Here is a 72,089-nt window from a genome sequence, read left to right as displayed (position 1 = left end):
GTATGTTGCCATTTAATTGCTTTAGATTTTATTTTTTGTAGCTATTAAATTGTATTGCATGGTGAAGAATTTCCAATGTCAAAAGTTTTTATATTCTACTTTTAATTCTTTGAAAGTCTTTAGTTTTGTAAGTCATTTTGATTACAATCACACCATTGTCTAATACTTTTATTTGTATATTCACCCTCCATTTAACTGTGTTCCCATTACCTTTAAGACCTTCAAGCTTTTTTTTTTTTTTTTTTTTTGCAAAATTGTTATGAAACAATTGATTTTCCAAAGAGTTATGGTCAACTTGTCATGGTATGGGTTCTCACTTAAAAAATAGTTTTTTTTCCAAAAGCTAAAATTTGCATTCACCAATACAAATGAGGGAACTGTGTGTCCATTTCTCATCTTCATGTTTGGATGTAATCTCTCTTGGGCTTGCATGGTACTGTGTTTGCTGCCTCAGTCCCTGAGAGTTGGAACCTGCCCTGCTGTGTTCAGAGCTTGTCTTTTCTTCTAGTCATGTACTACTTTCAGCACTTACATTCAGTCTGTTCAAATTGCTGCAATAGTTCCTTGTGTCCCAAGGAACATGTATAAAATATGGTGTCCCCAGTTTCATGTACTGTGTAGTTTCCAATTCTCTCCTCCTCAGCCAGTATATATTTCTGTGTTACTAATCTTATAATAAGAAGCACTGAAACATCCAAACTGTGGCCTTCCTTTTTCTTGAGCTTCATATGATCTGTGAACTGTCAACTGAGTAATCTGTAATTTAGGCTAAAGTACACTTATCAGTGAGTGCATACCATGTGTGTTCTTTTGTGACAGGGTTGACTCACTCATGACAATATTTTCAAGTTCCATTCATTTGCCTGCAAATTTCATGAAGTCATTGCTTTTCATACCTGATTAGTACTCCATAGTGTAATGTACCACATTTTCAGTATCCATTTCTCTATTGAGGGGCATCTGAGTTGTTTCCAGCTTTTGGCTATTATAAATAAGGCTTCTATAAATATAGAGTAGCATGTGTCCTTATTACATGTTGGAGCATCTTCTGGGTATATGCCCAAAAGTGGTATATCTAGGCCCTCAAGTAGTATTATGTTCAGTTTTCTGAGGAACTGCCAAACTGATTTCCAGAGTTTTTGTACCAGCTTGAAATCCCACCCACAATGGAGAAGTGTTTCTTTTTCTCCACATCCTCACTAGCCTCTGTTGTCATGTTTTTTTTTTTTTTATTTTTTTATTTTAGCCATTCTGACTGGTGTTAGGTGGAATCCCAGGGTTGTTTTGATTTGCATTTCCCTAATGACTAAGGATATTGAACATTTCTTTAGGTGATTTTCCACCATTTGATTTTCCTCAGTTGAGAATTCGCTGTTTAGCTTTGTTCTGCACTTTTTAATAGGGTTTCCTGGGTATCCATCCCATATTCACTTGCCAAACCTGAATGCTATTATTGATGCCAGGAAGTGCTTGTTGACAGGAGCCTGATATGACTGTCTCCTGAGAGGCTACACCAGAGCCTGACAAATACAGAGGAGAATGCTCGCAGACAACCATTGGACTGAGTGCTGGGTACCTGGTGAAGGAATTGGAGAAAAGACTGAAGGAGCTAAGGGGGTTTACAGCTCCATGGGAGGAGCAAAATTGTCAACTTACCAGACCCCCTAAAGCTACCAGGGATTGGGCCACCAACCAAAGTGTACATATGGAGGGAACCATGGTTCTGGCAGCATATAAGGTACACAATTGCCTTGTTGGACATAAGTGGGAAGAAGGGCCCTTTGGTCTGAAGGGCCCCAATGTTGCAGAATGCCAGGCCAGGAAGGCAGGCATGGAAGAGTGGGTGAGTAGATGGGAGTATACCCTAAGAGAGGAAAGGGGAGGGAGAATGGGATAGAGGGTTCCAGAAAGAAGATTTGGAAAGGGGATAACATTTGTAATATAAATAAATAAAATAACCAAAAAAGAAAAAAAATATATAAATAAAACATAATCTTAAAATAAATCAAATAATTATATACAAAATATTGCCAGATGTGTGTTGAGTGCTCTTTGGCTGATGCATATTTTTAAAAAATTTCGAGTTTGTATCGTCAAATATTGACTTGGTAGAATAATAGCTGATGAGTTTTCTTTTATTGCGTATGTCCTTTCTAGCCTGAATCTTACTTGAATGGAGAATGTAGGTCAAATACTCATTGCACATAGGTATGATCAATAAGTCTCCATATTAACTGGTTTGGTCTTTATTTTGTACAAAACTGTCCAGGCCAGGTAGACAATCAAGTGTGGAGAGCCTGTGGAGAGGACTGAGATGTATAAGAAAATAAAAAGGCACATCACGTCAAGAAGTCTGATCAAGCTGGCAAAATTTTTATTGTTCACACTGATTATATACTCTAAAAACAGGATATGGGAAAGGGTAGGAAAGGAAACAGGGCTTTGCAGGTGGGGGAAGTTAGCTGCAGCTGTGGGGTCTAACTAAGTTACTCTTACAAAGCCTTTCCTTTACCAGGGGTTCTAAAAACATCTATCTAGCAGGATGTTGTCTAAATCTAGAGATCAGGAGGAAGGGTTACTAAGGTGGGTTGCTATGAGCCCTTGTTTGAAGTTCTGAGAACTGACAAGTGAATCATGGAAGATAAGCAGAAAGAAGAATAGTAGATAGGAAAGCCAAGAATGAATGTTTGCCGAGAGTAAGGCCTTGTCATGGCTTCCCACACAAAACTATTTATAACTGTATCCATTCTGTGTGTTCACATATATTTGCATGTGCATGCTGAAATCAGTCATTCACATGTGATGTTTGCTTCAATTATACTCTATCTGCATTCCACATGTGAAGTCCTCAATCTTGAAAGGTAAGCATCTCAGTTACTGAACCAATTTCTGAGGCCCTAATATTCTCCATTTTTGTTTTAAAAATGAGTTTTAATATCTGAGTTAATATCCATATAAATAGTGAGGGGAGAATTCTGTTTTAGCCGATATGCTGAGGTATTTTAAATTTAATACTTAACTTATAAGAGGTTGGCTATGAGACTGGCTCAGAAATTGTCTATGAATGTCACTATAATGGATCTAAAATAAACTTAATAAACTCTGACTGTCCCTCCTTTAAATATATTAAACCACTAATTTACAGAGTTATTCATAGTTTTATATAGGCTTGTGGCAACTCAAGTATGATTGCCCACATGCCTTATATACATTTACAATCCCCCCAAAAGTCTTTTTGTGTACAATTATTTCTTGGGAGTGGAAGATTTCTCATCCTATAAACTGCTTGGTACACAAGCTCAAGGACCCATATTTGCAATTTCAGACAAATATGAGTTAGGTAGAAATAGAATTTCCTTTTTTAGTGATAGCTAAACTTACACATAATTAAAATTATTCATGGAGCAAAGAATAAATTTCTTGTGAGTTCTCATACACAAACTGGCCTCCAAATTTCACTCAAACTGCTCCAAAAGAATCAATGATCACTATGAAAGAGGTTGCAGATAGGCCATATGGATAGACATGTAGATAACAACACTAAAATTGGATTGTTAGATATATGAGCTCAAAGAGTTGTGACAGGTACACACAAGACATATTCCAGAAGCCATAAAAATACAGCTTGTAAGTTGAGTAAGACATAAAGCCACACATGGATGAGAATATTTTTGTTGATAATAACAGTATGAATAGTCAGTTTTCTTAACCATATTTTGCATCATTGTTACTGGAATAAAGTATATAGATATATCAATAGAACTTGATTGTTTAACAGAAATGATGATACAAATATTGGTGGGTATGGAAAGACAGCAAAAAATGAAGGACCTGGAAAATATTTGAATATGACTAAAATTAATTAATTTCAAGATTTAATTACATGTTTAAATAATTATTTATTTTGAAATTACAAAACAATTTTGTCCTTTTCCTATTCTCCTTCCTTCTTACAATGACTTTCCCACATGCTGTCTTTCATATTAATGGCATCATTTTTAAAAAATAATTTAAATGTATATAAACATATATTCTTAAATATGCCAATATAATTTTTAAAATCTGTATCTGATAGTTACTTGTATATATGGTTGCTGAGCTGTCCATTTAGTATTGAATAATAAATTCTGTATACCTCCATTGGATAGATCTTTTTCTCCAGCTCTCAGCATTCACAGTAGATTGCAGATATTTATGCAGCAGTAAGGCTCTGTTAGCCTTATTTTTCAGCACATTTTTATGCAGTCATGTTGGTTAGATTTCATGGGTACAGCTTCTGACATTACCAAGACATACAATCTCAAAACCAACTGTATGATCCTCTGATTATTATGATCTTTCTCTTCTTTCTTCTACAAAGATGTTGTGTATAAAAGAGTGCATGTACAAACTTTTCTTTTGGCGAAAGTGAAATAGTCACAACTCTAGAACTCATTACTGACTTATCCTAAAATAATGAACAATTCCTAACTTCTGTGCAAGACCAAGTATCTGTAGTATAGTAAAGAGTCATTAAGGAACTTCCTGAACACTTGTCCCTGGTCTCCAGAGTTACACAAAGATATCTGCACAGGCACAAATACATGAAGCATACATGCAAACACATGTCTATTTTATTACATATTACAATGACTTGTACAGCTTGATACTTGGATACATTTGCTTGGAAAACGTTTTTTTCAACACTTACTCTGGGCTAATGTCAATTTTTATTGCTGTGTGTTTCTTGTATGCAGCAGAATGATAAATCCTGTTTTCATATCTATTCTGTTAGCCTCTGAATTTATTGGGGAATTATGTCTGTTGATGTTGACATATTCATGACCAGTGACTGGCATGTATGTGTATTTGTGTGTGCTTGTCTTGTTTTTGCTAGTATTGGATTACTTATTTCATGGGATTCTTGGATATTGTTATCCTCTTTGTGTTGGAGTTTTCCTTTAAATATTGTATATAGTGTTGGATTTATGGATAGATATTGTCTAGATTTGGATCTAATGAAATATCTTGTTTTCACCATCTATGGTGATTGAGAGTTTTGTTGAGTATAGTTGCCTAGGATAGAATCTGTGTTTTTTTTTTTTTTTTTTTTTTTTTTTTTTTTTTTTGAGTTTTCACGAAATCTGACTAGGCCCTTGTAGCTTGTGGGATATCATTTGAAATATTATGTGAAATTCTAACAGGTCTGCCTTTGTATGTTTCCTGACCTATTTATATAGCCACTTTTAATATTCTTTAATTTTTCTGTATATTTTATGTTCTGGTTATTGTATGGTGTGAGGATTTTCTTTTCTGGTCCATACTAATGGGTAATCCATAGGCTATTTGCATGTTTATAGGTATTTCTTTCTTTAGGTTGAATTTTTTTCTTTCAGGATTATGTTGAAAATATTCTCTGGGCAAAATGTAAAAAGCTCCTAACCCAAAACCTCCAGGTAATCCAGGACACAATGAGAAGACCAAACTTAAGGATAATAGATATAGATGAGAATGAAGATTCCTAACTTAAAGGGCCTGTAAATATCTTCAACAAAACTATAGAGGAAAACTTTCCTAACCTAAAGTAAAGGAGACCCATGAACATACAAGAAGACTACAGAACTCCAAATAGACTAGAACAAAAAAGAAGTTCCACCTGTTACATAATAATCAAAACATCAAATGTACCAAACAAAGAAAAACCGTTAAAAGCAGTAAGGGTATAAGATCAAGTAACATATAAAGACAGATTTATAAGAATTATACCACACTTTTTACTAGAAGATCCTGGACTAATATCATACAGACCAGAATAGAACACAAAGGCCAACCCAAACTACTATAGTAAGCAAAATACTCAATAACTATACATAGAGAAACCACGATATTCCATGACAAAACCAAATTTACACAAAAGACAGATACTATTTCATAGCAAAAAGGCTTGAATATTTTCCAAGCAAATGGTCCCATGAAACAAGCTAGAGTAGCCATTCTAATATCGAATAAAATCAACTTTCAACCAAAAGTTATCAAAAAGATAAGGAAGGACACTTCATATTTGTCAAAGGAAAAATCTACCAAGATAAACTCTCGCTTATGAACGTCTATGCTCCAAATGCAAGGCACCCACATTCATAAAAAAAACTTCACTAAAACTCAAAGCAAACATTGCACATCACATTATAATAGCATGGATTTCAATACCCTACTCTCAGCAATGGACACATCATGGAAACAAAAACTAAAGAGAGACACAATAAAATTAACAGAAGTTATGAACCAAATGGATTTAACAGATATCAATAGAACATTTCATCCTAAAACAAAATAATATACCCTTTTCTCAGTACCTTATGATACCCACTCTAAAATAGACCACATAATTGGTTACAAAATTGGCCTCATCAGATATGAAAATATTGAAATAATCTCTTGTATCCTGTCAGATCACCACAGAATAAGGCTGGTCTTCAGTAATAACAAAAACAATGGAAAGCCCACATAAAAGCAGAAACTGAACAACACTGTACTCAATGATGATTTAGTCAAGGAAGAAATAAAGTAAGAAATTAAAGATGTTTTTAGAATTTAATGAAATTGAAGGCTTGTCATACCAAAACTTATGGGACACAATGAAAGAGGAAACCACATAGCTCTAAGTGCCTACAAAAAAAAACTGGAGAGAGCTTACTCTAGCAACATGACAGCACTTATCTGAAAGCTCTAAAACAAAAAGAAGCAAGTACAACCAAGAGGAGTAGAGAACAGGAAATAAACTCAGGGCTGAAAATCAAAAAAGAAGAAACAATAAGAACTATGCAAATTATCAACAAAACCAGGAGCCGGGTCTTTGAGAAAATCAACAAGATAGATAAACCCTTTAGCAAAACTAACCAGAAGGCACAGAGACAGTATCCAAATTAATAAAATCAGAACTGAAAACAAAGACATAACAACAGAAACTGAGGAAATTCAAAAAATCATCAGATCCTACTACAAAAGCCTATACTCAACAAAACTGAAAAATCTGGATGAAATGGACAATTTTCTAGACAGATACAAAGTACTGAAGTTTAATCAGGAAATGGTAAACCACCTAAACTCTCCCATAACTCCCAAAGAAATAGCAGCAGACATTAAAAGTTTCCCCACCAAAATAAAGCCCAGGACGAGATAGTTTTACTGCAGAATTCTATCAGACCTTCAAGGAAGACCTAATACCAATTCTCTTCAAATTATTCCATAAAATAGAAACAGAAGGAATACTACACAATTCCTTCTATGAAGCCACAATTATGCTCGAACCTAAACCTTACAAAGACCCAACAAGGAAAGAGAACTATAGACCAATCTAACGTGTAAATATTGATGAAAACATACTCAGTAAAATTTTACAAACTGAATCCAAGAACACATCAAAACAATCATCTATCATGACCAAGTAGGCTTTATCCCAGAAATGCAGAGATGGCTCCATATATGGAAATCCATGAAAGTAATCTACTATATAGACAAACTCAAATAAAAAATGCATGATCATCTCATTAGATGCTGATAAAACATTTGACAAAATTTAATATCCCTTCATAGTAAAATTCTTGGAAAGATCAGGAATTCAAGACCCATACCTAAACACAGTAAAATAAAACATAGTATACAGCAAGCCAGTAGCCACCATCCAACTGAATGGAGAGAAACTTGAAGCAACACACTCAAATCAGGAACTAAGCAAGCCTGACTCCTCTCTCCCTACCTATACAATATGGTCCTAGCCAGAGCAGTACACAACCAAAAGAGGTCAAAGGGATATAAATAGGAAAGGAAGAAGTCAAAATATCACTATTTACAGATGATATGACAGTATATTCAAGTGACCACAAAAATTCCATCAGAGACTTCCTAACCCTGATAAACAACTACAGAAAATGGCTGGATATAAAATTAACTCAAATAAATCTGTAGCCTTTCCTCTACTCAAATGATATACCTGCTGAAAAAGAAATTTGATAACCAACACACATCATAATAGTCACAAATATAATAAAATACCTTGGTGTGACTCTCCCCAAGCAAGTGAAAGTTCTAAATGACAAGAACTTCAAGTCTCTGAAGAAAGAAACTGAAGAAGATCTCAGAAGATAGAAAGATCTCCCATGTTCATTAATTTGCAGAAGTAATATTGTAAATATGGCCATCTTGCTGAAAGCAATCTACAGGTTCAATAAAGTGCCCATCAAAATTCCAACTCAAGTTTTTATATAGTTAGAGCAATTTGCAAATTCATTTGGAATAAGCAAAAATCCAGGGTAGCAAAAAATATTTTTAACAATAAAAGAACTTCTGGGGAATTATCAGATGTGACCTCAAGCTGTATTACAGACCAATAGTAATAAAAAAACTATATGGTATTGGTACAGGCAAGAAGATCAATGGAATTGAAGACACAGAAATTAACCCACACACCTATGGTCACTTGATATTTGACAAAGATCTAATACCATTGGTGAAAAAAATTATAGCATTTTCAACGAATGGAGCTGGTTCAACTGGAGGTCATCATATAGAAGAATGCAAATCAATCCATCCTTATCTTCATGTACAAACCTCAAGTCCAAGTGGATCATGGACCTCCACATAAATCCAGATACACTGAAACTAATCAAAGAGTAAGTGTGGAAGAGCATTAAACACATGGGCACAGGAGAAAAGTTCCTGAACAGAACACCAATGGCTTAAACTCTAAGATCAACAATAGACAAATGGGACCTCATAAGATGGCAAAGCTTCTCTAAGTCAAAGGAAACTGTCAAGAGGACAAAATGGCAACCAAGAAATTGGGAAAAGATCCTTACCAATCCTACATTCGATAGTAGGTTAATGTCAATATATACTAAGAACTCAAAAAGTTAGACTCCAGAGAATCAAATAACCCTATTAAAAATGGGGTAAAGAGTAAACAAAGAATTCTCAACTGAGGAATACTGAATGGCCAAGAAGCACCTAAAGAAATGTTCAACATCCTTAGTTGCAAATAAAAATGACCCTGAGATTCTGCCTCACACCACTCATAAGTATTAATATCAAAAACTCAGGTAAAAGCAGATGCTGGTGAGGAAATGGAGAAAGAGGAACACTCCTCCATTGTTTGTGGGATTGCAAGCTGGTATGACCACTCTGAAAATCAGTCCTGCAGTTTCTCAGAAAATTAGACATATTATTGCTAGAGGACCTAGTTATACCACTCATGGGCACATATCCAAAAGATGCTTTCATATATAACAAGGACACAGGCTCCATTATATCCATAGAAGCCTTATTTATAATAGCCAGGAGCTGAAAAAAAAAACAGATGTACTTCAACAGAGGAACGGATATAGAAAACGTGGTACATTTACAAAATGGAGTAATACACAACTATTAAAAACAATGAAATCATGAAATTCTTAGGCAAATGGATGAAACTAGAAAATAACTTCCTGAGTAAGGTAATTCAATCACAGAAGAACATACTTGGTATGCACTCACTGATAACTCGTTAATAGCCCAAATTCTTGGAATACCCAAGGTACAATTCACAGATTTTATGAAGGTCAAGAAGAATGAAGAACAGTGTTGGTGCTTCGGTCCTTCTTAGAAGGCAGAAGCAAATAGTCATGGGAGCAAATAAAGATACAAAGTGTGGAGCAGAGACTGAAGAAAAGGCCATCCAGAAACTGCCCCACCTGAGGGTCCATCCCTAAAATTGTGATATGTAGGAGGAGCTAAGGGCGAAGGAGAAGAAAAGACTGAGTAAGAAGAGGAGGAGAAGAAGGAGAGGAGAAGCTAGGTGATGAGAGAGAGAAAGAGAGGGGGGTCATGGAGGCAGATATTCACGTGTCTCCACCAGCCAAAGATAGTTGATATAACAGGTTGGGTATTGGGTTACACTTTTGATTGAGCATTACCAAACTTATAAAGCCTTTGATTAACATTTTTAAAAATTTGTATAAAAGCAAAAAGGAAAAGGGGGGCATGGGATAGGGGTTTTCTAGGGAAGGGATATGGGGAAAGTGGATGGCATCTGAAATGTAAATAAAATATAAAATAAAATAAAATAAAATAAAATAAAGAATCCCTAAAATTATGTTAGTATTTATTAAGCTCTTTTATATTGAGACTGCTCTTTAGTCATTTTCTGATAGTCAAAATTGCTATGAGAACTCTGTCTCCCAAGTATCATCAGTTAATTGCTTCTAGATAATAACCAGAGTAGCACATTACAACAGTTTGTATTCCCAATAACCAAAGGTCATACAAAGAAACTAATGATTTATTATACTTGCTAGTACAGAAGATAAAATATTGACTGAGTTGTCTATGGAAAACTTAATTAATAACTTAGTTATTGTTTTATCCTACATGAACCTGTGGACCTGTGACAGGTGATGAATGTTTAGTCAGATAAATACTTCTAATGGATATGCATGTAAAAATTTTTTCTTGTTAATTTTTGTTGAAACTTCTATTTTAATTCATGATTTGGATTTTTCTATAAATTTGTGATCAAGCTTCTACCATGTGATCATGTATTATGAAAGATGTATAAGTGCTGAAGACAAGGAGAAGTGTCAGAACTGAGCTGAGAACATTTTAGACAGAACACATTTTAGTCAGATATGAACAGAACATTGTATACCAGAACTAAACAAAAATTTTTAGTTAGGATACAAGAGAACTTTTTCTCATGGAACTGAACTCAAGAAGATTTTAGAAGCAAAGGCAACATAAAATTAGAAAAAAAAAGGTGTTGAGAGTCAGTGCATTATTGTGACATCAGAGCAGAAGAAGAAAGCAAGATTACAAGGAGAATGCAGAGTGGAATAACTTAGGAACTATAAGGTAACATAGAGACCTAAGAAAGCAATATGCAGCATGTAGAGGGGAAAGAAAAAAAGAAGCTACAGAGAGAGCAGAAGGAACAGGCAGGCTTCTCCTTGCCATGGGAAAGAACAGGTCTTTTCTTAATATCGAATCAGGCTTAATCTTATTCAAAGAATCAAAGATTTCTCATTACAAACTTGGGTTGAATTTATTTAGCGTTAAAAGGGTAGAAGCCTTTTCTTTCTCTATGCAATGATAATTGGAGCTCATTTTTCATCCAGAAAGAGTGAAATCTGTCTGCAAAGGTGCTTGATCTTTTCCTCCTAGTACATGTATAAGTATATATGTAGGTGTGTGTGTGTGTGTGTGTGTGTGTGTGTGTGTTATTGCATGCCCACGTATGTAAGTGTTTTAAATGGAGATGTATAAATATGCATGTGTGAGTTTGTATATAAATTTATATGAATTTATGCATATTTGCTTATGTCAAAGTTTTCCTTTTGGTGAGGGTTATTTTCTTATCCTGGCTCAATAAAAGTTTATTGCTCCAAAGTTCTCCCTACATTGACAAGCAAGAGACATCTGGACAAACAGAAAAAGGCTGTAGCAATTAATCTCCTACTTAATCTCTTGCATGCCAGAGACTGCAGTTCTATCCTCAGAGTAACAAAGAAGGCAGGTAGCTACAGTAGCAAAGTAATGTATTTTAAACTTGTTGTTTTTGATACTGTAGTTATAGTTATAGTTATAGTTATATTATAGTTATAGTCCACACTGTAAATTTTAACATTATAATTGCTTTTAAATATGACATAAAGTAATACCAAGCTTAAATAGTCCACACTGTAAATTTTAACATTATAATTGCTTTTAAAATATGACATAAAGTAATACCAAGCTTAAAAAGTTGTTCTTTAATCAGTATTCCTTTCACTCATTTTTAACCGTATTCTCAGATTTTATGAACATTCAAGTAGCAGGATCTCTCTTTTCCCATGTCATAATTGAGATGTAGACTATCTGACAGCAGAATTCCTGTCATTCCGTACCATTTTAGCACAAAATGTCATATAATTCCCATGGTCCCTTAAATTTAATATTGAAAATAATTACCTTCAAAATTTGATGACAGATAAAATAGGCAATATTTTAATACATCATCAAGGGGGTAATCTGAGGGTGGGGAGGGGACTGGGGGTAGGTGGGTAAACATCCTCATAGAAGCAGAAGGAGGGGGTTGGGATAAGGGTGGGATAAGGGGTTCCTGGGTGGTGGGGGAAAATGCGGTAAGGGGATAAAATTTGAAATGTATATATTATATCCAATAAAAGAGGGGAAAAAAAGAAAAGCGGTTAGAACCAACATTCTTAATAAAATGTCAGCCCTCTTAAAAAAAAACTATCTTGATACTAAAATTTGTTTTGAGAATTGTATATTGCAGAATGATCAGCCTTGGTGTATCTACTCAACAAGCAAGCTGGGCAGAACTGCTCAAACCACTGAGGTCAGGGAGTTCCATCTGGAGGCAGTGAAGACACAGCATCAGAGGACTGTCAATTTGCTCTTCCCCCCACTCCTCTTCTAATATCTCAACACCCATAATCAGCTTGAAGAAGCTAATGAAGAGTCAGCGCCCCTATTCCCTGGGCTTGGGGACTAAGGTGGTAAATATTGGACTGTCTTTCTAGGGAAAAGTAGTGGTTTTGTGGGAATAGAGAGGATTAGCTAGGGGTTAATTGCATAGCCATACCTATTAGTAGAAATCTGTATAATTAGTATCAAGATGAAAATACAAATTCTTAAATGGCACCAATTTACTTTGATTACAAATTTTATGGTTTTCATTGGCATGAGCTTCTTAGTGATATAAGAGTGAGATGAATATTGCTACTCTCATAGGCATTGCACCAGTATAACACATTTAGGAATACAAAGCTTAGACCCAGTCCTTCTTTAACTTTTTTTTAACTGATTAGAGAAGGTCAGCCTGTGAGTTAAGGTAAGGGACTATAGCAAATTCATGGCTTGGAGTTTATTATAAGGGTGTACTCTATGTTTTATTTAGAAATAGCTGAGTGGAGTTAACAGGCAACAGTCCAGATTACCTTACATGGATAGTTGGTTTTCAAAACATCAGAAATCCTTAGAATTGACATGACAAACATTTCAGTATTAATGTTCATTTTCATTAGAGATCTGTCTGCTCCGGACAGCTTCCTATATTGAATTTTAAGAAAAAATTGAGCATTCTTGGAGTTACTCCAGTTGTGGTGAGACAGCCACTAGGCAAGGATTGCCTCTTTCCTTCTACAGCCAAATACAAACATTTCAGTATTAATGTTCATTTTCATTAGAGATCTGTCTGCTCCGGACAGCTTCCTATATTGAATTTTAAGAAAAAATTGAGCATTCTTGGAGTTACTCCAGTTGTGGTGAGACAGCCACTAGGCAAGAATTGCCTCTTTCCTTCTTTCTTTTACTGTCCAGAAAAGGACACACTTGCAGAATAGTCGAGTCGACTGATTATTTCTGCCTAGACAGAGTAATCAGCCCTTAATAATTCTGCAGCACTAAGGTCTGTCAGATGATCCTGGGCCAGAAGGCAAAAGAACAAATGCTCCAATGTTTTGAAGTAGAGCGAGTGTCCAGGTGGTCAGAGGTCTCTATAAATTGGCTAAGTTTTAGAAGCTATGCTTTGTGCTTCCCACAATTATAGTTAACTCAGTCATTCTGGATTTCTGACGGGGTTAAAAACTTATAGGTATTTACCTTGAGAGAAAAGATTTGAGTGGATGGTTGGCAGCTGACATTCATGTCACATCATTTTTCTAGAGCCTTCAAGTAAGTGATATATTAGATTATTATTACATTAAGATAAAAGAACATAAGCACATAATGTTATTTGTTTTTAGGTTCATGAATATTCTTTATCGTGTTTTACTTCTTTCCTTGAATTTTAATTCTTCCTGGGAATAAAAGTTCAGGTGAATCATTCATTTACTTATTAATGTATATATTCAATTTACATCTTGCTCACAGCCTCCCTTCAGATTCATCACCTCACATGACTCCTCCAAATTTTTTTCCCTTCTCCTTCCTTCATGACAAGGTGAGAACTACCTTCTGCCACAGGAACCAACACAAATCAATACATCAAATGACTGCAGGACTAGGTACATCTTCTCACCCTGAAGCTAGACTAGGCACCTAGTCATTGGAACAAGCTGCACAGGCAGGTAAGGGAGTCAGGGACAGCTCCTGCTCCAGGTGTTTGCAGAAATGAATTCCAAGCTGCATTTCTGCTACATTTGTGCATGGGGCTTAGGTAAAGCACATGTATTTGTTGATAGTTCATCTCTGGGAGCTCACAAAGGTCCAGGTTTATTGTAGCTGTTGAGTTTTTCTGCAGGCCATGATCTATTTGGGTCTCTCAGTCTTTCCCACAATTCTCTCAGAGAACTCCCTCAGTTGTGTCCAATGTTTAGCTATGCTTTTGTGCATCTGTTTCTGTCAGTCACTGCTTGCATAATTATAATGCTAGATTCCTGAGTGCAAGCTTAGTAGAATACCTTAAATAGTTTCAGGAATTAGTTCTTGTCCATGGGATGAGTCTTAAGTGGACCTAGTCATTAGTAGGCTAATGCCTCAATCTCTGTTTAATAATTGTCCTTGCACTTCAATGTGATTTGCACATTGCATTCAAATTATGGATTGAAGGTTTTTTAGTTGGTTTTCCCTGTGAGTCCTGCTTGTCTACACGAAGTGGCCATTTCAGTCCCCAAATCCCACAATTTCAGGACTCTCAGCTAGAATCACCCTACTAAACTCCCCCACCATAGGTCTTTGGCATATCATTGAGTTGCCTCCGCTCAATCTTACTGCCATTTTTTGTTTACAGACCTTGCTTTCTCTCCCTATCTGTCCCTTCACCTAATAATCCTAATTCCCCTGAATACCAACCTATTCCCTTTCCCATGCAATTCCCTCCTTCCATCTATATACAAATATTAATCTGTTTTTTAATCTGAGCATCCTCATTTGAGCCTTTCTTTTTATTCTTATCATATCATGTACTAGGATACCACTTCACATAGAAATTTTTAAAATTATGTTTTGCAGATGTCTTTGCAGTTCTAGATCAAAATATAAGCTTTCTGTCTTAAATCTATTTGACAATATACATATTGTATTAAAAAATCTACATGGGAAAATCTTTTTGTAGAATCTAAAAATAACATACAATTAGTTGTGGAAAATAGGTGTCAAATGAATTAATTTGTATAGCCAAGTAACAATTTTCAGATATTAGATGTTTCAATGATAAAAACATACCAGCATTAAGTATAAAAGTGCTTGATTTCATGTTTTGATCCAAAAGACTAACAGCCTCATCACATATTAAATCTTTATTGTTCAAATTGTTTTCTACATTTTTTTAATTTTAGAAACCCACATATTATTATAATACATAGAAACAATATGGTAATCATGTAAATATGTTTGGCATACTATGTAAGCAGTTAAATTTAACTGATATTTTTAGCTTTAGCTTGCATTTTTCTAAACTCATAAAAAGAATTTATTTGTGGTCTCAACAAAATAATGTAGCACTTTGGGACAAATATGCAAAGAAGCATCCCTGCACTGGAGGCCAAGATACAGAAGACCTCCACAGCAACCATAGCCGTGCCCTTAGTGCTGTGGTAGACAGGGAGGAAGGTGATCCAAACGCTGCAGAACACGAGCATGCTGAACGTCAGGAGCTTGGCCTCATTGAATGTGTCAGGCAGATTCCTGGCGAGGAAAGCCACAGTGAAACTGGCTAGAGCCAGAGAGCCCATGTATCCCAGGACACAGTAGAAGGCAATCGCTGAACCTTTGCTGCAAACAATGATGATGTGTCCATGTACCGTGTGTAGATCAGCATCAACAAATGGTGGAGAAGTTCCCAGCCATATTCCACAGAGAATCATTTGGATCAAGGTGCATATGGGAATGATGTAATTAGGTGCCCCTGAAAGCAGCAGCCACCTCAATCTTCTTCCTGGAACAGTGATCTTAAATGCTAGCACTACAGTAATTGTCTTGGCTAAGATAGTAGAGGCAGCCACAGTGAACACAATGGCAAATATTGTCTGCTGCAGGATGCACCTGACCATACTGGGATAACCAATATAGAACAAGGAACAGATAAAACAAAATATGAGAGAGATGAGTAGGACATAACTGAGAGTTTCATTATTGGCCTTGACTATGGGAGTGTCTCGGTGTTTCAAGAAGACGCAGAGGACAACAGCTGTAAGAGCAGAGAAGCACAGAGCCAAGCCAGCCAGAGCCATTCCCAAGGGGTCTCCATAATCCAGAAATGTCACAATCTTTTTGAGGCAGTTAGTTTGATAAGTGTTGGCATACTCATCCTCTGGACACTTCACACATTGATCCATGTCTAGTATAGAAAGGAAAGTATTATCAGATTTAATTTTTCTAGGGTATTTACAAGATACACTAACCTTATGCTTTAAAAATTCATAAGTAAATTAGACTTATCTTGCCTTAGAAGCAAACTTAAATATGGGAGCTTCATAAGATGTGATCCTAAATTCCAATGCTTCTAATCTTTATGGAAGCTTTCGTTCATATTTATCTAATATATATAAATGTTCATCATATTTGTCAGAAAAAAAATCTGTACTGTTGCATAATTTTTATGTTTTCACAATAATATGCCTTACATTGATCACTCATATAATCACACAATTTTCACTTCTAATTGAATATAGTATGCAAAAGAAGAACTCAGAAGATGTGTCAGTGGAGATATGTATCAGCAAAACGTGGGGTCCTACATGTGGTCTAAAGCAAATATTTGGGCATATAAACTGTACTATTCCATGTCTTGGAAAATAATTTACAGCCAAATTTTACTAAACCATTAGAATCCCAAACTTTCTTCTAAATATTTGTTCTTACACATACAAATATTTATAGTTCTTCTCATTCACTATGGAAGCTTACCTTTGAAAGAGACACATAGTTAATGAAAATCATAGTCAATAAAAATTTATAGTTTTGGAATCTAGTCCAATTAATACCTCTACAAAATCAATTCCTCAGTTATGGCTAGAAAATTACAAAAGAAAGTGTTTAAAGGGTGAAAGAGCTCGAGAACAAGATAGTTTTATATAGGTGTGTTACCTTCTAGGAAGGCCACAGGCAATACCCATAAACATCTCACCAAAGAGGGCTTCTTAACCCTGAGCTGACTGAAAATAAAAACAAAAAATCAGACCCATTAGAGTAGGGAAGAAACATCATGCATAATTCTATCTTAGGGAATTATAGATAACAAAGGAATATGGAGCGTGAGTTAAATTTTTTTCACGTGAGAAGCATATACCAATTAACTTTAATTGGACAAGAACCTTATCCTCCCTGTAAACATACACATAATATAGAGAGTGATTTGTTTGTACCTAGAAATATCTATCTATCTATCTATCTATCTATCTATCTATCTATCTATCTACCTATCCATCTATCATATGTGTGTGTGTATGATTGTGTTTGTGTGTGTGTACATGTGTCTCTGTGTGTGAAAGAAACCACTTAATAAAATGCCATAAATTTGAAAAAGAATAAGGAGGGGGTGTTTGAGAGTTTTTGTAGGAAAGATAGGGAAAGAAACAATGCAATCATATTATAATTTCCAGAATATTGAATTATAAACAGCACCAATAACATCAACAAGGAAGAGACAATATGAAAAATCATTACCCAATTTCCTTATATGTTAAAAATATCACCTTCAGTTTTATGATTCAGTGTGTGAATTGTGGAAGGGCATAGTATATGACTGGTTTACATATTTATATAAGATTTGACTACTCAGTACTCCATAGGCTGTAGTACTTATTAAAAAATACCATGCTCTAAATAATTGTAAATGCCTCAAAAATAATTTTGACAGACTTCAGCAGTTGGAGGTTTTAGAGATTCATTCTGCTTGTATACTGGTAGTTTACACAATAGTATATTCAGTTTTTTTAACCAATTAAGCTAATAGATCAAAATGAAAAGTGGTGCTTTTTTTCTAGTACTGAGTCTCTGCATTCAAAGATGTACATTGGGATCTTTTTCTATTTTCTTTTTGATTTAGCTGAACAGTGTTATCTAAATTGATGAGCAGAAGTATTCAAACACTCCAACATTTTACTCACCTAGAAGTGATCAAGTAGTTTTTCTACTTTCCTCATATCTTTTAAATATAGAACTTAAAAGTTCTAGCAAGGGCAATAAAACCAGAATACAGAATCAGGGATACAAATTGTGAAGGAAGTACCCAAGGTATTTTCATATGATATGACAGTATATATAACTGATCCCCAAAATTCCACCAGAGAACTTCTACAGTAGATGAACAATTCAGCAAAGTGGCAGGAAAAAAATTAACACAAACAAATTAGTAGCCTTCCTTTATACAAATGATAAACATTCTGAAAAGGAAATTAGGGATGCAGCAACCCTTCACAAAAGCCACAAATTCTATAAAATATTTGAGTTTGACTCTTATCAAACAAGTGACAGATTTCTCTGATAAGAACTTCAAATACCTGGAAAAAGAAATTGAAGAAGACCTCAAAAGATGTAAAGATCTCTTATGCTCATGCATTGGTAAAATTAACATAGTAAAAATGAACTCATTACCAAGTGCAACCTGCAAATTCAATGTAACCTTCATCAAAATTCCAACACAATACTTTAGAAACATGGAAAGAGCAATTTTACAATGTATATGAAAAATAAAAAATAACAAAAAACAAAACAAAACAAAACAAAAAAAAAAAAAAAGAAAGAAACAACCCAGGAGAGCCAAAACAATTCTCAACAATAAAAGGACATCCGGGGGGAAATAACCATCCATGACCTCAGGCTGTACTACAAAGCAAAGCAATAGTGATTACAAACTCCATGGTACTAGTACACAGACAGACATGTTACTCAATGGAATAAAATGAAAACCCCCAAAATAAACTCATACACCAACAGAAACTTGGTCTTTAACAAAAAAGCCAAAAATACAGTGGAAAAAAGAAAGCATCTTCAATAAAATGTGCTGGTCTAACTGTGATATATAAGAGAATGAAAGTAGGTCCATATTGTTCACCTTACACAAAGCTCAAGTCAAGGTAGATGAAGGACCTTACCCTAAAACCAGATACACTGAATCTAATAGAAGAGAAAGTTGTAAAAAAGCCTTTTACTCATTGGCACAGGTGAAAATTTCCCAAACAGGTGAACAAAACACCAACAGCTCAGGCTCTATGATCAAAAATTGACAAATAGGACCTCATGAAACTTACATGAAAGTTTCTGTAAGGAAAAACACCCCATCAATTGAGAAAATTGGCAACCTACTGATTAGAAAAAAAAAAAAAAAATCTTCACTAACTCTCCATCTGACCAGAGGCTCATGCTCAAAATATATAAAGAACTGAAGAAACTATTCTCCAAAGAACCAAATAACCCAATTATAAAATGGGGTACAGGCCTCAAAAAAGATTTCACAAAAGAGGAATCTTGAGGAATTTTTGAAGCAATTAAACAAATGTTTAAAGTACTTAGTCATCAGGGAAATGTAAATCAAAACAACACTGACCCTGAAATTCTACCTCAACCAATCAGAATGGCTAAGAACGTCCAGAAAAGGACACACTTGCAGAATAGTCGACTGATTATATCTGCCTAGACAGAGTAATCAGCCCTTAATAATTCTGCAGCACTAAGGTCTGTCAGATGATCCTGGGCCAGAAGGCAGAAAAACAGATGCTCCAATTTTTTGAAGTAGAGCGAGTGTCCAGGTGTTCAGAGGTCTCTATAAATCGGCTAAATTTTAGAAGCTATGATTTGTGCTTCCCACAATTGTAGTTAACTCAGTCATTCTGGATTTCTGATGGGGTTGAAAACATATAGCTATTGACCTTAAGAGAAAACATTTGAGTGGATGGTCATCAGCTGACATTCATCCTAAAACCAGGTTCAGAACTAAATGTTTTAGTTAGAATAGATGACAGAGGAGCTGGTTAGTCAACAAAAGGATGGACTGGGTATTAGGACTATCCTGTACCTCACTGGTACAAATTGGCATAATTATGCTCTAATTGTATTTTGAGAGAAAAGTTTCATTTTAACAGGAAGGGTGACGTGTAGGAGGAGCTAAGGTAGGAGGAGTACTGAGAGGAAGAAAAGGAGTAAGAAGAGGAGAAGAAGGAGAGGAGAAGCTAGGTGATGAAAGAGAGAAAGAGGGGGAAGACAGGGAGGCAGATGTTCACGTGTCTCCACCAGTCAAAGATAGTAGTTATATCTAGGTTGGTCAGTGGGTTACACCTCTGATTGAACAATTCCAAACTTATAAAGCCTATGATTAACATTATTTTTTAAAAAATGTATAAATGCAAAAAGGAAAAGGGGGCATGGGATAGGGGTTTCCTAAGGGGGTTGGGGGGAATGGAGAAAGGGGATGCCATCTGAAGTGTAAATAAAATATCTAATAAAAAAATAAAGTTAATATCTAAAAGTAAAAAAAAAAAAAAAAAAAGAATGGCTAAGAACAAAGACTCAAATGACAACACATGCTGGCAAGAATGTGTAGAAAGAGAAACAGTCTTCCATTGCTGATAGGATTGCAAACTGGTACAACCACTTTGAAATCAATCTGGTGGTTCCTTTAAAAATTAGAAATAGTTCTACCTGAAGACCCAGATAAACTACTCTTGGGCATATGTCCAAAAAATGCCACACCATATCACAGGGATATGTTTTCCACAATGTTTATATCAACCTTATTTGTAATAGCCAGACACTGGAAATAACACAGATGACCCTCAAACAAAGAATGGATGGAGAAATGGAATACTCTTTAGCTATTAAAAATGAGGACATCATGAATTTTGCAGTCAAATGCATGGAGCTAGAAAATATTATCCTAAATGAGGTAACTCAGAAACAAAACAAAAAAAACACATATGGAATGTACTCACTGTTAAATGGATATTAGTCAAAAAGTACAACATACCTAGGAAACAACCCAGAGACCATAAGAAGTGCAAGAAGGAGAAATGACCAAGTGGGGATGTTTCAATTTCACTTAAAAGGGGGAAGAAAATAATCACAGGAGGCAGAGTTTGGGAGGAAACTAGATGGGAGAGGGGAGGGAAAGGCCAAAAGGGGAGAAGGATTAAATATGGTATTCAGGAGTGAAACCCATCACCCACATAATATGAAATTAAATAAGCAGCCGGGGGTGGGGCAAATGTGAACAACCTGCTAGAAAGTACCAGTGACCTAGGAGGTGAGAGACTCTTATAACTCATTGGGTTTAACCAAAGCAAAAATAGTCAGCATTGGGAAGAGAGAACTCAGAGTTCACCTTCAGAAGATAGACAAGGCCTCAAGTGGAGGAACAGGGCTACTAATCCACAGTGAAATTTCTGACCCTGAATTGTAGAATTGTTCCTGTGTAAAAGAAATGCAGGGACAAAAATGGAGAAGAGATTCACAGAAAGACAGTCCAATAATTCCCCAACTTGGGATCCATTTCATATGAAACGGGGTGGGGGGGGTTGGCAACCAAGACCTCACAGTACTACTGGTGCTATAATGTGCTTGTATATGGGAACTTGGCATGGCTGTCCTCTGAGAGGACCTATTGTCAGCTGACTGAGACGAAAGCAGTCACTTATACCCAACCATTGTACTGAAGTCAAGGATTCTGGTTTGAATTAGGGGAAGGATTGAAGAATCTGTTAGGAAAAGCAAACCCATAGGAAGACCAACAGGCTAAACTAATCCAGATCCTAGGGAGCTCCCAAAGATATAGACACCAACCAACACTATACATAGGCCAGTTAGAGGTACCTTATGCACATAAAACATAGATCTGCATGTTCTAGTCTCAGTGATAGAAAATGCACATAATTTTCTAGAGACTTCAGGTCCTAGAGGTGGGGGAGATCTGGTGAGGGGAGCATCCTCTAGGAGGCAAGGGGTAGATGAATGGGATGAGAAACTGTGGCAAGGTGGATGGATGGGGCCAACAAAAACAAAAAAATCAAGTATTATAAAAATATTATATTTTAAATCTTCAAGGGTTACAACACCTGCTATTCCACATGCCAGACCTGCCAGAAGACCAGCTAGGATCTCTGTAGACCATTCATACTCTGTCTATTTTCTCCCACACAATTCTCAGGATCTACCCTAATCTTGCTACAAAATTACAAGGGCAGCTTCTGTTTGGAAGAATATTTAAATCCAAGCCCAGTGTTTCTACCCTATCTCATATTATTGAAATCCTGGGTAAAAAGCACACACAGACTATATTCTTAATAAGTCTTACTCAGCACAATATGTGGTTAGCTGCCTACCATCCATGCTGCTAGAATCTAATTTTCTATCTATAACAGAGCCTCATCAAACTGAAAGGGTCCTCTAAGGCAGAGGACACTGTCAATAGAATAGCCTACTGATTGTAAAAGTTTCTTCCTCAAACCTACTTATGAAGAAGTTGTTAATATCTAAATATACAAAGAACTCAGGAAATTGGATATCAACAAACCAATTAACCCAATTAGAAAATGGGTTACAGAGTTAAACATAATTCTCAACAGAGAAATCTTGAATGAAAGAGTAGCACTGAAAAAATTTTTAACATCCTTAATCATCATGGAAATGCATATTAAAATGACCTTGAGATTCCATCTTATATGCACCAAAATGTCTGGGATCAAAAACTTCATGTGACAGCATATTCTGGTGAGGATGTAGACAAAAGGCTACACTCTTCCATTGCTGACCCTGCGAGCACTTAGAGACTGAGCCATCAACCAAAGAGCATACACAGCTGGGCCAAGGTCCACATCACAGATAAAGCAGATATACATTTCAATCTCTGTAACTGCCTTGTTTGGTCCCAGTAGGAGAGCATATGCCTAAGCATGCAGAAACTTGTGCCAAGATAGCAGGATAACCAGGTGGACTGACCACTCCAAAATAAAGTGAAGTGGATTGGGGTAGGGGTAGGAATTCTTTAATGGTAGCTCTAGGAATGGTGCAGCCTTAGAATGCAAATAAATAAACAAAAAATCAAATAAACAATTATGTAAATAATATATTTAAATCAGGACCAAGACAGATACACTATTTCACTATCTATTCAAGTTAGTACTTGGTGTTTTAGTTAGAGCAAGAACATACTGAAGAGTATCAAGCTACAGAATTTAGAGAGATTAAAGTAAAAGCAACATTATTTACTGATGATATGGTTGTAAAGACATCTGTCCTGAAATATTCCAGTAGATATCTCCTGTAGCTGATAAAAATTATCAGCAAAGTGGCGGGATACAAGATTAACACACACACACATACACACACCCACAAAATCAGAAGCTTCTCTATATATAAATGACAAATTGATTGAAGAAGAAATTGAAGAAGGAAAATGTCTTAGATCAGTTGAATAACATAGTAAAATGCCATTCTTCCAACTTCAACATATGGATACAAACAATCCAATTAAAATGCAAACATAAATTTTTATAGACTATGATAGAATATTTCCTAATCTTGAAAAATAAAATTTCTGGGTGAATCACTATTTCTGATTTTAAGTATTATTATAGAACTATAGTACTAAAAGTTGTATGATATTGGCATAAAAATAGGCACATTGATCAGTGGAATGGAATTGGTGATGAGAGATAAATTCACTTACCTATGGGCCCTTTCTATTGCATAAAGAACCCAGAAATACACTCTTGCAGGGGGAAGAAATCTTTAAGAAATAGTGTGGGTTAAACTGGATGTCTGTATGTAGAATAAAAATAAATTTATATTTATTTCCATACATAATTCTTCTGTCTAATTGGATCAAAGACTTTAACATAAAATTAAACCCATCGTTCCAGAGTGTAAGAGAATGATCAAAAGAATACACTGACCCAAGACATTGCTTTCTGATAAAAAGACCACTAGACCAGGCACTAACACCAACAAATTATCATGGGTCATTATGTAAGTGAACATTTTCTTTAAAGCAAAGGAAACCAAAATTGAGAAAAAAAAATACACAGCCTAAGGATTGGTAAATCTTTTCCTCATTTTTATTCAAAGGAAGGCTAATAACCAAAATATAGAATTTTTTCAGGAAACTCGATAAGAAAAAATACAATTTAAAATTTAGATACAGAATTAAATGGAGAATTCTAAAAATAAGAGTCTTAAAGGGCTGTGAAAAATATAAAGAGACTTTTATCATCCTCAGCCATTATGGAAATGCAATTCAAATCCATTTTGAGATTCCATCTTTATCTGTAAAATGGCTAAATTTAATACCTCAGGTCATAGTTCATGGAAGCAAGCATGTGGGGCAAAGGGAATATTTCTCCATTGCTGATAGGAATACAAACTTATAAAGCAACTATGAAAAAAGCAAGCCAATTTCTCAGAAAACTGGGAATAGCTCTATTGCCAAACCCAGCTATACCACTCTTGTATATTTGCCTACTACTCTCTCATACCACAAGGACAATTTTCAACTATGTTTTTGTGTCTATAGTCAAAATTGCCAGAAACTGAAAACAAGAAGTTGTACTGCAACTGTAGCCTCATAAAGCAAATAGCATACATTTATACAATATAGTATTACTCAGTTGTTAAAAACAAAATGACACCATGAAATTTTCTGACAAATGGATAGAACTAGAAAAAGTCATCCTGAGTTACATAACCCACATCTAGAAAACATATGTAGTATCATTAATTTAAAAGTTGATACTAGCTCTTAACAAACGATAAGGCACAAGAGCATGAATCTTACTGGGATGACAAAATAGAAAAGATCCTTTGTGTTGTTGAGGGCAGAAGAAGACAGAAGAGCAAGTTGTCTCTTTTAGGTTATGGAAGGAGAGTGAAGAGGGAACAGTTGGAATTTGAAGGTATTTGGTTGACCATGTGGAAATATAATACAGTAGAAACTTTTGAAATCTATGGGGATGGCCCTTATGAACATTTTCTACTAATGGAGATTACAGAGGCTAAATTGTGTTCTTTGGCAACGAGAAAATTAGAGTGCTGTGTAAAAATTGGCTGAGTTATTGACTGAGCAGTTGACAAGAAAATCTGTAAACAACCCATGTTGATGCTTGGTCAAAATATAACCATCAGAAACCTGATATCATGATCAATGCCTGATCCAGGCATCAGCAGAAAAGCTTTCCTAAGTAGCGGATAGGAGCAGGTGTATAGTGCCTTAGTCAGGCAAGCAGAGAGAGTCTAAATTAGACATCTTTATCATGTGCCTCCCTTCAGAAAAATAGGATAGGAAAAATTGAAAAATACAGAGGGAATGCAAAACACCAAAAAAAAATGAACCCATATTCTTCCATTTCAATTAGGTGAGAATCTCCCATGAGAGTAACAAAAATTAAAGCATCTAGCAAGAAGCCTTTGTAGGTCTGCACCATATCCTCTACAAATATGGTATGGCAGTTAGCTTGAGTTTTGGTAGAACTCTTAACAGTGAAAGCAGGTATTTCCCTGCCTGTTTGCTGGACTTTGAAACTCATTTTCTCCTACTAGGTTGCCTTGTCCATCCTTGATATAATGACTCTTGGCTTGTTTTAATGTAGACAATTCTTCTGTTGTCCTATTTGACTGTCTTTTTTGGATATCTACACATTACTGTACATAAAATAAAAGGGGAATGGTCTCAGAGATAGGGACTAGGGAGTAAGCCAAGAAGAATAAGACAGGAAATGTGGCTGGAAGTACTGTATGAGGGAAAAGAAAATTTCCTGTCTAGTATTCAAACAACACAAAAGACAATAAATTTCACTGTTTATTTGATTCTGATACATGTGCTATAACATCATTTGTATTGATAATGGTTTTAATAATTTCTCTTTTATTTATCACTCATTATTTCCAAATCTTACTGTAGTCTCTGGGTTGTGTAGTGAAAAATTGGTTAATATTTTAGTACAAATTTTCAAATGTACTTCAACTTCATAATTTTCACATGCAAATTATATGGAACCATTTACAGACTGGCCTGGTTGTTTTATTTTCTGTTATTTGCTTGGCCATTTCTAAACTCTACAACATCAATTTATTCTATACGTCATATCATAATGGACTACTATTTTGAAAAATCATTTTTGAAGCTTTTGTTAATCCTAATGTAGATATCACTACCTATTTAACTATGATATAACTGTGTATCCTCGATATAAATATTAGAATAAAAGTTATTATTTAGAGTTCCAGATGTTGGACTCCAAACTCATCTGTGAACCATACGAAAATTGAAAATGTAAACGGTCAATAATACTATTGATCTACCATAGGACAATAAAAATGCATACGTCAAAAACATGACAAAACATCAATTAATATCTAGTGATTGTGAGAAAATTTAAAAATGCAAATTATCTACATCTTCAATAAATTTGATGCATACAACCATAAGAAATGCATAATATTTAGTAATCTGGAGAAACATTATTTTCATTGCCTCTAGAAGTTTGAAACAAAAATATAGTCCAAGACACAGAGTTTATTGTATCAAATCAGTGTTAGTGATTTTTTTTACTATATCTTTCCCTTTCTACAAAAATACTTTTGAGAACTATGTGCATATTGGAGATATAAGCAATTTTATTACTTTGAGAAAACATACCCTTACCTGTCATGTTGGAAATTTCATTTTCTGGGCAGGGGTAACAATCAAAACAGCAGACAGCCTTTCCCTCCTGAAAGTATTTTCTGAGTCCTGGTCTGCAAGGCACATTACATTTCAAGGCTAGCATCTGAAGAAAATCAGATAAATTATAGAAATAAACAGTTTAACTTATATGTCAAAGACTGCAGTGATTAAAAAGAGAAGGACACAGAAAGATCTTCCCTTACACACAGTATCATTTAATAAAGCAAAATTACATTGTTCTGTTTTTACTGTTAAACTTTTATGGACATATGGTGATTTTTATGTCATGAAACACTTATGAGAAGGTGCGTAAGAGAGATCAAATGATGGAGAGAGAGAATTTAGGATGGTGGAAGTCAATGAATGAGGAAATGTCAAAAATTTTATTCCATAATAAAACAAAAGTAGAAAAGATTATAGGTAGTTTTGCTTCATGTAAAACATTAAAATTAAAACTAACTTACCTGCTTGCTATCTGTAGCCCACTCTATCATTTCATCAGACACAAACAGTTGTTCACCATTTTGAAAATGACCAGAAAATCTTCCTATTTTCATTTTAAGTCCATATTGTTTTAGGAAATCCGTGATATAGAAAATATCATAGTCTGTATCCAGTTTTCTATTCTGGTTCATGTTTACCAGGTCTCCAACAGGGTTTACAAATTTTATGGTCTTCAGAAAAGAGAACATCTAAAACATATTTGTCATTTTAGTTTGAACTACCCATACACATTCATACAGAAATTATGAAGTTTGAAATGTCACTCAGCTCCATTATGTACTTTTAAAACCCACCTTTATCAGAAGTATTCAGTGCTGAAAACGTAAAATATATTCCAAATAGATTTAAAGTTTCAATTTGCTTTACAAATACTATTTCTCATTGTATTTGATCCCATAATATATGCACACATGAGTTTTATGTTTGGAGAATAGTGATAAATTATCTATTTTTTTATACCAACAGTATTATTTGATCATAAGATAGAGAAACTAAAAACTCAATTGTTCAAAATATTGAAAAATACGTGAAATTATTTGAGGTCTACTCATTTCATTAATTAGAAACTTTTTGTTCATATAAAAGATAAGTCATTTTCTTAACTTCATTTACTAATTTCAAGAGAAAAAATTTCAAAAGACAAAAGCATGAGATACATGTATGATTGAAATATCAGATGAAATTTCATGATTTAGATTGTGAAATGCTGACTTGGTACCAAGTTGTTATCTATCCCATAAATTATGAAAGTAACATTATAAGTCTCTTATGCATAGGTGAAGTGTTAAAATACATGCATATCAGATAAAGGTTGCATATTTAATGGATTTTGACTTTATGATTCCCATTTTGAATGCCATCTCATTATATACATTATATATGGCACTCAGCATAAAAATTATTACCTTCCAAGGGTTAAATTCCAGTAACTTTCCATCATTCTCTGAGCATGTGTCTACTTGTTGCAGAAGCATCTCATGAATTGAGTGGGCCACAGCATACACAGCATTGTATAAGCTGAAACATGATTCACTCATAGACATTCCGAGGGGTGGCACAAAAATCCATTTAAAAAGTGTTTTGGTTGGACAGTTCTTCAGTGTTTTACAATTAGGTGGTGGCAAAGAACACTTAAAGTAGGTCCACCACAGTTTAGCAAAAGAAATGTCATTACTGTAGTTAGAAGGGTACACTGTCTGTATAAATTGTTTAAAACCAGACATCTCAGACTGCTGATGTGAAAAAATAAGTGTCCCATGCATGGAGTTAAGCATGAAATCTCCTGTCATTGTGATCATATCAAATTGTGACACACTGACCCAGAGTCTCTGAATGTTTTTAGATTTCCATAGCATGAAAGTAAATTGTAAAGGAGATTCTTTATTTCCATAGACAACCACAACTTTTGCTGATGACATTATGATTTGGTGATAATATTTATGAATCATTTTGCGGTGTAAAATCACGTCATTTGTAATAATAGTAACAAATGCTAAGCAGACAGCGTTTCTCTTCATTTCTGTTCTCAACTCAGAAAGGAATTGAATTCCATGGTCATCATCTGTAATGATCAGTCCTACCCAGTTCCAACTGAAGTGAACTGCTAGAGACATGATAGCTAGTGGTAGAGATGTGTCCTTGGGAGACATCTGGTAGAGATGAGGAAACTGTTCCTGGTCACTTAGAAGGTGATGAAAATAACCACAGTAAATCTGAAAGATATTAACCATAAGCATCACTATAAATAAACGGAATCCATAGGGCTCAGTCTAAGATCTAAGTGTGTTAGAATACATGCTAGCAGTGTGATAAAGAGTGGATTCTACATCTCATTATTCAAATTTTATCCAACTTCTTGTGAATTGCTATACAATACAGATAAATTAAATCTTCTGGTAAAACATTTTATATCATGTTGTCTCTTCTGACTATTTTTCATAAAGTTGTTGTTTTTGCCAAAGAAAGTGTCTAAATTTTATATTTGATAGATCAGAATAGATATAAATGAATTCTCTGCCTTTTAGTCAGCCTTGGTACTCAGAAACTAAGACTGTGGTATGTTAGTATTTTATTAAATGTAACCCTCCGTAATTTACCTCTGGAGTTCTGGAGAAGTACAGGATTGGTCCAAGTTTGTAAGATGTTATCCATAGAGGTCCCGTAAGTACAATTAAATATCTTCTCTGATTTTTACAGTAGTAATTAGGAATAAGTTTCACATTTTGAAGGAACCAAACTCTTATCACATAATCCACAAGTGAGTTACATTGAATGTCAACTAGTAGGGAAATGTTGGGTAAAATATAAATGTTCCTATTGATTTCTTCAATGGCAAAATAAACAGAGGAAATCAAGTGGATGGTCATAGGTGGCACCCTGAAAACAGAGCACACCCATCATGGAGGATATGGGCTGTAATTGTGGTAATCTTAAATTAAAGTTAGTATGGTTTTTTCAAAGAATTTTTGGATCTTTGTGACACCTTTATATGTTGACACACTTTCTTATTGTGATGTATTAGGATATTAGATGTTCAAAATAATTTAACAATCTGAATTTTTTAATTTGCTGAATTGAATTTATTTGCTTCTGTTATGAAATCTTGAGTCATATATATATATATATATATATATATATATATATATATATATATGTGTGTGTGTGTGTTAAGCATTTACTGAGTTTTTTCTTATCGTCTCCTTTTGATCTCTTATTTAACTGTGTTCTGCAGTTAGGCACAATGTGCTTTTTTGATTTTTTAATAAAGTTTTTATTAAATATTAATTTTATATTAACAAAGTTCTGTCATTTTTGAAATTTTCTACAATTCATTTTTTTCTTGAAAACAGTGAAATATTTGTATGTCATCCATTTATTTGAAAAGATTTCTGAGCCAACATTGAATCTGCCCATGCCTTCCTTTTATCACTTATACCTAACATGTGGAGAAAAAAATGAGAATAATCTGCTATCTAGAATGTTACACTTCTTAACAGAATCAGAACTAAAAAATGTCATGACACTTCATAACATATTTAAAAATAGGTAGCCAAATTTGTCTGTGTCAACAATTGCCAAAATCTAAAGAATTCATAGGTAATGCATATACCACAATAATTCTTACACTCTTTTTCTCATTCCACACAGGTCATCTCTTCTGATTTTCTATTTGAGACTCTAGACAATTTGGTGCTATAAAATTGGTTGTAACCACAACATTTTACTGTTCAGATTGAGCTCCTCTCACTTCACATATTTCCCTTAGGTTGTACAAATTCATTCTTTCTCTACAATCATTGGCTATCACATAACTAACCTTGGGTTTTATTCGGTTTTTCCAGATATGCTCTGTCTCTAATATGCTCATTTTAACTTCTCTATTTTATTAAACATATTTTAACTCGATACATCTGCTTTGATATATTTTTATACGGTTTGATAATCTTATTTAACAATTACACATTACTTCAGTGTATTTGTACATAAGCATTTTTGCTTTTGCCCCATTTGTATTTTCTGAAATGCTTTGTGACTACAGCAAATATTTATGTAACTGGAGATAACTTTTGTCTCTTAAGTTGGTATTGAATGGACTTAAAGTTTTATGTTCTTTATTAGGTACTACTTCTTATTTTTAATCATTTTTTAGTCTTATTCCCTAATTTACTAGATATTTTCTTTCATTTAGAAATATCTGACATTGGGCCATACTTTTTAACATGATTGTCATTCTGTACTGGAAACAAATATTCATTTTGAAAATTGACTTCTCCAATTCATCCACATCAATTGCTGAAGTATTTAATATGTCAAATAATACAGACTTTTCTTTACAAACTACTGTTTAGAATTTAAAAAATAGAAAAGCTGAAACAATCTTAAATGATGAAATAACTTGTAGGGGTACTACCATTTTTGAGCTCACTTTCTACTACACACTTATATTAATAAAATTGTCTAAAAAGGTGAGGTGCTTGATTAATATTATGTAACTGAAGATCTAAAAACAAACACACACCTTTGAACACATGATATTAAAAAAAAATAAAAACAGAATACTGCACTAAAATATAGAAACTGTCCTGAATAATAATACTGTTCCAACTGTATGGCTTTATTGAGAAGAAGAAAAGTATATCCAGGTTTATAATTGTGAAGAAATCTCAACTCTAAATTTTGCATCACCACTGGGGATACAAAACTCACTGGTGATACAGCTTTAAGTTTAAACTGAATTCCAAGTACATGAACAATATAAGATAAATTCAGTGATATTTTGGAATTTTTTGTCTCATTATAGTTTCAGGAGATGAATTTTTGGAGTGTACACTTCTTTTGTGTTCACGTTATAGCTTCTGCACTTTTCTGTTTATGGGCTTCTTGTTTGCAAAGATCCATATGTCTATTTTTGTTTGTATATGTGTGTTTCTCTTGCATTTTTGTTATTGCAGGGGCTCCTTTTCTGTATGTTTGAATGGTTTTTATAATATGAAATGTTTGTTTTATCCCAATTTATTACTATTCTTTATGTGACAAGTTTTTAATGGGTAAAGTGAATGGTGTGGTTCCATATGGGAGGTAATTGGTAAATGGTCTTTCAGTATTTGAGGAAGGTAAATTATCAATTCGAGTATATTATAATAAAATGTATTTTATATAAACAATGATGGAAAAATAAATGTGATTTATGTTGTAAATTTAGATGGATCTGGAAAATTGCCAGGGGCCAGCCGTGGCTTAGGGGGAGAAGTCTTCTTTCTTTTTGTTGGGTCTTCTTGAGACAGTAGAGGGAGAAAAGCATTGGCACAGGTAAGACAGTCTTACGAGATTCGGGGGTCGGAATTTGGTCTTATGATATATTTAGGGTTGCTGTATAATAAAAGTTTACTTATCTAAGTTACTGTGCTACTGTAGCTGACCTGCCTTCTGAGATCCTCTGAGGCCAGAAATTGCAGTGTCTGGCACCTAGCACCTCATCCTAAAAACAACAAAGGATTAAGTAAATGGCCTTTGTTCTATTTCATCTGGAACTGCTAGGCTCTAACTTATGCCTGCTGGTCTGAGGTCACAAGTAGAAAAGACACTTAGAGAAGTTATTATAGAGTTTATTATTAAGTGTAAAAAGTTTCCTATGAAAGCTATCTAAGGTGAAAAACAGAAAGTTCCTAAGTGGGGAAAATGAAAAAATTCTACTCTCTTTGGGGAAAGAGAAAAGTTCTATTCTATATACTACTCTAAGTGGGGAAAGGCAAAAAATTCTATTCTATCTCTCCATTGTATCTCTGCCTCTCATCTCCTTGTCCTCAGTACTTATACATCTTTCAGAATACATGATCACATATTACAAAGTTCATCACAAGGTCACACTAAAAATCAAATCATAAATTGAAATAGAAGTTTACAACAGAGGATATTTACATGCATATCCATTAGGAGTAATTATCTGGTTAAACATTCATCACCTGTCTAGCTCCACAGGTTCACTGAGGGTTTAAAACTGTAAGTTATTAGTAAAGTTTTGTATAGATAAACCCAGGCAATATTTTATCTCCTGTCCTAGCACCTATAATAAATCATTAGTTCCCTTGTAATGACTTTAGGTTAATTGTTTTAAAAACTTTTAGAATGTGGTGTGAGTAGGAGAAAATCTGGTTACTATCTAAGAACAATTAACTGATGAAATGTGGGAGACTGGCAGAGTTCTCATTGCAATTTTGACTATCAGAAAAGGACGTAATAACATTCCTGTTATAAAAGAGCTTAATAATCATTGATAAAACTTTAGAAATTCTTATAGAATCATCATTAACTCTTAAGTCATCTATTTGTCTACATAGCATCACCACAAGACAGTACATCTTTGTGGATCTACAAAGATCTGCTCCAAAGGGATGTGCTATTGCTAGTGATTGTTACATATGTTTAATAATAATAGGAAAAGCATATTAGTAGCAGGAATCATTACTAAAATAAGTCCCTTACAGCCTTGCTGATTTAAGGGCTCACTTGTCACAGATTATATAATAATCTAATGCAAGCCATTTAAGGAAGATCACCTGCTAATTATTAGATTGTCACATTATGGCTTCTGACAGGAAATAGTATGCTTAGTTAAAAAAAAAGCATAATAGCATACAAGACATATAACTTCAATTATATTAAAAACTCAAATGTACAAGTATGGAACAGAAAGGAGATTTCAGAATAGGGTAGGTATGGTTTATAAAAGATAAAGAGTTGTGGATACAGCATTCAAGGTTCCCAATAAAGTCATGTAAGTATTTTAATATTGACGGTGTTGTTGGACACACACACACACACATACACAAACACACACACACATACACACACACATTGCATTCACACTTTAAACACATGGATCACAAACTATATATCTACAAAACTTAATTTAAAAAAAATCTAAATCAAACTAGCTATAATAAAATTCATGTATTATTTTTTCAAATCATACACATTAATTTACATTAAACTTTTATTATACAATCATATTATAGTCAATGTTTTCTATATAAAATATTTGATACTCTCAATTTTTAAAAATATTATTGGTTTTGTTTTGCCATCATCAATAATAACTCATTCTCGAATCTGCTTGGTGAGAGTCTACTTATGAATTATGGGATTTCTTTTAATCTGTGAAAAGGGTAGGGTTTATCTGATGAGTATTTCCTGTTCAGTGGAATACAATGTCTTCTACTTCTAAGTATAAAAGCAAAGTGACATTTTGAATTTTCAAACTTGAAGGCTCTATGTAGTTATTAGCCTTTTATTTTTTCCATATAAACCCAGTATATACACATATGAGAAATAATGTACTACATATCTATCTGTGCATAGAATATGATTAAAACATGAATGAATATAGGCAATGGATAAATGCTGAATGCAGTAAAACGCTGAATGAAAAAGAATCTTTAAAGCTGTATCCCCTTGGTAGTTAAGCCTCATGGAATGGAAGGCCATATGTATGCGTTCATAACTGCAGTGCAAATTAAACTTGTTTAGCTTTTTAAAAGATTGCACATAATATCATGGGGGAATGAATAATTCTGGAAGAATTATTTGAAAGGCTTAAATATGATGAGAATGCATACTATCCTATCCTAAAATAGGTAATATACTTTTTAAATAATGGTACCACAATGTAGGGTACTTGTGGGAGAAAATAGTATATCATTTATACATTGTTCAAAGACAATCATTTGAATTATTCTATGATTTATTGTAAATTACTCTGTAGATGTGCATCAAAAGAAAAAAACCTAATACTTATTAGTATATAGGTGAGTTAATTTAAAAAGCTTCCTAGGGATACAACATGTATTCAATAAAAGAAAATCCACTGATGTAATCTACCTTAAAAACAAACTCAAAAATTTACATGATGATCTCAGATGCTAAAAAGACATTGAACAAAACACAGTATCTCTTCCTTTTAAAAGTGTTAAAGAGATTATGTATTCAAGGACCATACCTAATCATAATATAAACAATATACAAGGTACTTAGATGAAATGTCCAAGAGTAGGTAGAAGGAAATTATAGAGTCCACCACCTGTAGAAAGACAGGATATAGTGTGGACATTTGGGATTGCCATCCCACAGTCAAAACTCTAACCCTGAAATGTTTCTATCAAAAAAAAAAAAAAAAATGCAGTGACAAAAATGGAAAAAAAAAGACTGAGAAAAAGGAGATCCAGTGACCACTCCAAACTAGGCTCCATCTCAAAGGATACTCCAAGGCCTGAAATTATTACTAATGCTATGGTGTACTTACCGACAGGGGCCTAGCATGGCTGTCCTCTGAGAGGCCCAATAGCAGCTGACTGAGACACATGCAGATACTTACACCCAACCATTGTACTCTATTGAATTAGAAAAAGCCTGGAAAAAGCTTAGGAGGAGGGCAACACCATAGGAAGAGCATCAGTCTCAACTAACCTGGACCCCTAGATGTCTCAGACATTTAGTCCCAAAAAGGCAACATACATTAACATCATGTAAAAACATAATATGGAAATTGGCATATAAAGAGAATCTCTCTAAAAGCAATGTCAATAGTGTAATTCAGTCATTCAGCATCTAACTGGATTGTGATTAAAAAATCACAATAAACAAGCAACACATAAAATAACATAACTAGCAAAATGACCAGTCATGAAACACAAAATAAATATTAATTGTGTCTTAGAGAAGGGCAGCTAGAAGGCACATAGGATCTTATTACTCAGCATCCTGGAATGCTTTATATGAATTTATCCATAAATGAAAGTTATACTTACTGCTTGTGTAGATTCCCACTGTAGTAATCATTCTTCACATTACCATGCTTTGTATAAATGAAAAAGAAACAATCAACTTCTGTGTCTCCTCGATAATTTTCTGTGTCTTTTGTTCTCCAATAGCACCTGGGGTAACTCAAAAAGCAAAAAAGAAAGGAAAGCTTCAGAATCAAGAAGATGACAATTAAAGAGAACATCTTTGCCATGTCATTAAGATAGGTGCCTGAGCAAAATGCAGCATGAAGCGTCAGATGGGCAGAATCTCACATATCAAATTTTCATGAATGCATCCAGGTGTTGGTTTTTATTACTGTAGTTACTATTAAAGAGCACATGTACTTGTAACAGCATTTACTTTTCAGTTCACTGTTAGCCTTTGGAGTATTCTGAAGTACTCTCTGGCCTGAGGCTCTGCATCTGAGATCCTATGGCCAGGTGAAAAATAGGGGTAATAATATTGGTCATGATTATTCTTCTATGTATCCCTTATGACTACATTTATGTAAATAGACATAAAGATTCCAGACATGATTCCTTTTGGGAATATTATTTCACAAGCTTACTTCATCAATCTAGTTTTCTGACATCATTTGTAATAGGTCACTTTGATTACATAGGCTATTCCAATGAGTTTTATAAAGAATTATGTCAATGATTCCAACTGAATCCAATTGACCTCAGTAAGAAAAAGATTAATATCTGTAAGCAATACCTTTATGCATCTTTAACACTTGTAGAAATTAACTTTATGTGATTGCTTTCTGTCTGATTTTTGATTCTTGCATTTATTATGAATTGAATTATATTAGAACATGGTCATGGAAAATAAATTTGGAATTAATGTTATTCATAAGTTGTTAACAAAAGCTGATTAAATGTTAAATCCAAAGCAATCAAGATTTTTATTTCATTTTTAATTAATAAGCAGGTTAAATAACAAGCTGAGTGCACATAGTATTATGTGTACTGTGTTAAGTGACTTCAAGGTATATTAGCCATAGTTGTGATGTTGAATAAGAAATCCATTCTATTAATATGCAAGAGTGAATTCCATAATTATGTGTCATTACAATGCACCGATTCTTGGATAATTTTGTTTGACTTACAATTTAAAGTCAGTTCTAAGCATTCTTTGTTATTCATCATCTGTAGTGATTTCCTTTATGGTAGGGTGTCTGATGGATATACATATGTGGTACAGAGTACAAATTATCTCTGCCAAGCAAAATCTTCAAAGTTCATTATACAAGAAAGAAAATAACCTCATTGTATGTGGCTGAGCATATAACTCAGCGATTATGTTTATTAATAATATCTTTAGTAAGAATACATTTATTTAGTGTTTTTGTAGCTATTGAATTATATGGGCAAAAATGTCATGTGTTAAAAACTTTTATGCTCTACTTTTTAGTTCTTTGATAGTCTTTAGTTTTATAAGTCATTTGATCTTAATCACAGCATTCTCTAATTCTTTTATTCCTACATTCACTATCCACACAATTGTGTGTCTTTTTATTTTTAAGCCCTTCAAGACTACTTTTTGATGTCAAAATCATTTTGGAACAGTTTATCTTCCAACGAAGTATTTTCAACTTCTCACATTATTGACTCTCATTTTAAAAAAAAGTTTGTTATTTCTTTTACAGGAGCTAAAACTTCCATTCAGTGATACAAGTGGAGAAATTGTATGTGTATCTCTTATCTTCATATTTGTGTGTAATCTCTCTTTGGCTAGCAAGGTGTTGTGTTTCTTGCTTCAGTCCCTGGGAATTGGTACCTGCTCTGCTGTTTTCAGAACTTTATGTTTTCTTCTAATCATCTGCCACTTCCAGCACTTATATTTAGTCTGTTCAAATTACTGCAATGAATCTTTGTGCCCTGAGGAACATGTATTAAATATGATTCCATCAGTCTAAAAAATCATGTAGTTTCTTTTTTCCCCCTTCAGTCCATACATTTCTCTGTGTTAATAAATGTATAAAAAAATCACATCCTGATTTTGCATTGAATTTGTTAGCCTGTCTTTTTATTGGTGTAATTAAGTCCATTAGTTATGAGATATTAATGATCAGTGTGTGCTTCCCTTGTTTTTGATGCTACGGTATTGCTTATTTCCTGTATTTTCTTGTATATTGTTATACTTCTTGGGTTAGAGTTTTCATTTTAGTATTTTCTGTAGGGCTAGATTTGTGCATAGATATTGTTTGAATTTGGATTTGTCTTACAATGACTTGTTTTCTCCATATATGCTGATTGAGAGTTTTGCTGAGTGTAATAGTCTAGGTTTGCATCTGTGATTTTTTTAGCAGATGCAAGAAATCTTACTAGGCCGTTCTAGCTTATGGAGTCTCTTTTGAATTCTGACACATGTGCCTTTGCATGTTACCTGCCTATTTCCATGGCCAATTTATTATTCTTTCTTTGTTTTGTATATTATATATTCTGATGAATATATGGTATGAGGATTTTCTTTTCTGATCTATACTAATTGGTGTTCCATAGGTTTTTTTCATGTTTATAGGCATGTCTTTCTTTAGGTTGGAAAGTTTCTTCCAGGATTATGTAGAAATTATTTTCTGGGCCGTATAATTGTGATATTCACATTCTTATCTTCCTATTATTCTTAGGTTTGTTATTTTCATGTTTTCACAGACTTCCTAGTAATTTTGTGCTAAGAACTTTATAGATTTAACATTTTCTTTGACTGATATTTTAATTTCTTCTTTTGTCTTTAATGTCTGGGAATTTTTCCTATATCTGCTGTGTTCTGTTAGTAATGCTTGCATCTGTTATATCTCTACTCTTTGCTATGTTTTCCATCTCCATGCATTTGCTCAGCTTGTGCTTTTTTATTGCTTCTTTTTCCATTTTCAAGTTTTGCACAGTTCTATTTATTTCCTTCACCTGTTTGTTTCAGGAGCCATAATGTGAGAAGGTACCAACTAGCAGGTGATGTTCCTGAGGTGGCCTGCTTCTGATTATTATATATTCTGCAACAGGTTCTTTTGTATTAAGCAAGGCTGTAAGGGAATTAATTTTGGGAAAGATTCCTGCTATTAGTATATTTTTTCTGTTATTAAAAAACACACAGAATAATCACTAATTAGTAGCTTACCACTTTGGAGCAGATCTCTACAGATCTATGAAGATGTATTGTCTTGTAGTGATGCTAGATAAACAAATAGATGACTTCTTAAGTCTTAATAATGACCTATAAAATTATAAATTTATAATTATATCAGTGATTATTAAGCTCTTTTATAGTTCGATAACTATTAGGTTCTTTTCTCATAGTCAAAACTGCAATGAGAGCTCTGCTAGTATTCCAAGTACCACCAGTTACTCTTAGTTGCTCTTAGATAGTAACCAGACTTTCTCCTACTCAGAGCATATTCCAAGGAGTTGTAAAACAGTTAACCACAGGTCACAAAAAGGGAACTAATGATTTATTATAGGTGCTAGGATCAACGATAAGTATTGACTGGATTTATCTATACAAAACTTTAATAATAACCTAGATATGGTCTTATACCTTCAGTGAAACTGGGGAGCTGACACAGGTGATGGATCTTTAGCCAGATAATTACTTCTAATGGATATGCATGCAAACATTCTCTGTAGTAAACTTTTATTTCAATTTATGATTTGATTTTTGGGGTGAACTTGTGATGAACTTTGTAACATGTGATCATGTATTCTGAAAGACGTATGAGTACTGAGGGGAAAGAGAAGATTGTAGAATTATTTTGTTTTCCACTTCTGGAAGAATTTTTCACTTACAACAATTTTTCCCTTTCCCCACTAAGAAGAATTTTCCCTTTCCCTAATTAGGATCATTCTGCTTTTCCCCTTAGATAGCTTTTATAGGAAGCTTTTTGCAACTTAGTAATAAATAAATGCTATAATCACTTCTAAGTGTCTCCTTTTCTTCCTGTGACATCCAACTAGCAAGTTGAAAGAGCCTCACAGTTCCTACTGAGATAAAACAAGAGCTTAAACTCCCACTGTTAGGCTACAGGTGTCAATCACCTAAGCCAGCAGCTTTTTAACCTCAGACAGAGCAAGAAAGTTCTTAGGACGTTTTAGAAGTTATCATCAACATTTTGGTACAGTTAAAGAGCTAGGATATCTGGAGGCCCTCAGACTTTAAAGACCTCACCAGAGTCCTCCTCTGTTCCCTTGACATTACCCTCTCCAGACAAGATGGTTCCTGCATGTTTAAATGTATTTTCCTGTATATCTTTAAGGAATATATATATATATTTATCCTTTCAAGTATTCTATCATCTTCATAGGATTGAATTTAAGGTATTTTTCTTGTGCTTTGTTTGTGATAGGATAGATAGGGCTTGGTGTGGTAGGATATCTGTGCTCTAAAGGTGTCATTTTACCCTTGCTTCGGTTGACTGTGCTTTTTTATTTATTTATTTTTTTGAGGAAGTTTAAGTCTTGATGGCTTTAGTCCTGTGGTGTTCCTGTTTTAGTAGGTATTGGAAGGGGAGTTAGCATCAATTTCTCTAGTTTGGCAGGCCTGTGATGGGTATCCTTGGGCTGTATGCTTCCAGAGGAGCAGGTATAAATGTTTCCGGATCCATAGTTATTGTTTACGATCTGCAGGTCTGATGAAGGTTGGTAGAGATATACCATAATAATGGAGGCCTGCCTGTTCAAGCACGCTAGTCAACACTGCTTCTCATGCCCAGAAGACTTAGCAAACAGGGAAGATCAATTGGGGAAGGCAAATTAACATGTATGATTCAGAATCCATAGGACTATTAAAGGTGTGCAGAGAAGTAGAGGTAGGATTGGAGCTCGAGCAGGGATAGATTGCTCAGCGGGGAAGCTTTCCATTCTTAATTTAATTTATATATCAATAAAACTTATATATAATATATAATTTGATATACAAGATTTATTTTTTTCTTTTATTTGGTTCCTTGTGAGTTTAACATCATGCACACCAGACAATCTCATTTCTCTATTCTCTCATATCTGCCCTTTACTCTTGTAACCTCCCTCCAAAAATAGAACACAAAAAAATTATATAAAGAACTTCAACAACAGTAACATCAATAAAAGCATATAAATCTTGAAAGGTAGAGTCTATGACAATGTTTCCCAAAGGATATCCTTGTATCCAAGCATCTTCACTTACAAATGTTTATTACAATGAGTCATCAGTCTGGTCCTAGATTTCTGGATTTTGTGAAACCATAAAAATGTATCCTCACCAAGACTCTTTTATGTCATTGAGATCCTGGTGCCCTGTATCAGCAAGACTCTGGCAGATCTGGGAACTTCTGTGGTCCTCAGTATTTGTGTCATTTTTGGATGTTGGAGTAGTAGTACAATATTTGCTCTACCTCTTACTAGCACAGTTTCTCATAGAACACAGGGCTTCTGTTGGATATGTGGGCCAAGATGTGGAGATAAGGGGTGGGGAGATATTGCTTGAGAAAGCTAGGTGATCTATGAAGAAACTTTAGAATCTATGGATAGGGTCTTGCTTAGAGTTCAGGGATCCAGTGTATTCTCTGTTAGAGTAGAATATTTTAACCAGAATCCAGAGCTACATGGATATGAAGATGACAGGAGAGGATGCTGTTGGGAGACTCTTGGCAGACTTTTGACTGAGTGGTGGTAGACTCTGGGCAGGTCTATCTGAGTTCTGAGTGTAGCCATTGCCTCTGGTAAAGCAGAGGACATTTACTAGATTTGTGGGCTGGGATCTGAAGATGAGGGGAATATGAACGGTTGAAAGAAGCTTGGTGGGCTCTAAGTCTAATATTTTCATAATATTTTGTATTAGTGTCCAAAAGTTCTAGTAGTGTCATGCTTAATGTAAAATGTTTTTATCATTTGTTGAATATGTTCATCTTCTAACTTTTAGTATTTAAATTGAGCTAAACTTATGTTTTGTATTTACGCAATCACACACACAAAAATGCCTTATTCTTAGCACCTCATGTATCCTTCTCTAAAACTGACCATTTAGTCAGTCACAAAGGAAGCCTCAATAGGTAAAAAAAAATTAAAATAATGCCTTGTATTTTAATAGAACACCATGAAGTATAGTTGGACTTCAACAAAAGCAGAAACAGGATAGGGCCCTTCCGATTTCCTTTGGGCCCAGAGATGATCCTGTGCCATAGTTCTCCATTCCCACATACCACCAAGAGAGGTATCCCAGGAGTGTTGACGCACCTGTGAGCACAGGAAAGACAAGCCACAGTCAGAGACAGTAACACCAGCTAACACCAGAGATAACCAGATGGCAAGAGGCAAAAGCAAGAACATAAGCAACAGAAACCAAGGCTACTTGGCATCATCAAAACATAGTTCTCCTACCACAGTGAGCCATGGATACCCCAACACACCAGGAAAAAAATCTGATTTAAAATCACATATGATGATGATAGAGGACTTTAAGAAGGACATTAATAACTCCCTTAAAGAAATACAGATGAACATGGGTAAAAAGGGAGAAGGCCTTGAAGAGGAACACAAAACTCTCTTAAGAATTGCAAGAAAACACATATAGGTGAAAGAATTGAACAAAACCATCCAGGATCTAAAAATGGAAATAGAAACCTTAAAGAAATCACAAAGGGACACAACTCTGGAAATAGAAAACCTCTGGAAATAGGAAAGAGATCAGGAGTCATAGAGGCAAACACCAACAACAGAATTCAAGAGACAGAAGAGGGAATCTCAGTTGCAAAAGACATCATAGAAAACATTGATACAACAGTCAAAGAAAATGCAAAATGCAAGAAGCTCCTAATGCAAAGCATCCAGGAAATCCAGGACACAAGGACAAGAACAAACATAAGGATAATAGCTATAGAAGAGATGGAAGATTCCCAAAGTAAGATTACTTAAAGGGCCAGTAAATATTTTCCAAAAAATTATAGAAGAAAACTTCCCTAACCAAAGGAAAGATCCTCAGGAACATACAAGAAGCCTGCAGACCTCCAAATAGACTAAACCAGAAAAGAAATTCCTCCCATCACATAATAATGAAAATGCCAAATGCACAAAACAAAGAAAGAAAATTAAAACCAGTAATGGAAAAAGGTCAAAGAACATAAAAAGGCAGACCTCTCACAATTACACCAGATTTCTCACCAGAGACTATGAAAGCTAGAAAATCCTGGCCTATTTCATACAGACCCTAGTAGAACAAAAATGGCAGACTAGGCTACTATTCCTGATATGTTTATAAAAAGAAAAAGAGATAAAGAGTATGTTTTGTGGGTGTGTGGTAAGGTATAGGAGAAGTGGATGTATCAGTGGGCCCATGCCTAGGCATCTCTCCCCCTGAGGGACCAGACACACACCAATATAGTATAGAATAAAGTTTATTCAGGGCATGGGAAGGGGAGCCAGGAGGATAGTAGAGTCAGAGAAAGAGAGAGAGAGAGAGAGAGAGAGAGAGAGAGAGAGGAGAGACAGAATGGTAGAGGCAGTCGTGAGCACATGGAGAGAGGGGGAAGGGAAGGGGGAATAGGTGAGGGGACAGGGAGAAGACAGAGGCAAGAGAGGAGCAAGAGAGCAAGAGATAAAGAGAGTGGAGGTGGCAAGCAACCCCTTTTACAGTGGGCCAGGCCTACCTGTCTATTGTCAGGAAACTGTGGGAAGAAATATACCTGGCTGTTGTCAGGTACCTGTGGGGGTGGAGTTTAGACAAAATGCTAACAATACCCAGCAAATCTTTTAATCACCATAGATGGAGAAACAAAGATGTTCCAAGACAAAACCAAATTTATACAATATCTTTCCACAAATCCAGCCCTACAGAGGATAATACATGGAAAACTCCAACACAAGGAAGGAAACTACACCCAAGAGAAAGCAAGAAAGTAATCTTTCAATAAACTCAAGAGAATATAGCCATACAAACATAAAAATAACAACCAAAATTGGAGAAAGCAATAATCACTACTCCTTAATATCTCTTAATATCACTTGACTCAGTTCTCCAATAAAAAGACTTAGTCTAACACACTAGATACATAAACAGAAACCAGCATTTTGCTTCATACAGGAAAATAACTTCAGTGTCAAAGACAGACACTACCCCAGTGTAAAGGGGTGTAAAACCAATTTTCCAAGCAAATGCTCCTAAGAAACAAGCTGGAGTAGCCATTCTAATCTCAAATAAAATCAACTTTCAACCAAAAGTTATCAAAAAGGTTAATCATACTCATCAAAGAAAAATTCTACCAAGAAGAACTCTCAATTCTGAACAGCTATGCTCCAAATGCAAGGGCACATACATTCATAAAAGAACTTTACTAAAGCTGAAAGCACAACTTCAAAGAATACCAATATTCTACAAAGTGCTCCATGAAATAGAAACAGAAGGAACACTACACAATTCATTCAAGGTTTAGTTTTATTAAAGGGATCAAAGCTTTCTTATTACAAACTTGGGTTTCATTCATTTAGCATTAAAAATGTAGAAGCTTTTCCTTTCTATATGCAAAAAAGATTGGAGCTCATTTTTCATCACGAAATGGAGAGTTTTTTTCTGCACACTTGCTTGGTCTTTTGATACAAATGCATGTGTAAATATGGATGTTTGTGCAAGTATGTTATTGTGAGAATATATGGAAAGTAGACCAGACTTGTTTGAATGGAAAAGTGTAAATGTTGTATGTGTGAATATGTATATGAATGTATGTGAATTCTTACATATTTGCTTATGTAAATTTTTTTCTTTCTGCCAAGGTTATTTTCTTCTCCTTGCTCAATAGAAGTTTATTGATACAAACTTCTTCTTAGCCTGACACACAAGAGCCATCTGGACAAAGAAAATAGGCTACAGCAATTAAGCCTTTACTTAGTCTCTTGTTTCAGGATGAGGTGATAAATGACAGAGCCTACAATAAGTCCTCAGAGGAATCCAGGAGGCAGTTCAGCCACAGTAGCAAAATTACTTAGATTTAAACACCAAGAAATAAACCCTGAACCCACCTGAGCTCTATCCCAGCAAACCATATGCTTAAAGGCCCTGCAATTACATACGTTGACTGCAAAACATGAGGAAATTAAGCTGTGACTAGACGGAAAACAAGTATACTGGCTTACTTCGATATTAGGTATGGGAGGAACATGAATGCTGCTGGTGAACTGTCTCGAGCATTCTTGATTGCTTAGCCTACATGATAAACTGCAGATATAATAGACAGGTTATACCTGCTTGTGCAATAATAGTTGGCTAATTATCATGGATAAAATAAACACTATTCCCATAGAAATCAAAGCCCATTCACAAAACAGGATTTTAAAACCTTTTGCTCTGGCTTAGAGCAAAGGCCTGTGGCCATGGAAGCCATTTCTGCTGTTTTTCTAGGTTGATGTGATATGCCTGTGAAACTGCTTGCACGTACACTTAAGTGTTAGTGATTTTCAGCCTCAGTTCATAACCATTGGTGAAAACCCTGAAATCAAGGTTACTGGGTCATGGTAGCCTATTTTTTAACTATTCGTGGGCATCTAAAATTACCCTTTCTATGGCTCAGAGATTATTGAAGAAGTGGTGGAATAAAAAGTGTGAGAAGCAGAAGAAGGGGTAGAATACTGTATAACAGTTTAATTTGAGATTTCTAACTTCCCACTCAGATCAAAAATAAAATAAAATAAAATAAAATAAAATAAAATAAAATAAAATAAAATAAAATATCTTAGATGCAAGAAACATCTTAGTGATGAAGACTTGCAATGAATACTCTGAAACTATGATACCTTCCTGTGAGAAAGACAAACATGCAAAGCTGCCTAGAAGATCTTTACATCAGAGAGTTTTTAGAATGGGCACTTCGTCTCCAACCTTTTCAACATCCTGAGGTTTGTGCAGTATACTCCAGGTTCCCAGCTTTCTAGTGTTTCACCCACGATGGGCTGGGATTTAGTGAGTTGTATCTGCTCCTGTAAATAACCTCTCAACAATATTCTGGTAAGTGATTACAGAATACTAATTGTTTCACCAAACTGCACTTAGATGATACCTGTACTTATTTTTTGTGGGTTCCATACCTCTGGATAATATATATATTATTTCTGTAAAGGGACTGGCTCTTTTAAATCATGAATATGAATATATGTATATATATATTCAATTTATATAAATATAGAATTATTTATATGTACTTATATATATTATTTATATATTATTTATACATACAGAAATATATATATATATATATATATATATATATATATATATATATTACCTAAAGAATGTATTATAATACAATAAAACTCAAGTGTAAATGGAAGCATTTTGAAAGGCCAAATCTGTATTTTTCAATTTTTTAAAGTACAGGAACTACTTTAATTTATGCAAATTAGAGAAACTAAACTTTTAAATCTTTCTTAGAATGTCTAATGTATTCATACATTTACCAACAAGTTCTCTTAAAGTCTTATTATCTCCAAATGGATATCACCTTGTCTGTAATTTCACTAATAGTTTTTTATGTCACAACTTTCTTTAAGGAAACCAATGAGTTTCTTTAAACGGATTGGCGGTTATAAATCATGAATTAAGAAAAGATTCACCAGCTCTTCATAAATTCTACATTATCAACTACTAAACCCATGGAACAATCCATGATCAGCACATATCTTGTCCAGGAGAATGTCACAATAAGTTTATAGAATATATTTGTTCATGATCCTGCGGTTCTAGTCCACATTACAGTTTTTAACCTCATGATTGCTTTTAAAACATAACCTAAAGTACTACAGAGTTCAAAAAGTGTTCTTTAATCATCATCCCTTTTGTTCCTTTTAACACTATTCTCAACTTCTATAAACAATCAAGTAACATGTTCTTTCCTTTCCCGTATAGTTACTGATCATCTAGAATATCTGACCTTAAGAATGCCTATAATACCCCACAATTTTAGCACAAAATGTCAAAAAAATCACACTGCACCTTAAATTTATATGGAAAATAAACATGTTTGAAATACTGATGTCAGATGAATAATAGACTAGAAAATATTTTAAACTTTTTTCTTTTTATTTCAAACATTATAAATATAAAACTATCAAATAACCTATTCCTAGTTTCCCCATAAAACTTTTGCCACATACCAAACTTATAAAGCCTTTGATTAACATTTAAAAAATTGTGTAAAAGCAAAAAGGAAAAGGGGGCATGGGATAGGGGTTTTCTAGGGAGGGAAAATGGAGAAAGGAGATGGCATCTGAAATGTAAATAAAATATAAAATAAAAATAAAAATAATACTTTTGCCACTTTTCAACTCACACTTTAACAAACTTATTGGCTTCCTTTTTGGAAACTCACTATGTTCAATTAGTTATGCCAAACTTTGAATAGGTTTAAGACTGTTTAGTAAAGAGGAAGATCCTACCATAAACAAAATACTCAAAAAAGAATGAGTTGTTAGTGATTCTGACATGTGTGAGTTGGACTCTCATTGTTGTTTTGATATGTATTTCCCTGACGACTAAGGCTGATGAGCATTTCTTTAGGTGCTTCTCAGCCATTTGGCATTCCTCAATGGAGAATTCTTTGTTTAGATCTGTACCTCATTTTTCATAGGATTATTTGGTTCTCTGGATTATAACTTCTTGAGTTTTTTGTACATATTGGATATTAACCCTCATCAGATGCAGGATTAAGAAAGATATTTTCCCAATCTGTTGATTGCCATTTTGTGCTATTGACAGTGTCCTTTGCCTTAGAGAAGTTTTGCAATTTTATGATGTCCCATTTGCCTATTTTTGACCTTAGAGCATAAACCATTGGTGTTCTGTTCAGGAAATTTTCTTCTGTGCCCTGTGTTCTCTACTTTCTCTTCTATTGGTTTCAATGTATCTAGTTTTATGTAGTGGTCCTTTATCCACTTGGACTTGAGCTTTGTACAAGGAGACAAGAATGAATTGATATGCATTCTTCTACATGCTGATCTGTAGTTGAACCAGCTCCATTGGTTGAAAATGCTGTCTTTTTTTTCCAGTGGATGGTTTTAGCTCCTTTTTCAAGGATCAAGTGACAATAGGTGTGTGGGTTAATCTCTGGGTCTTCAATTCTAGTCCATTGATCTACCTGCCTGTCACGGTACCAATACCATGAATTTTTTTTTTATCTCTATTACTCTGTAATACAGCTTGAGGTCAGGGATGATGATTCTCTCAGAAGTTCTTTTGTTGAGAATAGTTTTTGCTATTCTGGTCTGTTGATTATACATGAATTTGCAAATTGCTCTTTCTAACTCTATGAAGTATTGAGTTGGAATTTTGATGTGGATTTCAGATTCAATGTGGATTTCAGATTCACTGTAGGTTGTTTTGGCCAGATGATCATTTTTACTGTATTAATAATGCCAATTCATGAGCATTTGAGATCATACCGTCTTCTGAGATCTTCTTTGGTTACTTTCTTCAGAGTCTTGAAGTTCTTGTCATACAGATTTTTCACTTGCTTACTTAAAGACAAACAAAGGTACATTATATTATTCATTACTGTTATGAAGGATGTCAACACATACTGGTGAGAATGTGGAGAAAGAGGAACACTCTTTCATTGTTTTAGCATTGCAAGCTGGTACAAGCACTCTGGAAATCAATCTGGTGCTTCCTCAGAAAATTGTACATAGTGATACCTGAAGACACAGCTATATTATTCCTAGGCATACACCCAAAAGATGCTCCAAGATATAACAAGGATATATGCTCCACTAGGCTCATAGCTGCCTTATTTATAATAGCCAGAAGCTAAAAAGAACCCAGATGTCCTTCAGTAGAGAAATGGATACAGAAAATGTGATACATTTACATAATGGAGTACTACTTAGCTATTAAAAACAAGGACCTCATGAAGTTCTTAAATAAATGGATTGAAGTACAAAAAATCATCCTGAGTGAGGTAACCCAGGCACAAAAGAACACTCATGGTTTAGACTAGGAATAAGTGAATATTAGCCCCAAAGCTCAGAATACCCAAGGTAAAAATCACAGACCACATGAAGCTCAAGTAGAAGAAAGGCCAATGTGTGGATGCTTCAGTCATCCTTTAATGAGGAACAAAATACTTGCAGGAGGAAATATGGAGATAAAGTCTGAAGCAGAGACTGAAGGAAAGGCCATCCAGAGACTATTCCAAATGGGGATCCATCTCATATACAGACACCAAACCCAGACACTATTGGGGATGCCAAGAAATGCTTGCTGAGAGGAGCCTGATATAGCTCTCTCCTGAAAGGCTCTACCAGAGCCTGACAAATACACGTGCAGGTACTGCCAGCCATCTAGTGAACTTTACACAGTGTCCCCAATGGAGGTGTTAAAGAAGGACTTAAAGATCTGAAGGGATTTGCAACAGCATAGGAAGAACAACAGTAAAAAGCAATCATATACCCTAGAGATTCTAGGGAACAAACCACCAACCAAAGAGTACATATGGTGAGACCTATGACATGAGCTGCATATGTAGCAAAGGATGGCCTGTCGGACATCAGTGGGAGAAGAGGCCCATGGTCCTGTGAAGGGTCAATGTCCCAGTGTAGGGGAATGCCAGAGCAGGAATACCAGAGTGGTTAGGTAGGTGAGGGAGCACCTTCATGGAAGCAGCAGGAAAGGGGAGTTCCAGAGGGGAAACCAGGAAAAGGGATAACATGTGCAATGTAAATCAATAAAATATACAATAAAACATTAATTAAAAGAAGTTGCATATATTTAGGACATTAAATACAACATTTGTATGTCAAATTTTTTAGCTTTATATTAAAATTATGTATTAAGGATTTAATTTATCATAAATTAGTTTACATTTTAGAGTATAATACTGAATGAAGTGCTCTTTTTACTTAAGTACATACATATCAATATAAGGGAATAAATTAAAACTTGGTATTTATTTCTCACAAAAATTAAATTATTAAACAGTTAGTATCCTAAATAACTGTTATTTTTAAAATAAGAAAAAAAATGAATGAGTTTTTCTCTCATAGGCATTCTTTACTGTGCATACCTTACAGAGTGCTTGAGAGTCTCAAAGAAGATCTCTAGAGTGTATCCTAAGATTTTTACTCTTTAGTCTCTTATAGATTTTGGTTAGTATTCAGAACATCAAGTGCAAAATCATATTATAAAAATAGCATTTCATAGCTCTGCTTAGTCACTGGCTCTTCATTCCTTAGCCTCCTATTTGAATAATTTACATAAATCTTGATAGTGTGTGGATTGTTAGCTCTTCTATTTAAGTTGGATCACCTAGTCTGTTACTTTCAGTAGAGTAAACCATTTTGAATTTCTCAGTTGACTTCTGTGTATCACATTAAATGAGTTTGTGTGATTAAATTTGATATAAACCTAAGTCTCAGATACAAACGTAATTACTTTGAAAGGCATATGGTACTAAGACCACATAGCAAATAGCAAGACACTTGTATAAGACCATTTGCACCCTCAGTCATGAGGTTTTTAACAGCATAACAATATGAGTCATACAGTCACTTCAAGTTAGGAATTCTTCATATTAATAAAGGTTATAGTAATTATGACACAACAGCATTATTCTGTTTTCAAGAACTTTTAATTAAGCAATTTACTAGATTATTATTATATAAGAAGATTTTAAATAACATAAGGACACAAAGTTATGATATCTGTTTTTAAGTCCAGGAATGTTCTTTATTGGGTTTTCCTTCTTTGCTTGAATTTTAATTTTCATAATGTTTTCTTCCTGGGAATAAAAGTTTACATAAATTATTCATTTTTCCATTAATATATTTATTCTATTTAAATCATGCTTAGCCTCTGATAACTCAATATGGCTCCTCCCAATTTTGTCCCTTCCTCTCCATTCCTGATAATGGGAGAACTCCCCCCGCCCAACTCTTTGGGTAACAGCTCACAGTGAGACATCAAGTCACTGCAGGACTATGCACATGTTCTCTTACTGAGGCCAGATATAAGAATATTCAATGATAAAAGTCTGATTACATGGTATGATCCAATAGACTGATGTTCAGGTCATATTTCAGAATGTTATTGCTGAGCTTGATTTCTTCATTTTTTACAAGGAGAACCTCACATAATGATATAATACAAAGAAAGCAGTGTGGTCATCATGTGGATATGTTTGGTATACTATGTAAGGAGTTAAATTCAATTGATATTTTTAGATTTAGCTTGCATTTTCCTAAACTCATGAAAAGAATTGATTTGTGGTCTCAACAAAATAATGTAGCATTTTGGGACAAAAATGCAAAGAAGCATCCCTGCACTGGAGGCCAAGATACAGAAGACCTCCACAGCAACCATAGCCTTGCCCTTAGTGCTGTGATAGACAGGGAGGAAGGTGATCCAGACACTGCAGAACACCAGCATGCTGAATGTCAGGAGCTTGGCCTCATTGAATGTGTCAGGCAGATTCCTGGCCAGGAAAGCTACAGTGAAACTGGCTAGAGCCAGAGAGCCCATGTATCCCAGGACACAATAGAAACTAATCACAAAACCTTTGTTACAAACAATGATGATGTGTCCATGTATCATGTGAGTATAAACATCAACAAATGGAGGAGAAGTTCCCAGCCAGATTCCACAGAGAATCATTTGAATCATGGTGCATATGGGAATGATGTAATTAGGTGCCCTTGAAAGCAGCAGCCACCTCAGTCTTCTTCCTGGAACAGTGATCTTAAATGCCAGTACTACAGTAATTGTCTTGGCTAAGACACTAGAGGCAGCCACAGTGAACACAATGGCAAATGTAGTCTGCTGAAGCATACAGCTAGCTGTACTTGGATGACCAATATAGAGCAATGAACAGAGAAAACAAAATATGAGGGAGATGAGTAGGACATAGCTGAGAGTTTCATTATTGGCCTTCACTATGGGAGTTTCTCGGTGTTTCAAGAAGACACAAAGTACAATAGCTGTAAGAGCAGAGAAGCTTAGAGCCAAGCCAGCCAGAGCCATTCCCAAGGGTTCTTTATAATCCAGAAAGGTCACAATTTTCTTGAGGCAGTTAGTTTGATCTGTGTTGGCATACTCATCCTCTGGACACATCACACATTGATCCATGTCTAGTATAGGAAGGGAAGTATTACCAGATTTAATTTTTCTAGAATAATCACAAGGTAACTAAACTTCATTAAGTTTATACCTAGTGTTGGATGAAAACTTAAATATGGGATCTTTATATGATGTTATCCTAATTCCCAATATTTCTATTCTTTATCCAAGCGTTGCTCACATTATATATTTAAAAAATAAAACTGTATTGTTGCATAATTTTTGTTTCAACAGTAACATGCCTTAGGTTGACCACTTATAGAATCATACAATTTTACCCTATAATTGTGTTTATTTTGCAAAAGAAGAACATAGAAGAATATATGTCAGCAAAATGTGTGATCATACTTATTGTCTCAAGCAGTTATTTGGACATATAAACTCTACCATTTCATGTCTCCAAAAAGTATTTACAGCCAACATTTGATTAAACCATTATAATCCCAAACTCTCTTCTATACATATGTTCTTACAGGTACAAATATTTAGAGTCTTTATTATTCACTATGTAAACTTATTTTTGAAAAAGACATTGTTTTGTTTTGTTTTTTTAATTGGATATTTTATTTACATTTCAGATGCCATCCATCTTTTTCATTTCCCCTTCCTAAAAAACCCCTATCCCATGCTCCCTTTTCCTTTTGGCTTTTATACATTTTTTAAATGTTAATCAAAGGCTTTATCAGTTTGGTAATGCTCAATCAGAAAATCATAGACAATAAAAATTTAGAGTTTTAGAGTTCAGTCCAACAGCTACATCATAGACCCATATGCCGAAAATACTTGATGTTTGACAAAGAAGCCAGAAAATAGAGTAGAAAAAAGAAATCATCTTCAAGAAGTGGTGCTCGTTTAATTTAACTGTTGTTCTTTATACAGGAGAATGAAAATAGATCCATATGTATGAACTGGAACAAAGTTCAATCCAAATGAATCAAGGACCTCAACCTAACACCAGATACACTGAATTTAATAGAATAGAAAGTGGGAAATAGCTTTAAACTCACTGCCATAGAGGAAAATTTCCTGAAAAAAAACACCAGTGGCTCAGACACTAAGATCATGAGTTGATAAATGGACCCTCATGAAACTGAAAAGTTTCTGTAAGGTGAAAGATACCATCAATAGGAATAACTGACAACCTACTGATTGGAAAAAATCTCTAACCCTACTTCATACATAGAACTAATGTCCAAAATATATAAAGAACTCAAGGAGCTAACCTCCAAACAACCAAATAACCCAATTAGAAAATGAGGTAGAGAGCTGAACAAAGATCTCACAACAGAGGAATCTTGAATGGCCTAGAAGCACTTAAAGACCTGTTCAAAGTCCTTAGTCATCAGGGCAATGGAAATCAAAATGACCCTGAGATTTGACATCACAACAATCAGAATGGCTAACATAAAAAACTCAAATGACAGCAAATTCTGGTGAGTATGAGTAGAAAGAGGAACACTCTTCCAATGCTGGTTGGGATTGCAAACTGGTACAACCACTCTGGAACTCAGTCTTGTGGTTCCTCAGAAAATTGGGAATAATTCTACTTGAAGATCTAGCTAAGCCACTCTTGAGCATATACCCAAAATATGCCACACCCATACCTCAGGAACATGTGTTCCACAATATTCATAGCTGCCTTATTTTTAATATCCATAAGTTGGAAACAACCAGATGTCTTCAAATGAAGAATGGATAGATAAAATGTGGTTCATTTACATAATGGCATACTATTCATCTATTAAAAATGAAGGCATCATTAGATTTTGCTGACAAATAATGGCATGTACAAAATATCCTCCCTAGTGTGGTAATTCAGACACAAAAGGAAGAACATAGTATGTACTCACTGATAAGTGGGTATTACCCAAAAAGTAAATAATACCACGAAAACAACCTAAGACCATTAGAAGTGCAAGAAGCAAAAAGGACCAAATAAGGATGTTTCAATTTCACTTAGAAGAGGGAAGGAAATAATCACACTTGACAGAGGGAAAGGGGAGTATGTGATAGGGTGGGGGAGGAAAAAACTGGAACAGGATCAGATATGAGGTGGGAGAAAAGAAGCCCACAGTGCCAATAGAATTAACAGAAATAAGCAGCCTCTGAGTTTGAAAGGTGAACCATCTAGAAAGTACCAGAGACCTGAAAGGTTACCTACGTCCAGGACTCACTGATGGTAACCTTAGCAAAAATGCCCAACATTGGAGAGAGGGAACTCAATGAGCCCACCTTCAGTAGACAGTCAGGTCCTCTAGTGGAGCGACATGGTTACTAACCCACAATTAAAATTACTGACCCAGAATTGTTCCTGTCTCAAAGAACTCAAAGAAAAAATTGAGAAAAGACTGAAGGAAAGATAGTCCAATGACCAGCCCAACTGACGATCCATCTCATTGGAGAGAGGGGCACTACTGTCTGATACTATTACTGATGCTATGATGTACTTATAGACTGGAGTCTGACATGGCTGTCCTCTGAGAGGAACTTTCAGAAGCTGATGGAGACAAAGGCAGACACTTTCACCCAACCCGTGGACTGAAGTCAGTGACTCTTATGTTTGAATTATGGGAAGGACTTAGGAAGCTAAAAGGGAGAGTGACCCCATAGGAAGACCAACAGTTTAAACTATCCCATATTCCAAGGAGTTGTCAGAGACTGAGCCACCAACCAGCAGCATACATAGGGCAGTCTGAGACCCTGGTGAAGGGGAGCATCATTTAGGAGGCAAGGGAGAGGACTAATGGATTGATGATTGATCAGTGGCAGGGGGACTGAGATGGGAGAGGCAGTAACAACAAGAACAAAATAATCAAGTATTATAAAAATGTTATACTTTCAACAATGTATAGTATTCTTGGATAAAACACACACATAGGCTTTCTCCATTTTATAAGACTTAATTATCACAAGATCTGGGCAGCTGCCTAGATCATAATGATAGAATTAATTTTCCTTTCTAAAACCCTGATTTATTACCTACCACTATGTTTCATCTGGGATGCTCAATATATATTGAGGCATTTCAAAGAATCCTTAAGACTTACTTCAAAACCTGAACTACACAAAATTGGAAAATATATATGAAATTGATGATTATTTTACATAGATAAACTTTGCTAAAGTTAAATGAAGACCAGCAAAGAATTTAAATATTCCTATAATACCTAAGGAAATACAAGTGGTCATTAAACGTTTCCCAATAAAGTTAAGCCCAGGGACCGATGGTTTCAGCACAAAAATCTAGTAGACTTTCAATGTAAAGTAAATACCAATGCTTATCAATGTATTTCACAAACTTAAAACAAAAGAAACACTGCCAAACTATTTTTATGAGGTCTTACTAATATGGATATCTATACGACATAAAAAGTCAACAAGCAAAGGGATTTGCAGGCTAATTTCCTTTATGATCACTGATGACAAAATTCTTAACTCAAAATAGTTGTGAGTTTTGTTTTTGAAAATCAAAATAACACATTAAAACCATTATCCAATACGATCAAGTGGGCTTCAGGTCAGAAAGGAAAAGATGTTTCATATTAAAAAATATTCATCAATATAATACACCATATAAAAAACTGAAAAAAGATTTAGAGGATTAACTCATTATATACTGAAGATTTTTTGGCAAAATTCAACACAACTTCATGATAAAAGTCTTGGAGAGATGAGGAACAAGTTGTAAACACAAACATAATAAAAATCAAAATACACCAAACCAAAGACATCACCATATTATGTAGATAGAAACTTAAAGCAATTCCACTAAGTCCGTGATGAGAAAAGTCTTCTAAATCGCTTCCTGTCTCCTCAACTTAGTAAGTGAAATTTTAGCTAGAACAATATAACAACATGAGGAGATGAAGATGATACAAATTGGAACACAATAAGTATTTGGAAAAATTATGTCTATTCACACATGAGATGATAGTATACATAAGTGACCACCATAGAAGTGCTGCAGCTGAAAATAACCTTCAGCAAAGTAGTGGATACAAAAATACCTCAAAAAAGATGGTAGTCCAATGTTAAATAAACCATAAATTGGATGAGAAAAAATTTATGGCAATAATACAATTTATGATATCCACAAAAAATGTAAAATAAAACACTAACCAAGCAAAATAAAGACTTATATGACAAGAAATTAAAGTCTCAAAAGAAAGAAACTGAATAAAATATCAGAAAATGGGAAACTCTTCCATGCTCATGGATTGGTAGGATTGATAGTAAAATAGGCCATGTTGACAAAATCAATGTATAGACTCAATGCAATTATGCACTTCTCATCAAAATATTAACATAATTCTTTACAGAGACCTTAAAAACAATTCTTAATCTCACACAGAAAAGATAAACAAAGAAAAAATAAACGAACAAGATAGTTAAAAAAACTTGAACATGAAAGAATTTCTGGAAGAAAAAGCATCCCTCAAGCTGTTTTAAAGAGTAATAGTGACTTAAAAATGCATGATTATGGTATAGAAAAAGACAGATTATTCAAATCATTTAGTCCAGATAAAAAACCAAAGCCCTATGGACACTGGATTTTTGACAAAGAATCCAAAACCATGTACTGGAAACATGAAGGTGTCTTTAACAAATGATGGTGGTCTAATGATATCTATATTTATCACCCTGAAAAAACACAAGGCCAAATGGATCAAGCACCTCAACAAAAAAAACTGTATATACTAAAGCTAATGGAAGAGAAGGTGGGAAATATACTGAACTCATTGGAACAAATAACAAAAATTTTCTAAACTGAACATAAATGTCCCAGGTACAAAGATTAGCAATTGGTTAATAGGACCATGTGAAACTGAAAGGCTCTGTAAGGCAGAGGACATGGTCAATAGGACAGCGTACAGATTGTAAAAGTGTCTTCCCCAACCCTACATATGACAGCGGAATGAACTCAGGAAGGTAGACATCAACAAACCAAGCATGTCAATTAGAAAATCGGGTACAGAGCTAAACAGAGAATTTTCAACAGAGGAATCTAAAATAGTGACAAAGATTTAAAACAAAATTTCAACATCCTTAGTCATCAAGGAAATACAAATGAAAATGACCCTGAGATTGCATCTTATACACATCAAAATGGCTAATATCAAAAAATTCATATGACAGCACATTCTGCTGAGGATGTGAACAAAGGGTATCAGTCCTGCATTGCTCCCTCTGCAAGCATTTAGAAACTGAACCATAAATTAAAGAGCATACATGAGGTGAGCCAAGGCCCACTTTAAATCTATAGCAGACATGCAGCTCAAACTCCATGACTGTCTTATCAGATCTCAGTGGGAGCAGATGAGTCTAGCCTTGCAGAAGTTATGCCAGAGTAGAGGGCTACACACAGGGACTACACCACTCAAAGCTGAAGTAGTAGGGTAGATGTCGTGATTCTTTAACATGGGAACCAAGAAGGATGCAGCATTAGGATTAAACAAATAAATAAGTTAATTAATTAAAATTAGGATAAAGTCAGATCCACTATTTTCTTATCTGTTTATTACAGCACTTGATGTTTTAGCTAGAGAAAAAAGATAATACAATATAGAGAAAATGAAGTCAAAGAATCATTTATAGATGATATGATTTTAAACACATGTAACTCTAAGTATTTGAATAGAGAGTTCCTGCAGCTGATATAAATTATCAACAGAATGTCTGGATACAAGATTAACATGTGCACCCACACACAGACTCACAGACACACACCCCCAAACACACACACACACAAGTTCCATATATACAAATGACAAATTGACTGAAGATGACTTTAGAGAAACAATACCTTTCATAATAAACTGAAACAATGTAAATTATCTTATGGAAACTATAAATAACAAATGAAAGTTCTATGAAAAACTTAAACCTCAAATCTTTGACAAGAGAGAAAGATCTACAATGTCTTGAATCAATTGAGTAACACAGTAAAATATTAATTCTTTCAACTTCAACATATTGAACCAACCAATCCCATCAAAAAAAACCAACATCAGTTTTTACATACCTTAAAAGAACATTTCCTAAAGTCATATGAAATGCAAGATATCCTTGAATAGTAACAGATCTTCTGGATGAATCACCATTTCTGATTTCAAGTTATACTACATAACTATAGTAATAAAACTTCCATTATACTGGAATAAAACTTGCCTCATTGATCATTTAATGGAATTGAAGATGAAAAATAAAATCACACATATATGGACCCTTAATATTGCATAAAAATCCAGAAAAAAATACTGGGGAGAAAAGGCTATTTTAAGAAATGCTGTGGCTTAAGCTAGATGCCTGAATGTAAAATATTAATAGATCCATATTTATCCCATACACAGATCTCCAGTTTCATTGAATTAAAGACCTCAATATAAAACTAGACCTTTTGTACCTGAGTGCAAGAGAATCAACAAAATAATTCATTTACACAAGATATGACTGTCTAAACAAATCACTGATAGGTCAGGCAAAACCACAAGCAATTCATAAGAGAGCTTTATATAACTGAACATCTTCTTTAAAGTAAAAGATATCAAAAAGTAGGCAACACAACAGCCTAAGGATTGGTAAATCTTTTTAACATTTTCACATTCAAAGAAGGGTTAATATCCAAAATATGGAAAGACCTCAAGGAATTAGGTAACAAAAGAAAAATCCAATTTAAAAGAGAGGAGTTTCACACGGCTGTAAAACACTTAAAAAGATTTTCATCATCCTTAGCTATTAGGGAATTGGAAATCAAAATCATTTTAGGATTCAATCTTTACCTGTCAAAATGTCTAGGTTCAATAACACAGGTAAGTAAGAATGTGGAACAAGGGGATGATATCTCCATTGCTGATAGGAATACAAACTTATAGAACAACTATGAAAACCAATATGGCGATTTCTCAGAAAACAGGGAATAGATCTATTGTCAAACACAGCTACACCTGTCTTGCGCATTTGTCTAGTACTCTCTTATACCACAAGGACACTTGCACAACTATTGTTTTGTGCCTATAATCAAAAGAGTTGGAAACTGCAAACAAGAATATATAATTCAACTGAGGAGCCCATAAAGAAATTAGCATACATTCATATAATATCGTATTACTCAGTTGTTTAAATAAATGACACCAGGAAATCTTTTGACTAATAGATGAATCTAGAAAAAGTCATCTTGAGTCAGATAACCCATACCTAGAAAACAGATGGAGTATTATTCATCTAACAGTTGATATTTACTGTTAAGTAAACGAAAAATACAAACAATGCACTGAACCAGGGAGGTTAGATAATGAAGAGGTCTCAGCAGAGAAGCATGAGTCTTCCTGGGATGAGGAAATAAAATAGGTCTTTTGATGTTGAGGACAGAAGAACACAGGAGAGCAACTGGACTGTTGTGGGTTATGGAAGAAGAGTGGGGAGTGAACAGCTGGAATTTGAAGGTTTTTGGTTGACCATGTGAAAACATAATACAGTAGAAACATTTTGTAATCTATGAGGATGGTGCTAGTGACAACTTCTACTAACAGAGAATACAGAGGTAAACTTGTGATCTTTGGCAACAGGGAAAGTGCTTGGATAAGTTATAATTGGTTGAACAGGTGACAAGAAAATCTGTAAACAACCCATGTTGATGCTTGGTCAGAAGATAACCATATGAAACCTGAAAGCGTCACTACATTGCTGATGGCAACGTTGACTCTGGTTATGAACATGGAAATGTGTAGGTTGTATGGCTGAGAAGCCTTATTCTAAAACCTATGTAAACACAAATATAGACATTACAGCATCTACTAAAAACTTCATCTAAAATCTATCCAGGTTGCAAGATGTGTTGGGGCAATAGTAGCTCATAACTTGTTGAAATGACCATGAAATGACTGAATTAAGTTGATACCCACTCAACAAGAAAGTACATGCCCAACCCTACTTGAATGGTCAGGGAGAATGAATATTCTATAGTACCTGCAAATCACAAATAGTACTTAACTTTTCTTTTAAAAAGTTAAGGAATGATTATTAATTGATATTATGATATATATATATATATAATTTAGGAACAGGTATATAGACTAATAGCCAGACATGCAGTTAGAAACTAAATTAGACATCTTCAGCATGTCTCTTCCTTCAGAAGAATAGGCTGGGAAAAAGTGAAAAATAAAGTGGGAATGCAGAACACCACACACAAAAATTACTCATATTCTATGATTTAACATAGACAAGACTCTCACATGAGAGTCAGAAAAAATAAAGAATCTAACAAGAAACATTTGTAAGTCTCTGCATATATGGTATGACCGATTGAGTTTCAGTGGGACTCCTAACAGTGGGAGCAGGTATATCTCTGACTGTGTGCAGACCCTTGAAACTAATTTCTGCCTATTGGGTTACCTTTTCCATCCTTCATATGATTACTCTTGGCTTGTTTTATTGCATCTTATTTTGTACTGTATCTTCTTTTGGACACCCACACTTTTCTGGAAATAAAATGTAGGGAGAATGGTGCTTGGAGAGAGGGATTGTGGACAGAAGACAATATTTAGAGGGTTGGAACCATGGCTGGAATACTGTATGAGAAAAGTCTCTACATACCACAAAAAAAGAAAAACACATAGGAGCAAGGCAAATTTAATGATACATATTTTAGTGTCCTGTGTTCAACTAATGCAAAAGTCAATAAATTTAATTATTGATTTGATTTTGAAACATTTCTACAATATCATTTTAATCAATAAATTTTATTATTTTCTTTCTTATGTATTACTCTAATTAAGTGGTTTCACTTCTTACTGTAGTGCCTGGGTTGAATCATGAAATTTGGGTAATATTTTTGTGTAATTTTTCAAAATGTACTTCATGTTCATAATCCTCACATGTAAACTGTATGCAACCATGTATATACTGGCCTGGTTCTTAAACTCTCAGTTATTGCTAGGCTATTTCTAACCACTGCAATTTATTCTACTCTTCATTTTCCTCCTGCAACACTACTTTAAAAAATGTTTTTCAAAGTTTTTATTAACCTCAATGTAGATATCAGTACTACCTATTTAATTATGACATCTCTGTGCATACTATATATAAATAATAGAATAAACGCTGTTATTCAGATTTCCATTTGTTGGACTCCAATCTTGACTGTGAATGAGATGGCAATAGAAAAATGCAAACTTCTAATTATATTATTAATCTACCATAGAAAAATCAAAAATGCATACTTCTAAAACATGATATAAAATCAACATCTAGTGATGTTAAAAACTCAGTGGACTCTGGAATGCAAGGATTCATAGCATCTATGTCTTTAATAAATTTGAAATATACCACTATAAAAATACATTAACATCTTGTATTCTGAAGAAATGTGATTTCATTGGTTCTAGAATTATGAGATAAAAACATAGTCCATTAGAGAAAATTATTATTTCAGATCACAGTGTTACTGATTTTTTTTACTGTTATTTATCATTTCTTTTCCACAAAGGACATTTGAAAATTATGTGCATATGGGAGATATAAACAATTTCATTGCTCTGAGAAAAAAAAATATGCTCACCTGTCCTGTTGGAAACTTCATTTTCTGGGCAAGGGTAACAATCAAAACAACAGGGAGCCTTTCCTTCCTTAATGTATTTTCTAAGTCCTGGTCTGCAAGGCATACTACATATGGAAGGTAGCATCTGAGGAAAGATCAGATATATTATAGAAATAAATAGTTTGACATATGTAGTAAAAGCTGCAATGATACACAAAAGAAATCCATTGAAACACCTCCTTTTACACACATGTATCCTATTCTAAAGCAAAATTACATTGCTTTGTTTTTGGTAGATAAAATTTATATGAACACATCGTGATTTGCATATTGTGAAACATTTATGAGAGTGTGAGACAGAGACAGAAACTAAGAGAGATATAAAAGAGAAAGAGAGACAGAGACAGACAGATGGACAGACAGACAGACAGACAGAGAGGGAGAGACAGAAAGATTAGGACAATGTAATTCAATAAATAAGAAAATATTATAATTTTTATACCATGGCAAAACAAAAATAGACAAGATTGTATGTAATTTTGCTTCACATAAACAATAATTATTAAAACTAAATTACCTTCTTGATATCTGTAGCCGAATCTATCATTTTCCCAGACATAAAAAGTTGTTGTCCATTTGGAAAATGACCAGAAAACCTTCCTATTTTCATTTTAAGTCCATATTGTTTTAGAATATCAACGATATAGAAAATGTCATACTCTGTATCCAGTTTTTTATTCTGGTTCATGTTTACTTGGTGTCCAGAAGGATTTGAAAATTGTATAGTCTTCAGAAAAGAGAACATCTAAAACACATTTGTCATTTTAATTTCAGCACTTCAGACATGTTAGTACAGACATTATAAAGTTTGTAATATCACTAATATCCATATATACTCCTAAAATCCACCTTTTTCAGAAGTAGTCACTACTGAAAAAATAAAGTACATTTCACCTACATGCAAAGTTCCCATATGGTATACAAATATCATTTTTTCAAAGGATTTTATACCATAACACACATCCACATGAATTTTATGATTTGAGAGCAGTGAAAAATTATCTGTTTTTTTCTGACAACAGTATTATTTGCTCGTAAGACAAACTAAATACTCAATATTTCAAAACATGGCAAAAGAACTTGAAATTATTTCAGATTTATTCATTACATTAATTAAAAAATATGGTCAAATAAAAGACAATTTATTTTTATAATTTTATTTATTAATTTATAAGAAAAACTTCAAATGATAAAGGGATGAGATGTGTTATGATTGAAATATTGGTCAAAATGTCATGACTAAAATTATGAAATGTTGACTTGGGTGCCAATTCTGGTTGTCTCATAAATTATGACAGTAATATGATATGCCTCTTATGCAGTGGTAGGGTACAAGTCTTACTTATTTACATGGATTTTGATTTAATGATTCCCTTTATAAATGCCATCTCTATGATATAGATGCCATTCATTATAAGAATTATTACCTTCCAGGAATTAAATTCAAGTAACTTTCCATCATTCTCTGAGCAGGTATCTACATGTTGCAGAAGCATCTCATGAAGTGAGTGGGCCACAGCATGCACAGCATTGTATAAGCTGAAACATGATTCACTCATAGAAATTCCAAGAGGTGGCACTAAAAACCATTTTAATAGAGTTTGGGTTGGACAGTTCTTCAGTGTTATACAATTAGGTGGTGGCAAAGAACACTTAAAGTAAGTCCACCACAGTTTAGCAAAAGAAATGTCATTACTGTAGTTTGAAGGGTGTACTGTCTGCATAAATTGTTTAAAACCAGACATCTCAGACTGCTGATGTGAAAAAATAAGAGTCCCATACAAGGAGGTAAGCATAAAATCTCTTACCATTGTTATCATATCAAATTGTGACACACTAACCCAGAGTCTCTGAATGTTTTTGAATTTCCATATCATGAAGTTCAATTGTACAGGAGATTCTTTATCACCATAAACAATCACAACTTTTGCTGATGACATTATTATTTGGTGATAATATGTATTCATCATTTTAATGTATAATATATTATTGTATGTGATCATTGTGACAAATGATAAGCAGACAGTGTTTCTTTCCATGATTGCTCTCAATTCAGAAAGAAATTGAATTCCATGGTCATCATCTGTTATGATCACTCCTACCCAGTTCCAACTGAAGTGAACTACTAGGGACACGATGGCTAGGGGTAGAGATGTGTCCTTTGGAGTCATCTGGTAGAGATGAGGAAACTGTTCCTGGTCACTTATGAAATTAGAATAACCACAGAAAATCTGAAAGATATTGACCATAATTATCATTATAAAGAAGATGGAATACACAGGGATCAGTCTAAGATCTAAGTGTGCTAGAGAACAAGCTAGAAGTGTGAGAACGTGTCTATTCGTTATCTTAAAATGAAAATTATATACAACTTTTTGTGAATAGCTGTACAAGTAAAGACAAACCATATCTTATGGTAAGTCATTTCATAGTATGTTGTTTCTCGTACCAGTTTGCCATAAAGTTGTGTTCACCAAAGAATGTATCTACTATTTATGTTTGATCAATCAGAATAGATATAAATGAATTCTCTTCCTTTTAGTCAGCTTTAGTACTCATAAACTCAGACTAATGTAAGATAGTGTTTCATTAAATGTAACCCTTCATGACCTACCTCTGGAGTTCTGGAGAAGTACAGGATTGGTCCAAATTTGTATGAAGTTATCCATAGAGGTCCCGTAAGTATAATTAAATATCTTCTCTGATTTGTACAGTAGTAATTAGGAGTAATATCCTTTCTTTTCAAAGACAAACCTCCTTTCACATGATCCAGCATTAAGTTACATTGAATGTTAACTAATAGAGAAATATTAGGTAAAATATGAATGTTCCTATTGATTTCTTCAATGGCAAAATAAACAGAGGAAATCAAGTGGATGGTCTTAGGTGTCACCCTGAAAACAGAGCACACCAAAGTTGGAAGATATGGGTTCTAATTATGGTAATATTAAATAAAGCTTAATGTGGTTTAACCATAGAATTCTTGGAGTTTTCTGACACACTGACATGGTCATCTAGTAACTTATTGTGATTTATTAGAATGTGAGAATTGCAAAAATAATTTAACAGTTTTAAAGCTGGTTTATTTAATTAGATGAATTGAACTTTATTATTTCTCTTTTAAACACTTGTATATAATATATACAAATGTATTAAGCATTTACAGAGTTTTCTATTATCTTATTCTTTTGACTTTGTTAGCTGTGTTCTGAAATTAGACACCATGTGCATTTTTCTTTTGATATTTAATACATTTTTTAAATGCAAATTTTATATTAAGAGGATTCTGTCACTTTTGAACTTTTCCACAGTTCCTTTTTTTTTTTTTTTTTTTTTTTTTGGAACAAGATAAAACAGCTATGTGTCCTCCATTAATAAGGAAAGATTTGAGCCAACTTGGAATCTGCCAATGCCTTCATGTTATAATTCTAATACTTAACATGTAGAAAAGACATGAGAATTATTTGCTATCTAAAATGTCGTGAGCCTTCATAAATATATGAAGAATAGCTAACCATATTTGTCTTTGTCTCCAATTTCAAAAGTCTAAGGAATTCATAGGTAATGAAATTCTCATACTGTTTTATGCATTATACATAGTTCAACTATTTTCATTTTCTTTTTGAGGTTTTATAAAATTGAGTGATAAAAGATTAGTTATAACTATATTTCTGGTTAGAATTGAATTTCTTTTGCTTTGTGTCTAACTTTACGTTTGTACTCTAATTCATCCTTTCTCTACAATCACTGGCTATCACATAACTGGCCTTGGTTTTATTTGGTTCAGACTTATCCATATATGTGAAGTTTCTTTACAAACTGCAGTTTAGAATTGAAAGAAAGAACAGTTAAAACAACTTTAAATAATGAAATAACTAGTAGGACTGTCACCATTTCTGATCTTACTTTTTTACCTCACACCTCTATTAATAAAATTGGTGAAAAGCAGGGTAGGTGTTGATCAACAGGATGCAACTGAAGACCTAAAAATAAAAACACATCTTTGGATACATTATTTGTTTTTTATAATGAAGCTCAGAAAACCATAGTAGAATAAAGAAACTGTCTTCAATAATGGTACTGGCCTAACATTATGGCTTAATGGAGAAGAATAAAAATACACCCATGCCTGTAACAGTTGAAAAATCCCAACTCTATGTTTATATTCATACTTGTGATACAAAAACAGTAAAAATCCACTTTCTGGTAGACTTTATGAAATGAACCAAACCAGTTTTTTATATTACTTTTCTTAGGAGCATCACATGAATTCCTAAGATGGAAATTGTCATATTAAGGGGGAGTATGGTCAATATTGTGATTCATTCATTCAGCATTTACTTGGATTGTGCTCAAAAATGACAAAAGTATGCTATACCATAAAACCGACATAATTAGGAAAATGGCCAGCAATGAAACATAAAATAAATTTTAGTTGTGGTGTAGAGTAGGACATCCAGAAGGAACATAGGCTCTTATCTATCACTCAGCATCCTTGGAATGCTTTATGTGCATTTGTGTATAAATGACACACTCACTTACTGCTTGTCTAGATTCCCACTGAAGTAATCATTCTTCACATAACCACTCCTTGTATAAATGGAAAAGAAACAGTCAGCCTCTTTATCTCCTAGATAATTTTCTTTATCTTTGATTCTCCAAAAGCACCTGGGGTCACTCAAATGGCAAAAAAGAAAAGAAAGCTTCAGACCCAAGAATATACCAATCAAAGAGAACATCTTTGCCATGTTGTCAAGTCAGATGCCTGAGCAAAATGCAGTATGAAGCTTCATGCAGGCAGACTCTCACATATCAAATTTTGATGTAACATACATCCAAGTGTCACTTTTTATTGCTGTAGTTACTATTAAAGAACACATGTACATCTCAGAGCATTTACTGTTCAGTTCACTGTTTGCCTCTGGAGGACTGTGAAGCACTCTCTGGCCTGGGGCTCTGCATCTGAGATCCTATGGCCAGGTGAAAAATAGGTGTAATAACTTGGGGCATGATTATTCTTTTATGTATCCCATATGTTTATATTCATGTAAGTAGACATAAAGGTTCCAGTCATGATTCGTTTTGGGAATATTTTCTCACAAGCTTAACTCATCAGACCTGTTTTCTGAAATCCTTTGCAATAGTTCCCTTTGATTACGTAGGTTATTCCAATGACTTTTACAAAAATTCATGTCAATGAATCCAGCTGAACCCATTTGACCTCAGTAATAAAAAGATTAATAAAAGGAAGCAATACCTTTAAACATATTGAATGCTTGTAGATATTAATTTTATATGCTTGCTTTCTACCAGATTCTAGTCTCTTGCACTTATAATTATGAATTGGATAATTTTAGGTCAGGGTCTTGCAAGAATACATAATTTGAAATTAATGTTATTCATAAAGTATTAACAAAAGATGATTAAATGGGAAATCCAAGGCAAGCATGTTTTTTAAATTCTTTGTTCATTAAAGGGCATGTTAAATAACAAGCTGAGTACACTATGCTCTGTCTTAAGTGAGCTCAAAGTATATTAATATTAGTGGTGATGTTGAATAAGAAATTCATTCTATTAATATGCAAGAGTGATTTCCATAATGATGTGTCATTACAAATGCACAGATGTCTTGGATTATTTTGTTTGACTTACAATTTTGTCAGTTCTAAACATTCTTTTTGTTTGTCATCTCTCATGATTTTTTTTATGATAGGTTATCTGATGGATATACATAGATATTACTCAGCACAAATTATCTCTGCCAAGGAAAATCTTTGAAATACCTCATACAAGACAGAAAATAACCTCATAGTACATGGTTTGGAATATAACTCAGTGATCGTTCTTATTATTAATACCTTTTATAAGAATGTATTTTGAAAAACATATACTTTGTTGCCATTCAGTTGCTTTAGGATTTTTTTATAACTCTTGTATTACATTGTATGGGCAGGTATGTCATATGTTAACACTTTTATATTCTTCAGTTTAGTGCTTTGTGAGTATTCAGTTTTACAAGTCATTTTGATCATAATCACACTATTCACTAATTCTTATATTTCTATATTAACTGTCCATCCAAATGTGTCTTTTATTTTTAAGCCATTCAAGACTACGTTTTGCTGTCAAAATAATTTTGGAACAATTGAATCTTCCAAAGAAGTATGATCAACTTGTCATGGTAATTGGCTCTCATTTAGAAAAAAGAAAAAAGAAAAGAAAAAAAACGGGGATTTTCTTTTGTTTCCATGAACTAAAATTTCCATATTTCCATTCACCAATACCAAAGGGGGAATTGTGTATACATTTCTCACCTTCATGTTCGGATGTAATACCTCTTGAGTTTGCAATGTGCTGGGTTTGCAGCCTCAGTCTCTGGGAGTTAGTACCCCTCTGCTGTGTTCAGTACATCTTATTTTCTTCCTGTCCTCTAACACTTCTGGTACTTATATTCAGTCTGTTCAAATTACTGCAATAAATCCTTGTGCCTTGAAGAACATATATTAAGTATGATCCCCTCAGTCTCACAAGACCTTTTCAAGAAGAAACCATACAAAACAGAGATTGTAGGTTGAATAATACACAAATCCACATATGGCTGAGAATCTTCTTGTAGTAACTACTGGATAAAGAGTCAGTTTCCGTAACTATATTTTTGCCTCAGTTTTATTACAATAAATGATATAGAATAATATCAACACAACTTGACTGTTTAAAAGAAATGTTGATACAAAGATCTATGGACATGTAAAAACAGGAGAAATTGAAAGAATTGAGGAATATATGAATCTGACAAAAAATAATGTTTGAGTTTTCAAGACTTAATGTACATGGTAAAATAATTGTTGATTTTTAGATTGCATATGAATTTCATTCTTTTCCCATTCCATTTCCTTCTTCCAATGTCTTACCCTCATATCACTGTGCTGTCTTTCACATTAAAAATACCTTCCATTTTGGTAATTTTTTCCCAATATTATTGGTTATTTTATTTATTTACATGTGAAATGTTATCTCCCTTCCTAGTTTCCCTTCCACAAGCTCCCTATTCCCTCCTCTCTCCCCAACTGCCCACCCACTTCTGCCTCAGTGCCCTAGTGTTCTTCTATCCTGGGTCATTGAGCCTGTACATGACCAAGGGGCTCCCTTCCCAGTGATGCTAGATAAGGCAATCTTATCTTATGCTACTTATACAGGTGGAGCCATAGGTCCTCCTGTGTGCTCTTTGGTTGGTGGTTTAGTCCTTTGGAGCTTTGGTGGGGACAGGGGGGTCCGTTTGTTTAATATTCTTGTTCTTCCTATTTGATTTCAAAACCCTTCACCTCCTTCACTCCTTGCCCTCACTTCCCATTGAGTCACTGTGAACAATCCAATGTTGGGCTGTGTACATTCACATCTGTATTGATCTGGCTCTGGCAAAGCCTCTCAGTGTACAGGTATACGAGCCTCCTGTCCGCATGCACTTTTTGGTATCCACAATAATGTTTGGTGTCTGCAGATGGGATAGATCCCTTTTTGGGAAAGTCCTGGATGACCTTTCCTTTAAACTCTGCTCTACTTTTGTCCCTGCATTTCCTTTTTACAGGAAGAATTCTGGATCAATATTTTTGTGGTGGGTGCATGGTCCCATCCCTCAGCTGCAGGCTGTCCTTATCCACTGGGTATCTACAAGTCCTCTCTCCTCTTTGTTGGGTATTTCATCGAATGTCCTCTCTGTTGGGTTCTGAGAACCACTTGAGTCCCTTGCATCTGTGACTATCTAGTTGATTCCACCAATTTCCCCTCCCCCACTGCTACATTACAACTTTCAAATTCTTGACCCTTTGTACATCTCCCTCATCTCCTCTCATCTGAACTTCCTCCTTTTTACCTTCCCCCTTTTTCTCTTCATGTATGCTAGGATTTTCACTTTTAATCTACTGTAGATTTTTTTTTAATAATGAGAACTTTAATTGCAACAGCATATTATTATGAAGATAGCATTTCACAACTCTCTTTAGTCAGTCACTTAATTTCTTCTGCTTCCTATGCCAAGACATTTCCTAAGCCTTGATGGTGGGGGGATTGTGTTAGCCTTTCTATGTAAGTTGAATCAACTAGTCATTCTCAGTATAACAGACCATTTTGCATTTCTCAATTGACATCTGTATACCATATAAATAACTTTTGTGGATAAATTTTATAGAAACTTATGTCTTAGATAGGAACATAATTATTTAGAAAGTTATATGATACTATGACCACTTAGCAAAATAACAAAACAGTTATATTATAGGCCATTTTTACATCTTCAGTGATGACATTTTCTTTATGTTAAGAATTCTTCTATTAAAAAAAGAAACTGTAATGTCACAACATCATTAATATTTTAATGTAAGTAAGTGATATATTAGATTTATATTACATAAGAAGATATTAAGGAACATAAACATACAATGATATGGTGTCTATTTTTAGGTGCAGGAATGTTCGTTTTGGGCTTCCTTCTTTGTGTGAATTTTAATTTTCATGTTTCCTTCCTGGGAATAAAAATTCAAGTGAATCATTCATATTTTTCATTGATGTATTCAGTGAATTTATATCCAGCTCTACAGCCTCCCCTCTGATTACTCACATCACATGGCTCCTCCCCATTTTCTCCTTTCCCCTTAGTTCCTCACAAGGGAGAACTACCCCCTGCCAAGAGTAGCAACAGAAATTAAGACATCAAATGACTACTCACAACTTCTCCCACTGAGGCCAGACAAGGCACCCAATCATTAGAACAGGTTGCACAGGCAGGTAACAAAGTCAGGGATAGCCACTGTCCCAAGTGTTTGCAGACCCAAATTCCAAGCTGCATTTCTGCTACATTTGTGCACATAGCTTAGGTACAGACCATGTGTGATCATTAGTTGATAGCTCATCTCTAGGGGCTCTCACAAATCCAGGTTGAGTGTGCCTACTGAACTTCTTCTGCTGGTGATGATCTATTTGTGTCTTTAAATCCTTCCCACAATTCTCTCAGAGGACTCCTGAGCTGTGTCCAATGTTTCCCTATGTCTCTGTGGATCCGTTTCTGTCAGTCACTGAGTAGAACAACTAAGAGGATAATTATGCTAGACTCCTGCGTGCAAGCTTAGTAAAATACGTTAAATAGTTTCAGGGACTGATTTTTGCCCATCATATGAGTCTTAATGAAGCCCAGTCATAGGGTAGCTACTGCCTCAATCTGCTTAATGGTTGTCCCTGCACTTCAGTGTGGTCTGCAACACAAATTATGGGTTGAAGGTTTTTTTACTTGGTGTCCCCTGGTAGTCCTGCTTGTCTACAGGAATTGTTCATTTCAGGCTCCAAATCCCACACTGCCCAGAGTCTCAGTTATAATCCTCTGCCTAGACTCTTTGAACCCTCCCCTACCCAAGGTCTTTGACACATTATTGAGATGCCTCCTCCTAATCCTACTGCTATTTTTTTGTTTACAGATCTCAACCTCTCTCCATATTTGTTCCTATAACTGATCCCCCTGATCCTCCTGATCCCCATGATGCCCCTGATCCCCAACCCATTTTCTCTCCCTCCCAACTCCTTCCCCCCATCCTCATCCAATGATTATTCTATTTCTTAGTCTGAGTAAGATACAAGCATCCTCATTTGAGCCTTCCTATTTATTCATATAATCTCACATAGTCAATTCACATAGAAAATTTTAATTGTGTATTTAGATTTCTTTGCAGTTCTAGATGAAACGATAAGTTTTCTTTATTAAATCTATATGACAATATACACATTGTATATAATCAATATACATGGCAACTTTTTTTTAGGATCTAAAAATAACATAAAATTTATACTAAAATATGTGTCAAATTAAATAATTTTTATAGCTAAGTAATAATTTTCCGATATTATATGTTTTAATGATAAAACCATACCAGCATTAAAAGTACAAAAGTGCCTGATTACATATTTTAAGCCAATAGACTGATATAATCATCACAAATTTTATTATCCAGATTGTTTTCTATAATTTTTAATGGTAGAAAAGCATATAATATCATAATACATAGAAAGAATGTGCTGATCATGTGGATATGTTCGGAGTACTATATAAGCAGTTAAATTCAACTGATACTTTTAGCTTTAGAGTGCATTTTTCTAAACTCGTGAATAGAATTGATTTGTGGTCTCAACAAAATCATGTAGCACTTTGGCACAAATATGCAAACAAGCATCCCTGCGCTGGAGGCCAAGACACAGAAGACCTCCACAGCAACCATAGCCTTGCCCTTAGTGCTGTGGTAGACAGGGAGGAAGGTGACCCAGACACTGCAGAACACCAGCATGCTGAATGTCAGGAGCTTGGCCTCATTGAATGTGTCAGGCAGATTCCTGGCCAGGAAAGCTACAGTGAAACTGGCTAGAGCCAGTGAGCCCATGTATCCCAGGACACAGTAAAAAGCAATCACTGAACCCTTGTTACAAACAATGATGATGTATCCATGTATCATGTGTAGATCAGCATCAACAAATGGAGGAGAAGCTCCCAGCCAGATTCCACAGAGAATCATTTGGATGATGGTGCACATGGGAACTATGTAATTAGTTGCACCTGAAAGCAGCAGCCACCTCAGTCTTTTTCCTGGAACAGTGATCTTAAATGCTAGTACTACAGTAATTGTCTTGGCTAAGATACTAGAGACAGACACAGTGAACACAATAGCAAATGTGGTCTGCTGTAGGATGCAGCTGGCCATACTGGGATGACCAATGTAGAGCACAGAAGAGACAGAACAAAATAAGAGAGAAATGAGTAGGACATAACTGAGAGTTTCATTATTGGCCTTGACTATGGGAGTGTCTCGGTGTTTTAAAAAGACACAGAGGACAACAGCTGAAAGAGCAGAGAAGCACAGAGCCAAGCCAGCCAGAACCATTCCCAAGGGTTCTCCATAATCCAAAAAGGTCACAACCTTTTTGAGGCATTTAGTTCGATCTGAGTTGGCATACTCATCCTCTGGACACTTCACACATTGATCCATGCCT

General features: G+C 34.5%; 3 protein-coding genes across 3 annotated transcripts in view; all 3 read right to left on the bottom strand.

Moving 5' to 3' along the window:
• Nucleotides 1-15,368: 15,368 nt before the first annotated feature.
• LOC117719340 (vomeronasal type-2 receptor 116-like) lies at nucleotides 15,369-35,615 on the bottom strand. The gene is made up of 6 exons (XM_034517513.1): nucleotides 35,410-35,615; nucleotides 29,203-29,482; nucleotides 28,012-28,818; nucleotides 27,067-27,294; nucleotides 26,582-26,705; nucleotides 15,369-16,288 (listed from the first exon to the last, which is right to left on the bottom strand). The coding sequence occupies exons 1-6, from the start codon at nucleotides 35,613-35,615 to the stop codon at nucleotides 15,369-15,371; spliced, it is 2,565 nt and encodes an 854-aa protein (XP_034373404.1).
• Nucleotides 35,616-50,557: 14,942 nt separating this feature from the next.
• On the bottom strand, nucleotides 50,558-65,812 carry LOC117720854 (vomeronasal type-2 receptor 116-like). Its single transcript, XM_034519549.1, has 6 exons — nucleotides 65,607-65,812; nucleotides 63,679-63,958; nucleotides 62,492-63,295; nucleotides 61,582-61,809; nucleotides 61,026-61,149; nucleotides 50,558-51,477 (listed from the first exon to the last, which is right to left on the bottom strand). The coding sequence occupies exons 1-6, from the start codon at nucleotides 65,810-65,812 to the stop codon at nucleotides 50,558-50,560; spliced, it is 2,562 nt and encodes an 853-aa protein (XP_034375440.1).
• Nucleotides 65,813-71,167: 5,355 nt separating this feature from the next.
• The window catches only part of LOC117720648 (vomeronasal type-2 receptor 116-like), a 22,293-nt gene continuing 21,371 nt past the window's right edge, over nucleotides 71,168-72,089 (bottom strand). Inside the window, exon 6 of the mRNA XM_034519263.1 lies at nucleotides 71,168-72,087. Coding sequence (XP_034375154.1) covers nucleotides 71,168-72,087 — 920 coding nt within the window. The remainder of the gene's footprint in view (nucleotides 72,088-72,089) is intronic.

The sequence above is a fragment of the Arvicanthis niloticus genome, chromosome 1, assembly GCF_011762505.2.
Source record: "Arvicanthis niloticus isolate mArvNil1 chromosome 1, mArvNil1.pat.X, whole genome shotgun sequence".
Classification (NCBI taxonomy): domain Eukaryota; kingdom Metazoa; phylum Chordata; class Mammalia; order Rodentia; family Muridae; genus Arvicanthis; species Arvicanthis niloticus.
The sequence above is the reverse complement of the archived record's forward strand: the minus strand, read 5'-3'. Positions and strand labels throughout refer to the sequence as shown.

What these genes read in the sequence shown, in the direction of transcription:
- LOC117719340 (XM_034517513.1), bottom strand. Translation starts at nt 35,615, where the DNA reads ATGGCAAAGATGTTCTCTTTAATTGTCATCTTCTTGATTCTGAAGCTT. An exon ending in TGGAATTTAACCCTTGGAAG is followed by an intron (nt 27,295 to 28,011) that starts GTAATAATTTTT and finishes AATATGTTTTAG; the next exon opens with ATGTTCTCTTTTCTGAAGAC. An exon ending in GGGCTACAGATAGCAAGCAG is followed by an intron (nt 26,706 to 27,066) that starts GTAAGTTAGTTT and finishes GATTTTCTTCAG; the next exon opens with ATGCTAGCCTTGAAATGTAA.
- LOC117720854 (XM_034519549.1), bottom strand. Translation starts at nt 65,812, where the DNA reads ATGGCAAAGATGTTCTCTTTGATTGGTATATTCTTGGGTCTGAAGCTT. An exon ending in ACTTCTCCAGAACTCCAGAG is followed by an intron (nt 63,296 to 63,678) that starts GTAGGTCATGAA and finishes AATATCTTTCAG; the next exon opens with ATTTTCTGTGGTTATTCTAA. An exon ending in TGAAGTTTCCAACAGGACAG is followed by an intron (nt 51,478 to 61,025) that starts GTGAGCATATTT and finishes TTCCTATACTAG; the next exon opens with ACATGGATCAATGTGTGATG.